This window comes from Eschrichtius robustus, chromosome X, assembly GCF_028021215.1.
Source record: "Eschrichtius robustus isolate mEscRob2 chromosome X, mEscRob2.pri, whole genome shotgun sequence".
NCBI lineage: Eukaryota > Metazoa > Chordata > Mammalia > Artiodactyla > Eschrichtiidae > Eschrichtius > Eschrichtius robustus.
The window spans coordinates 118,252,446-118,324,534 of NC_090845.1; the positions used below are offsets into that span (position 1 = coordinate 118,252,446).

The 72,089-nt window shown below is 42.8% G+C and overlaps 2 protein-coding genes and 1 pseudogene across 2 annotated transcripts; 2 read left to right on the forward strand and 1 right to left on the reverse strand.

Annotated features, from left to right (window-relative positions):
* Positions 1–28,176: 28,176 nt before the first annotated feature.
* RTL8C (retrotransposon Gag like 8C) lies at positions 28,177–29,466 on the reverse strand. The gene has a single exon (XM_068533996.1). The coding sequence runs from the start codon at positions 29,407–29,409 to the stop codon at positions 29,068–29,070; it is 342 nt and encodes a 113-aa protein (XP_068390097.1). The 5' UTR covers positions 29,410–29,466; the 3' UTR covers positions 28,177–29,067.
* A 28,269-nt stretch (positions 29,467–57,735) lies between these two features.
* On the forward strand, positions 57,736–59,351 carry LOC137756435 (dolichyl pyrophosphate Man9GlcNAc2 alpha-1,3-glucosyltransferase-like; annotated as a pseudogene).
* Positions 59,352–59,725: 374 nt separating this feature from the next.
* On the forward strand, positions 59,726–60,255 carry ETDB (embryonic testis differentiation homolog B). Its single transcript, XM_068534172.1, has 2 exons — positions 59,726–59,790; positions 59,984–60,255. Exon 2 carries the CDS (start codon positions 60,035–60,037, stop codon positions 60,212–60,214), a length of 180 nt encoding a protein of 59 aa, XP_068390273.1. The 5' UTR covers positions 59,726–59,790; positions 59,984–60,034; the 3' UTR covers positions 60,215–60,255.
* The last annotated feature ends 11,834 nt before the right edge of the window (positions 60,256–72,089 follow it).

Genomic DNA, 72,089 nt, shown 5'->3' on the forward strand with positions numbered 1-72,089 from the left:
CGGCTTCTCTTGTTGCAGAGCACGGGCTCTAGGCGCCTGGGCTTCAGTAGTTGTGGCACGCGGGCTTCAGTAGTTGCGGCTCACGGGCTCTAGAGCGCAGGCTCAGGAGTTGTGGCACACGGGCTTAGTTGCTCCGCGGCATGTGGGATCTTCCCGGACTAGGGCTCGAACCCGTGTCCCCTGCATTGGCCAGCGGATTCTTAACCACTGGGCCACCAGGGAAGCCCTAAGAGATTTCTTAACATCCAACTTTCCTTACATTCCCTGGTCACGGTGCACTCTTAGAACATGCTGCTCTGGATTACACTGGCTAATATTGGGGCTTTCCCATTAATGTTGCTGGCAACACCTGCAGCCTAGGTGCCAATAATCTCTGGCTGAGAGATGCATGAATAAGCAGGAAAATGCTTCACAGAACCTCACTCAAGGCGCGTCCAGAGACTGAGGGTCAGCCAAGGAACTCGGAAGGGCAAGTGAGTGGCGGGCAGGGCAGGGCAGGGCAGGGCAGGGCAGGGCAGGGCAGGGCAGGGAGGGTGGGCCCCTGGCTGACTCCTCAGCTCCAGAGTACTTGGTCCTCCCCTCCCCAAGCGCAGCGGGCCCCGCCCCCATCATATAAGACACAGTCCTGGGCTCCTCCCCTGTCCCCTGCCCCTCACCCACCGCCCGCCTTGAGAAACCTAGGCCCCGCCCCCCACTTCTGACCCCTCCTCCACCAGTGGTCGTTAGCCCCGCCCCTTCCCCCACAGCCCCTTCCCCTGCCCCCTCTGGCCCTAGCTCGGCCCCCATGTTGCGCCTGCGCACTGGGAATCATTTGGCCTTGAGAGCGAAGCCTGCGCAGGCGCCGGTACGACCCATGGCCCCGCCCACCCCTGCCCTGGGCCCGCCTCCGCGGAATGCGCTTCAGGTGAGGCCTGGGAATGTAAAGATCAGAGTGGTAGTGGGATTTCATGGTGTTTGGTAAAGTCTAAACGCAAATGCCTCAGGTAAAATCATACCCAGTGCCCTGAAATAGGGCCAATGGGAAATGGCTCACAGCCTTATGTGACACACATTCTGTAACATGAGAGGATAATAAAAGGGATATAAAGTTCCAGCTGCAATTGGAGAAAAGAGAAGTGATTTGAACTCTACACACTGATGAACCTCTCAGGCAGGAAATGAGACATTACAACTTGGGGCCCTTTAGACTGGATGGCAAGAACAGAGTTGCTGACACCTTTATGAAATCCCAGGAAGGGAAACTACCCAACCACGCAGCATATCTACAGGCAGAACAGACTGCCCAATTTTAGTTAATTGCATGTCTAATTCCAGTTAGAACTGGAAACTATTGATATGTTTAAAGAACAATGCAAAAAAAATTCTTCTACCCACTTAACCAATTTAATTCTGCTCTTACAAAGCCTTTATAAGACCTAGTGGTTTGTCATACAGCAGAAACTAACACACCATTGTAAAACAATTATACTCCAATAAAGATGTTAAAAAAAAAAAGACCTAGTGGTGTGGTGTAATGAAAGATGCCTCAGACACAAGGGACCAAGATTCTAATGCAGGCTTCACCAGGAACTAATTGGGTGCTTGCTGCTTCTAGTTTTGGTCCTACTGACTTCTGAACTGATCTTCTGTACTACCATGATGGTCACTCTACCTCTGCCTTACCCTTGGGAGTATCAGAAGATTCCTCCACCATCCCCAAATATGCATTTATGGCCTTCATGAAGTGGCTAAAAGGATCACTTCTCACAGGGAGGTATGAGATTACCTATAGCCTTTAGGGGAATTCTTCCTCTAAATAAAGGGGAGAGCTTAACAAAGGGGGAACTTCTACCATGACCTGGAGACTCCATTCCCCTGCCACCAGCTTCTGTTCTTAATGCATCAGATTCTATAGCTTAGAGCTCTGCCCTGGTTCAGGTGACAATGCACATGAGAGAGCCACAGCTTCCTTGATCATACTGGTGTTCATTGTGAATAATAAAAATCTACAAGTGAGATCTTCTGAAGCAAACGAATTTTATTAGAAGAACACAAGTATTTTACAAAATGCAAGAAACTTAAGCAACGAATGCATTTTAAAGACACAGAAATGAGGCTAGCTCAGGGAAACTCAACAGTATGTCTTTTCATATTCTCTGCAGTGGAAGGTTATAAATGAGCCTTTGCAGGCTATCACTCATTCTTGGGGTCTAGTCCCAAACTCTAAATATAACAAAAGTATGGCTGGCCCAATTAGGATAAGATGAAAAGTATCAAACCAAGTAGCTATGGCCAGGGAACTCAGTCACACAGAAAACAGAAGGTTGTGGGAAGGTCTCAGAGAAAAGGAGCCTTCTGGAGAGACCAATCAGCCTGAGACACTGCCTTCCACCCTATGGAATACAAATACAGTACATACACACTTTGACACATGCCCATATGTAAAATATTTTTAAAGATTTCTTGAGTAAGCACAAAAGCACATATTATAAAAAATGAAAACAACCCAAAGTCCAAGCCATTCCCAAAGGCACAGTACCCCAAAGTCAATTTCTGGTCAAATGACAAATAGCTGATGTCACAGGGCCACTCCTTGAGCCGAAGTCCTCCAGGTGAAGTTCATGACTTCTGTAGAATTGCTGTGATTCTATGAAATTCAAAATCCTACGGACTAAAGGTTAACCTTATACACCACCAATCCAAATGCTACATATACATAGAAAAACCAAGGCAAAACAATAATACAGAAGCAGTAAATGGCATTACCCATTTCCCCATGTAGAAGCATTCTTCCCCTTCAGTTCGAAAATCTAAAAACACTTGAGGGGGAGCACTCATCTGTAATCATGGGAGAATCTTTATTATCATTAATGTTAAACCACTTTATTGAGGTATGAAGGTATGACTGACATACAAAAAGCTGTACATATTTAATGTATACAATTTAATGAGTATGGAGATAAGTATACATCCATAAACCAACTCCATAATCTATACCATAAACATACCCATCCCCTCCGAAGTTTCATTCCACCCTCATTAATTAGTACTATTATTTTTTTGTAATAAGAACATGACAGAAGATAGAATAAGATCTACCCTCTTAGCAAATTTGTCAGTATACAACACATCAATTCTGAGCTCTGGAGGAGATGCACAGGTGCTCACTTCCTGCCTTTAACTATATCCTACATCCTGCAGCTCAGTACCCTGACTGCATAACCTATGATCACTAGAGTAGAGCCTACAACAGGCCTTTCAGCATTCTGGAAGGCTTCTGTGTCTGACTGATGGGGGGAGATTGAGCAAATCAGTGAATCTCCTTAGGATTCACTAAATCGAGCCCACTGCTGTTCTTTTCCAAAGGTGATAAGAAGCAGTATAGTAGGCCTGCACATGAGTAAGAAGAGGCAAGGGAAGCTCAGAAGGCCAACCCAAATATAAACTGTGAGGAAGCCTGGCTGGCGACACTCAGTAATCCATTTATTGTGCTTCTGGAGTCAGCATGATGGACTGAGAGGGCAAATTCAAATCCAGAGGGATCAAGAGATCATTCAAATTGCACAGGAGTGCACATATTTTTTTATGTTTATTTTTTATTTATTAATTTTTTCTTATTAGTCATCCATTTTATACACATCAGTGTATACATGTCAATCCCAATCGCCCAATTCATCACACCACCAACCCCCGCTGCTTTCCCCCCTTGGTGTCCATACGTTTTTTCTCTACTTTTGTGTCTCAATTTCTGCTCTGCAAACCAGTTCATCTGTACCATTTTCTAGGTTCCACATATATGCATTAATATATGATATTTGTTTTTCTCTTTCTGACTTACTTCACTCTGTATGACATTCTCTAGGTCCATCCACGTCTCTACAAATGACCCAGTTTTGTTCCTTTTTATGGCTGAGTAATATTCCATTGTATATATGTACCACATCTTCTTTATCCATTCATCTGTCGATGGGCATTTAGGTTGCTTCCATAACCTGGCTATTGCAAATAGTGCTGCAGTGATCTTTGGGGTTCATGTGTCTTTTTGAATTATGGTTTTCTCTGGGTATATGCCCAATAGTGGGATTGCTGGGTCATATATTAATTCTATTTTTAGTTTTTTAAGGAACCTCCATACTGTTCTCCATAGTGGCTGTATCAATTTACATTCCCACCAACAGTGCAAGAGGGTTCCCTTTTCTCCACACCCTCTCCAGCATTTGTTGTTTGTAGATTTTCTGATGATGCCCATTCTAACTGGTGTGAGGTGATACCTCATTGTAGTTTTGATTTGCATTTCTCTAATAATTAGTGATGTTGAGCAGCTTTTTGTGTGCTTCTTGGCCATCTGTATGTCTTCTTTGGAGAAATGTCAATTTAGGTCTTCTGCCCATTTTTTGATTGGGTTGTTTGTTTTTTTTATTTTTTATTTTTTATTTTTTATTTTTTTTTGATGCTATTCTTGTCTGCTTACATTCTTTTTATGTATGTATGTATGTATGGCTGTGTTGGGTCTTCGTTTCTGTGCGAGGGCTTTCTCTAGTTGTGGCAAGCAGGGGCAACTCTTCATCGCGGTGCGGGGGCCACTCTTCATCGCGGTGCGTGGGCCTCTCACTATCGTGGCCTCTCGTTGCTGAGCACAGGCTCCAGACGCGCAGGCTCAGTAATTGTGGCTCACGGGCCGAGTTGCTCCACGGCATGTGGGATCTTCCCAGACCAGGGCTCGAACCCGCGTCCCCTGCATTGGCAGGCAGATTCTCAACCACTGCGCCACCAGGGAAGCCCTGTTTGTTTTTTTAATACTGAGCTGCATGAGCTGTTTATATATTTGGGAGATTAATCCTTTGTCTGATGATTCATTTGCAAATATTTTCTCCCATTCTGAGGGTTGTCTCTTCGTCTTGTTTAAGGTTTCCTTTGCTGTGCAAAAGCTTTTAAGTTTTCATTAGGTCCCATTTGTTTACTTATTTTTTTATTTCCATTAGTCTAGGAGGTGGATCAAAAAATATCTTGCTGTGATTTATGTCATAGAGTGTTCTGCCTATGTTTTCCTCTAAGAGTTTGATAGTGCCTGGTCTTACATTTAGGTCTCTAACCCATTTTGAGTTTATTTTTCTATATGGTGTTAGGGAGTGTTCTAATTTCATTCTTTTACATGTAGCTGTCCAGTTTTCCCAGCACCACTTATTGAAGAGACTGTCTTTTCTCCACTGTATATCCTTGCCTCCTTTGTCATAGGTTAGTTGACCATAGGTGCGTGGGTTTATCTCTGGGCTTCCTATCCTGTTCCATTGATCTATATTTCTGTTTTTGTGCCAGTACCATAGTGTCTTGATTACTGTAGCTTTGTAGTATAGTCTGAAGTCAGGGAGTCTGATTCCTACAGCTCTGTTTTCTTCCCTAAAGACTGCCTTGGCTATTCGGGGTCTTTTGCGTCTCCATACAAATTTTAAGATTTTTGTTCTAGCTCTGTAAAAAATGCCATTGGTAATTTGATAGGGATTGCATTGAATCTGTAGATTGCTTTGGGTAGTATAGTCATTTTCACAATATTGATTCTTCAAAACCAAGAGCATGGTATATCTCTCCATCTGTTGGTATAATCTTTAATTTCCTTCACCAGTGTCTTATAGTTTTCTGCATGCAGGTCTTTTGTCTCCCTAGGTAGGTTTATTCCTAGGTATTTTATTCTTTTTGTTGCAATGGTAAATGGAAGTGTTTCCTTAATTTCTCTTTCATATTTTTCATAATTAGTGTATAGGAATGCAAGAGATTTCTGTGCATTAATTTCGTATCCTGCAACTTTACCAAATTCATTGATTAGCTCTAGTAGTTTTCTGGTGGCATCGTTAGGATTCTCTATGTATAGTATCATGTCATCTGGAAACAGTGACAGTTTTACTTCTTCTTTTCCAATTTGTATTCCTTTTATTTCTTTTTCTTCTCTGATTGCCGTGGCTAGGACTTCCAAAACTGTGTTGAATAATAGTGGTGACAGTGGACATCCTTGTCTTGTTCTTGATCTTCGAGGAAATGCTTTCAGTTTTTCACCATTGAGAATGATGTTTGCTGTGGGTTTGTCGTATATGGCCTTTATTATGTTGAAGTAGGTTCCCTCTATGCCCACTTTCTGGAGAGTTTTTATCATAAATGGGTGATGAATTTTGTCAAAAGCTTTTTCTGCATCTATTGAGATGATCATATGGTTTTTAATCTTCAATTTGTTAATATGGTGTATCACATTGATTGATTTGCATATATTGAAGAATCCTTGCATCTCTGGGATAAATCCCACTTGATCATGGTGTATGATCCTTTTAATGTGCTGTTGGATTCTGTTTGCTAGTATTTTGTTGAGGATTTTTGCATCTATATTCATCAGTGGTATTGGTTTTTAATTTTCTTTTTTTGTACTATCTTTGTCTCATTTTGGTATCAGGGTGATGGTGGCCTCACAGAATGACTTTGGGAGTTTTCCTTCCTCTGCAATTTTTTGGAAGAGTTTGAGAAGGATGGGGGTTAGCTCTTCTCTAAATGTTTGATAGAATTCACCTGTGAAGCCATCTGGTCCTGGGCTTTTGTTTGTTGGAAGATTTTTAATCACAGTTTCAATTTCATTACTTGTGATTGGTCTGTTCATATTTTCTATTTCTTCCTGGTTCAGTCTTGGAAGGTTATACCTTTCTAAGAATTTGTCCATTTCTTCCAGGTTGTCCATTTTATTGGCATAGAGTTGCTTGTAGAAGTCTTTTATGATGCTTTGTAATTCTGCCATGTCTGTTGTAACTTCTCCTTTTTCATTTCTAATTTTATTGGTTTGAGTCCTCTCCCTCTTTTTCTTGATGACTCTGCCTAATTGCTTATCAATTTTCTTTATCTTCTCAAAGAACCAGCTTTTAGTTTTATTGATCTTTGCTATTGTTTTCTTTGTTTCTATTTCATTTATTTCTGCTCTGATTTTATGATTTCTTTCCTTCTGCTAACTTTGGGTTTTGTTTGTTCTTCTTTCTCTAGCTCCTTTAGGTGTAAGGTTAGATTGTTTATTTGAGATTTTTCTTGTTTCTTGAGGTAGGTTTGTATAGCTATAAACTTCCCTCTTAGAACTGCTTTTGCTGCATCCCATAGGTTTTGGATCGTCGTGTGTTCATTGTCATTTGTCTCTAGGTATTTTTCAATTTCCTCTTTGATTTCTTCAGTGATCTCTTGGTTATTTAGTAACGTATTGTTTTGCCTCCATGTGTTTGTGTTTTTTACGTTTCTTTCCCTGTAATTCATTTCTAATCTCATAGCGTTGTGGTCAGAAAAGATGCTTGATATGATTTCAATTTTCTTAAATTTACTGAGGCTTGATTTGTGACCCAAGATGTGATCTATCCTGGAGAATGTTCCATGCGCACTTGAGAAGAAAGTGTAATCTGCTGTTTTGGGTTGGAATGTCCTATAAATATCAATTAAATCTATCTGGTCTATTGTGTCATTTAAAGCTTGTGTTTCCTTATTAATTTTCTGTTTGGATGATCTGTCCATTGTTGTAACTGAGATGTTAAAGTCCCCCACTATTATTGTGTTACTGTCGATTTCCTCTTTTATAGCTGTTAGCAGTTGCCTTATGTATTGAGGTGCTCCTATGTTGGGGGCATATATACTTATAATTGTTATATCTTCTTCTTGGATTGATCCCTTGATCATTACACAGTGTCCTTCCTTGTCTCTTGTAACATTCTTTATTTTAAAGTCTATTTTGTCTGATATGAGTATTGCTGCTCCAGCTTTCTTTTGATTTCCATTTGCATGGAATATCTTTTTCCATCCCCTCACTTTCAGTCTGTATGTGTCCCTAGGTCTGAAGTGGGTCTCTTGTAGACAGCATATATATGGGTCTTGTTTTTGTATCCATTCAGCAAGCCTGTGTCTTTTGGTTGGGGCATTTAATCCATTCACGTTTAAGGTAATTATGGATATGTATGTTCCTATTCCCATTTTCTTAATTGTTTTGTGTTTGTTTTTGTAGGTCTTTTTCTTCTCTTGTGTTTCCCACTTAGAGAAGTTCCTTTAGCATTTGTTGTAGAGCTGGTTTGGTGGTGCTGAATTCTCTTAGCGTTTGCTTGTCTGTAAAGCTTTTGATTTCTCCATCAAATCTGAATGAGATCCTTGCTGGGTAGAGTAATCTTGGTTGTAGGTTCTTCCCTTTCATCACTTTAAGTATATCATGCCACTCCCTTCTGGCTTGCAGAGTTTCTGCTGAGAAATCAGCTGTTAACCTTATGGGAGTTCCCTTGTATGTTATTTGTCATTTTTCCCTTGCTGCTTTCAATAATTTTTCTTTGTCTTTAATTTTTGCCCATTTGATTACTATGTGTATTGGCATGTTTCTCCTTGGGTTTATCCTGTATGGGACTCTCTGTGCTTCCTGGACTTGGGTGGCTATTTCCTTTCCCACGTTAGGGAAGTTTTCGACTATAATCTCTTCAAATATTTTCTCGGGTCCTTTCTCTCTCTCTTCTCCTTCTGGGACCCCTATAATGCGAATGTGGTTGCGTTTAATGTTGTCCCAGAGGTCTCTTAGGCTGTCTTCATTTCTTTTCATTCATATTTCTTTATTCTGTTCCGCAGAAGTGAATTCCACCATTCTGTCTTCCAGGCCACTTATCCGTTCTTCTGCCTCAGTTATTCTGCTATTGATTCCTTCTAGTGTATTTTTCATTTCAGTTATTGTATTGTTCATCTCTGTTTGTTTCTTCTTTAATTCTTCTAGATCTTTGTTCAACATTTTTTGCATCTTCTCGATCTTTGTCTCCATTCTTTTTCTGAAGTCCTGGATCATCTTCACTATCATTATTCTGAATTCTTTTTCTGGAAGATTGCCTATCTCCATTTCATTTAGTTATTTTTCTGGGGTGTTATCTTGTTCCTTCATCTGGTACATAGCCCTCTGCCTTTTCATCTTGTCTATCTTTCTGTGAATGTGGTTTTTGTTCCACAGGATGCAGGACTGTAGTTCTTCTTGCTTCTCAGGAGACACTCTTGAACACACAAAGTCCAATGCACCTTTCACATTGAGGGACCATGATGTCCTCCTGTCTGCTTTCTCCTCATGCTCTGAGAGCAGCTCTACAGAGGGTCACTCTTCCCAGCCCCTTCCCCACCACTAGGCTTTAGGCACCCCGAGGATGGATCATATCTAGTCATTCCACCTTTCCTCATCAGGGAAGTCCTTCCCCCTTTGAGCCTCTAATCTCTATAGCTCCTCTCCCTAAAAGAACAGATAATCAAAAGTGACGGGAGAACCAGTCATGAAACCCATTTAGTTCAAGATGTGTTCTCCCATCTAAATTGGTACAGCCACTATGGAAAACAGTATGGAAGTCCCTCAAAAAATTAAAAATAGATCTACTATCTGATCCAGCAATCCCACTTGGGGTATATATCCAGAGGAATACTTTACACCAAGAAGGTATAGAACATTAACATCCCTACCAGCCAGTAAACATTCATTGAGTACCTGTCTCATGGGGCTAAGTGACATGGCTAGCCTAGGAATGAACTCCTGGGAGAGAACCAGCAAGCCAGATTCCATCTCAAATTCAGAGGAGGATTACCTTCTCTTTCCCTCAGAGTCCTGATTTTGAGAATGGCACCAATTAGAGAGTTACCCTTTTGGAATCCTCAACCTTGTGACTTATTTTTAAGTGCCAATACTCAGCAGTTTTACCTATTAAACCATCCATTTAGGTCTTCCCGACCCCTCCCTCCAATGAAGTCACCCAACATGACCTTGATGGGCAGTGGGCACAAGTGTGTGTGGAAGGGGAAGAAGGCATCACAGTTACTATTAAGTTTCACAACTGTTGTTTGGCTAGCAAATAAGCCAGTTTTGGTCACCGTCATGTCACTTGGTGAAGGAATGTTGGTTTGGGTACAGGTTTTTCTAAGTATCTCAGGCCTCAGGTTCTCACCGGGTAGGAAATCTTCATGACCCCCATCTTTCACAGCTTTAAGGTAACTTAACCAATTACAGGGATAGATAAAAAGCCTTTGAAATGGCAATGTGCTGTCTAAAGGCTACATTCTTTAGTTTCTAATCACAAAGAAATGTGGATTTTCTTTTAACCTTTGGTGAGTGAAATTCAGGTTCTGTGATGCCACCTTCTGGATAAAACCTGTGCTAATAAAGCAATAGAGGAACCAGAGGTATCTATGAAACTAGAGGTTAGAAGTGTCTTTGAACACACTTTAGAAGGGTTCGTATTTATATTTAGCACTCCTCCCCCACCCCAACTGTCAAAACTCTTCACCTGATTTTCAACAAATTAACCACTGACCAGAAAAGAAGTGACCTTATACAGACAAGGAAAGAGAGGAGAACTTTTTGGCACTGCCAGTTAACAAGCACCCTCTTGGTGCCCGAACTAGGTGCTGAGCCCCATCAGCTTCAATGTAAGGCATCAGAGTTGGCCAGAAAAGAAAGCGGCTCAGAGCAAGGCAAGGTCTAAGTTGCCGGGCTAACTCTTGGCATCATGGCAAAATTAAAGAGGTTGGTTTGCAAAGAGAAGCCCAGTAATATCTGAGGAAATATGCTGGTCCTGTGAAAGGAAACAAACGTTTGGTTGAAATTATGACAAAAGTCTAAAGAAATGAAGTGAGAGTGGGGTCTGGACAGGTGGGGAGAAGAGCTAAACCAAGCCACAATGTTCTTTTCCAATATATGGATTCTGGAAATGGTGTACTAATTCCTTCAGTACCTCCTGGGTGCTAAGCACTTTACACAGATTACCACACTTGATTCTTACAACATACCTGACAGCAAGGTGTGATTCCCATTTTGCAAATATGGAAATTGAAGCTCAGAGGTGAGAGTAAGAAAGAGTCAGACTCAGGTACTAGAAATTTATTGTGAATGAAACACAATGTATTGTCTCAGCAACATCTGCAAGGCAAAAAGAAAAAAGCCCAACAAAGTATGGAAGGATAAATGTTTAACGAAGTATTGACCTGCATATTACTTTAATTGTTAGCCTCTGCCTCCAGGACCACTGCAAAATAAATGCCCACCCACCCATTGCGGGGGTAGACTGGTAGACTTTCATTCTCTGACACCCACTTGGTGTACAGGTCTCATCTTTCTCCCCTTTCCTAAATAGAGCTAGCTTTAAATTACATTCAAATCCATGTTCTCCTACCTGAAAAAAAAAGCAGCACTCCCACAGTCTCTCGAGTCCTGAAGTTCGTTTTTCACAATGCCTTCCAGCCCATCCTGCTTCTGCCTGGTATTACAAGGGTTTTCCAAAAGGATAAAAAGACAGATCAAAACTTTGATGGGAATATGTCATGATCAGGCTTTTTGGAAATCTGACATTCTAATAAATGCAACGTGTCTGTAATAGTGGCACCCACAGTGAACAAAGGAACATGAATAAGGACTGGAAAAAGACGCCACTGACTGATTATAGACACAGTGCCTGAACCATGGAGTTAATAAGCAGTGCCCAGGGGGCGACCCTGACATTGTTGGAAGTTCCTATCTTAGAGACTAAGGGAAGGCATTTCAACACCACCTTAAATAATGTTATAGCTGACAGGGGAATGGGTGCTACCCTCCACCCAGCATCTGTGGCCCCACATAACATAAGGGTGCACTTACTTGTCTGGCAGGTCCAGACAGTTGGTTCCAGGTCCACTCTCTTCTCATCACAGGCCCATAGGCTGACCAGTACTAGACTTTTCCACCACAGGTCCTGAAGGAAATGGTGATTGTACAAATCTACAAGGCGAGTTGCTAATGGGTGGACAGCCTAACACAACTGCAGGAAACTTAGGTAACTTGGAAACTCATAAGATGAGTGGCTGGGGCAAACTTCCCCTTTCCCTTATCCAGAAGAATTTCTGCAAATGGTTGGTTGGGGCAGAGTACCCAGTCATGCAGCCTGTGTGAGGTAGGCCAGAAGAATTTGTTAAGACAGGAACTGCATGAATCAAATCACAAGATAAGACTGCTGCTTTATAGAAACCTGATTGCCCCTTCAAAATGAACCTAGGTTCAACGTGCTTTAATCAAGCATCATAGGGGAATTATTAAATATTATGTTGCAAGGTATTGCCAGTTATTTTCTGGAAGGAGAGTCTCAAAACTCCATTTCTTCTTTTCATTAATAAAGCAATTGACTCATACAAAATTATGGGTGAGAAACCTTTGGAATGGGTTATGTGTTCTCACTTTGTTACCAATTACTGACATTTTATACACTATGCAAGAATATGGGTAATAAATCATGCAAATGGGGTTTGTGTTCCACTTAATAGACCATGAAATGCACATTATACAACTGTGTTACTTCTATATTAGTTTCAGTAATTGGTAACATAGTAAGTTCAAAAATTGATAAAACTAGAAATGAGCTAATTTAATCCAGAACAAATTCATGAAGAATTTTTAAAAATTACATAATGTTACTAACATTTGACACTGAACACAGGTCTTTGAGGAGAAAACAACAGAAAAAATTAAGACATTTGGTAATGTATATATAATGGGGAATTTGCTCTTAATTTGCAAGTATGCCCCTAGGATACTATGGGCAATGGGCATTTGTAATAAAAGTCAGGATTAGTGAGGCTAGTGTCCAAGCTCCTGAAATCTGCATTCCTGCCAGTACCAATGACACAGACACGGTAAAGCCCAAATACCGGCAATGAACCTTTCACATTTCTAAAAGTAATCAAGGTATGGATTTAGAGATCATCAATGTTCCACCAATATAAGAGTCATTACATCATTTCTACATGAAATAATATACATAACTGAAATCAAAATCAAGAATCAACCAGCAAGGGCTTCCCTGGTGGCGCAGTGGTTGAGAATCTGCCTGCCAATGCAGGGGACACGGGTCTGAGCCCTGGTCTGGGAGGATCCCACATGCCGCGGAGCAACTAGGCCTGTGAGCCACAATTACTGAGCCTGCACGTCTGGAGCCTGTGCTCTGCAACAAGAGAGGCCGCGATAGTGAGAGGCCCCTGCTTGCTGCAACTAGAGAAAGCCCTTGCACAGAAACGAAGACCCAACACAGCCAAAAATAAATAAATAAATAAATAAATAAATAAATAAATAAATAAATAAATAAATCCCATTTAAAAAAAAAAGAATCAACCAGAAAAAAGGCTAAGAAGCAAACTTAACCATCACCATTCTCAAAAGGAAGTAACTGTTTTACTTAACACCAAGTATCAGAGTTACTCTCAGTGACTGGAGTCCTCAGGCTTTGGAGCAAAACAACAGTTATCCTTTCATTTAATTCTCCCCTTGAATACACAATAGGTGTCACATGATGGAGGCATGAGTATAAAAAGGAAGACTGAGTGGTACAAAAAATGTGGATGGAACTCAGAAAGTTTTAGTATCATCTCAGCCTGTAGATTTTAATTCTGAAGCTCACAAGCAGAAGTTCCAAAACCAATAAAAACCATTAAAACCATTTTCATCCTCCTGTGAAGTTATTAACTAATGTAATAAAGCTTATCTTTATTTTAAAAAAACGGAACAGAACAAAGAAGATTCTCATGTTGTGCACCCTTAAAAATGTATTCTGGACGAGTGGAAAAGTTATAGGATTGAAAAATTAAAGAAAATCTGTAAGAGAAGATTGTGATGTTTCCTTCATCTTGGTCCAGTGTAGAATCTAGTATAATGACCACAGAAATCGATTTGATTAATTAAAATGTCAACAATTACATTTGTCCAAAAATGATAATTCAAGGCAGCGAGAAGATATGTTTATATTATTACAAATGCATAATATGTGCACTAATACTTTATACAAATAGATAAGCAAAACTTAGACCTCAAAAAATGTGCAGTCATATAATTAGACTCAACCAAGAAGATGAAAGACAATCAAAATATAAAGATACAAAAATATTTCCAGGGCTTCCCTGGTGGCGCAGTGGTTGAGAATCTGCCTGCCAATGCAGGGGACACGGGTTCGAGCCCTGGTCTGGGAAGATCCCACGTGCCGCGGAGCAACAGGGCCCGTGAGCCACAATTGCTGAGCCTGCGCGTCTGGAGCCTGTGCTCCGCAACAAGAGAGGCCGCGATAGTGGGAGGCCCGCGCACCGCGATGAAGAGTGGCCCCCGCTTGCCACAACTGGAGAAAGCCCTCGCACAGAAACGAAGACCCAACACAGCCATAAATAAATTAATTAATTAATTAAAAAAATATTTCCACTTTATCGGTAAACAAATATTGCAAATTAATGCACTTATAGACCCACTTTCTGATCCACTGAGTTCAATTGCTATTAAAAGAAAATCACTGCTGGTGGAGTTGTTGAGTGATGGGCAGAACACACACTGTTTAAAGGAGCTTAGAATCTGCACAATCCTTCTGGAAAGGAATTTGGCCAAACTTCAAAAAAGGGATTCCTTTATCCGGATCTTCCCTGTACTCTGATACTCTTGGTTCTCTTGGTGTTGGCAAAACCTTCCCCCAACCAGCCTAAATCTTCTTCATGCTCACCCTCTTTCTTGACCCCCAGAACTCCTGAACAAACCCCCTCATCTCAACTGCTATAAGGGCCCTTGGCTTTTTCATTTTCCAGCCTGAGAATAGAATGCATCTGAGTAAATGAGCTTATTGCGTTTAAGGAACAGGAGGGCGGAATGGCTGGAGCAGTGAGGAGAGTGGTTGGAGTTTGGGAGGAGGTGGGTTGGGAGAAGTAGGCTGGATAAGGTTCTCATAGGACCTTGTTACGTCTGGCACAGTTGGGACTTTCCTCGAACTGCGATGTTGTAGCTCCCTGAAAAAGTCCCGTTCTCCGGACAGTGTTATTTCACCTGACTGGGAGCTAGCTGTGGGAAAGCTCTATCCCCAGGATATTTACTGAAAAAAAACAAAGCAAAACAGAGGGAATTGTTTAACATCATGGCTACCTGAGGTTGCCAGCATCTTGTATTTTAGTCAGGGGAAAAAGACAATAAAAATATACCAATAAATAATAATATATATTTGTGATTATCTGTTGAAGCATGTCATCCCTCACTACCCTTTTGTTTCAAAAATTTCCGTGCTACTTTTCATTGTTTATTCTTCCACGTGAATCTTAAAATGAGCTTCTCTAATCAAGACAAAATCTTCTTGGTGTTTTGGTAGGATTATGTTGGAGGGGAAAATAGTGCATATAATTTGATTAAACACAATATTGCCTCATGACAAGATCCCATCACTGGTCATGTGTTAGAAGTATAATTTAACTTAGGGAAATTGGACTTTCCTGGTGGCGCAGTGGTTAAGAATCTGCCTGCCAATGCAGGGAACACGGGTTTGATCCCTGGTCCAGGAAGACCCCACATGCCGCGGAGCAACTAAGCCTGTGCACCACAACTACTGAGCCCGCATGCCACAACTACTGAAGCCCGCACGCCTAGAGCCCATGCGTTGCAACAGGAGAAGCCACCGCAATGAGAAGCCCGTGCACCGCAACGAAGACCCAACGCGGCCAAACATAAAATAAATAAATATATTTTTTAAATAGCTTAGGGAAATTTAACAACTTTATGATATTGAGTCAACCTACCCCAGATCTGGGATATCATTCCATTTGTTTGAGTGTTCTTTTGTATCCCTCTTTAGCATTTAAAACATTTCTTCATGTGGTTTTTTACAATTTAAAAAATACATTTCTAGGCACTATTTCCTTTGAATTGTTTTTCTGAATAGGGTCTTCTACCATTATATATTTTAACTGGTTATTTTCTGTATTTATGAAAGCTGGTGATAAATTTATATTAATTTTATACTCAGTCACAAAATGGTATTCTGATATAACAGGTAATGACTAATTTCCTCTCCTCCTTTCCAATTTGTTAAAACTCTTAGTTATTCCTTTCCTTTATTCTTACATTGAACATGTATAAAATCGCTTTTGGAAAGCATCCATTCACTTTCACACTTGCCTTTCACTTTCTCTATTGATTATTTTCTTTTGCTCTTTTAATACAGCAGATTAAGAGATTTCCTAACATTAAAACTTCCTTACATTCCCTGGTCATGGTACATCATTCTTTGAATATGCTGCTCTAAATTATGCTAGCTAATATTTGGGACTTTCGCATTAATGTGGCAGGCAACCACCTCTGCAGCGTGGGTGCCAATAATCTCTGGCTGAGAGATGCATGAATAAGCAGGAAAATGTGTTCACCACGGAAACTTATGCAAGGGGCGTCCAGAGGCCGAGGGTTCTACAAGGAACTCGGAAGAAAAATGAGTGGCCCAAAGGCAGGGTGGGCACGAGGTCTACTTCTCTACTCCAAAGCACTCGGCCCTCCCCACTCCAATGGCAATGGACTCCGCCCTCACCACTTAACACTAGGTGTTTTGGGCTCTTCCCGTGGCCCCCGCCCCTCACCCGCGTACCGCCTTAGGGAATATAGGCCCCGCCCCTCAGATTCCTACCCCGCCTCCTTCCCCTACTCCCGCCCCGCCCAACTCGGCCCCCCAGTGTCGCGCCTGCGCACTAGCAAATGCCAGGCCACGTAGGCGGAGCCCCGCCGCGCCAGGTACCGCCCGTGGCCCCGCCCTCCCCGGGCCCAGGCCCGCCTCCGCACACACGCACTTCCCGCCACACCTCCTCGTAGACCAAGCCCTGTGGAGCCCAGCGAAGAGAGCAAGGCGCGATGGACGGCCGAGTGCAGCTGATCAAAGCCCTCCTGGCCCTGCCCATTCGGCCCCAGACGCGTCGGTGGAGAAACCCGATCCCCTTCCCCGAGACGTTTGACGGCGACACCGACCGGCTCCCGGAGTTTATCGTGCAGACGGGAGCCTACATGCTAGTGGACGAGACCCTGTTCACCAACGATGCCCTGAAGGTGACGTTCCTCATCACCCGCCTGACCGGGCCCGCCCTGCAGTGGGTGATCCCCTACATCAGGAAGCAGAGCCCCCTCCTCAACGATTACCGGGGCTTCCTGGCCGAGATGAAGCGGGTCTTTGGCTGGGTGGAGGACGAGGACTTCTAGGCCGGGAGCCCCTCGGGCCTGGGGGCGGGTGCTCGGGGGAGGGTCCGCCGCGCCAGTCGCCGCCGCCCAGATCGCCACAGGCGGCGTCCTCCCGCCGCGCCTCCCCCGTCCCTCACCTTCGGGTCGCCGCGATCTCCCCCGCGCTCGTGTCCCCTCCCGCGTAGTGCTTGCCTTTGTTCCAGGAATAGCGCTCCAGGTTCCCGCTGCTGCCGCCGCCGGGCCTGGCTCTGGAGCGGCCGCCGCCCTCTCCCTCTCGGGCCAGCCCGGCCCCTCCCCTGCACACTTGGACTCGGTCGTGCGCTCCAGCTGCAAGCCGGGCTCCTGTTACACACCGGACAGACCACCCTCAGCCCGGCCGCTGCCAACCGCCCGCCCTCTGCCAGACTCCCAGGCCCGCATGCAGGTGCCCAGAGACCTGCGCTGCCGCTGCCGCTGCCGCCGCCACCGCCACCGCCACCGCCACCCACCGCATCCCGCCGACAGCCTGCAGCCTTCAGCGGTCTGGACTCGCCCGGGAGGTGTCTGAGCTGGCCACAGCCTCTGGACAATGCTTCCAACAGCTCGCCACCGCCCTGGAGGGGCCGGCCAGCCTTTCACCTTCGGCGGGACCCAGTCCCTCCCTCCTCCCAGAGACATCTTCCGCTCCTGCCAGGTGGCCGCCAGGTCCCAGGGGTGCCTGGCAGCCAAGTCGAGTCACTCATTGTCTCCTGTGGACCTGTTCGTTTCGCCCAGAATCCAGTTCTCTTCTGGATGTGCAGTATTTTCTTAGTTATGTGTTTATTGGTCAACAATATAACTCATATCTACCCAACTCCTCAACACTACTTGAACAAAACTCTTTTCTTATTTTCAATAAATGTCAGACACTATTTAAAAAGAAATTGAGTCTCAGTGAATATGGCACCTCTCCCTCCCTATTCTTGGAAAAGTGGTCCAGAAGAGACATGCCTTGTTCTTCCACGGGGGATGTTAGAGGCACTCTCCTCCCTGTTGAGCCTTGCATATAAAATATCAAAGTCAGAATGCTGAGGTGTTCCTGGGGATAGAGACCCCACTGGTGACTGTTCAGTCCCAGATGAATAACCCTCTAAACCAGTTAGGATTGTTCCAAGCCTCTTAAGAAACAGATCTTCACTTTGGCTAAGGTGATGTGAGAAGTCAGCCAGGAGGCTTTTCTTAAAAGCTTTCCTCCTTTCCAAAAGCCATTTGAAAGCACCCAAATTTTTACAAACCATTAACCCCACACAGATGGTGAACAATGTCAAAGTTTTACTTATCCCATTATTCAGGGAGCCAATAGAATGATACAGGTGCTTTTGAAAAACATTTATAGAACCTTCATTATGTAGGTAGTGGAAAGGCATGCAGAAATGATATTGTTTGCACAAACCTGGTTGATGACCTGTAGGACAATAAAAGTATAAACTCCCCTAATGAATAGAAAAAAGTCATCCCTCCTTGCTTATCTTCAGTTTAACCTCTTATGTTTATAGTGTTGTAAAAAGCCTATGCTCCCTTACCAATTGTTGGTCAACAAAGTTAACTATCCTGCGTCAGATGATCCACGGGTGGGCTAATAGACAATTCTCTGGCGTGATGTTCAAAGGTTGTACAATCTAACGTTTCGTCTCATTTCTAAATTTTGGTGATTTTCTAGAACACAGGCTAGAGGAATAAATCACACCAGTGTTTTTTCACTTTTTTTCCTCTATCCATCTCTTTCTTCATTTGAACAGGTAAGCTTTTGCTATTCATGTGTTGTAGTTCATAAGACTACATTGACATGGAGGTACATTACTTGTGTTATGCGTTCTTTATTATTTTTTTGTTCCTCCAAATACTGAAACCACCATTAACTTAAAATTTGGCATGTATTAGCTCAAAGTCTTAAAGTCAGAGGAAAAATTTGAATCGCTTAATGAAATGGAGGTGTTTGGTTCACAGGTTCTTAAAATAATTGAAAGCAGGCTAATTATGAGGTTCCAATTCAAGGTCCTGGCAGTCAGCCTTCCTGGATGGGTATGAAAGACGATTGTGTTAAGCATATTCACTGTTTGGCTTTAAACGTAGATTCTGCTGAAGTGGTTTGAAAAGGGCTTGGAAACAGTTTACTTTTTGGGGTAGATCCAGCATGCTCCCTACAATCTGTGTCCACCTGGCTCTTGAGGGAGGTAGAATGGGCTGTGAAGACTGGGCATCCTTTGAACAGTGTTGGTAACCCCCTACCCCCCTCAACAAAAATGCCCCTGCAGTTTTCTTCCTCCTACCAGAATGGTTCTGTTAGGGATTGTTCCTTTGTCTACACCAGTTGTATCATCCCAAGTCCTTTTTCGTGATACAAATGTCTAGGAGAGGGTTAATGGTTTGCAAGAATTAATCATGAACATTTTTGAAAGATTCCATAAAGGGAGAGAAGAAGAAATGGCATTTGTAAGTAGAGAAGGGAGGTTATTTTTCATTAGCATCTCAGTTCAGGCTGCTATTATAAAATAGCATAGACTTGGTGGCTTAAACAGCAGAACATTTATTTCTCACGGTTCTAGAGGCTGGGAAGTCCAAACTCAAGGTGCTGGTATATCAGATGTCTTGTGAGGGCTCATTTCCTGGTTTGCAAACAGCTGCCTTTTTGCTGCATCCTTACATGGTGGAGAGAGAGAGAGAGAGAGAGAGAGGGAGAGAGAGAAAGAAATCCTATCTCTTCCTCTTATTATTATTATTTTTAAAATTTATTTATTTATTTATTTATTTTTGGCTGTGTTGGGTCTTCGCTTCTGTGCGAGGGCTTTCTCTGGTTGCGGCAAGCGGGGGCCACTCTTCATCGCGGTGCGCGGGCCTCTCACTATCGCGGCCTCTCTTGTTGCGGAACACAGGCTCCAGACACGCAGGCTCAGTAGTTGTGGCTCACGGGCCTAGTTGCTCCGCGGCATGTGGGATCTTCCGAGACCAGAGCTCGAACCCGTGTCCCCTGCATTGGCAGGCAGATTCTCAACCACTGCGCCAACTATCTCTTTATCTTGTAAGGACACTAATTCCATTTGGGCACTCCAACCTCATGAGCTCATCTAAGCCTTATAACTTCCTCAAATGCCCTACTTTCAAACACCATCACACTGGGGATTAGAGCTTCAACATATGGATTTGGAAGGAGGAACACAAACATTCAGTTCATAGCAATTACTTTGCCATCTCACCCATTACAGTTGTCATTCATGGTTTGTTTCCATAACTTTCTTCTCAGCAATTTATTCTGTCCCCCACCATTAAGCCCCACCTCAGAAGTGAATATCAAAGGTGGGAGAAACATAAAGACCGATAAAAAGAAGAGGAATATAAATATAAGAGGAATGAGAGAGAAAATGCAATTAATCTTTTTTTTTTTGGCGGTGGTGGTTAGGGCCAATATTGACTTGAACTCTAAAAGCTAAGACAATATTACACAAATTTTGTGACACACATGTACAAAAAATTTCATATAGGAAATATAGACACAGAGGGGACAAAGTGGCCTTTGAGTAGTTTAATGTCTTGAGATCTTAGATCCTGGAGCAATCGTGGTAGAGAGAACTCGTGTAATAAGTAGTGTGCAAGTACAACACTCACATTGTTACAACCATAATTCTTACACAGCTTGCTGATGAACACCTGTCAAATTTTTATGTAATGCATTAGTCAGGAAACCAGCAGAATGACAGAGCTAGTTTGAAAAATTATTTACAGATTGTGGGGAAAAGAATGCAGCAATAAGGTTGTTAATTTATGTACAAACCTGGTCGACATCCAGAAAAATATCACTTCTTACTATATTTCTACAAACTAATTCCTTAAATATACAGTATTTTTTTTGCAATTTTTTTTTGCAATTTTTATCTTTATTTCATTTAGAGAGTGTCTTTGAATTAGAGATGAAGGCTTATATCATAACAAAATGGCTGGAGATGTTTGAGCACTCTCTATGTCCCAGAACCTTACATAGATATTCTTGTTTGATCTTCAACACTCTTGTGAAGTAAGCACTATTTATAGTTGAGGAAACTGAGGCTTAGCAGAGGCCATCTAATTTGCCCAAGGTCCTACAGCTAAAAAGTGGCAGAACTGGGACTCACATCGAAGATTCTGGAAGCCCTGCCCTCTTAACCGATATGCTGTCAGTCCTGGGACCATTTTTATTTTTAACAGCTTTATTGAGATATATTTGTCATACCATAAAATTCACCCATTTAAAGTGTACCAGTCAATGGCTTTCGGTTTATTTACAGAGTTATGCAAAATGCTCAACATCACTAACCATCAGGAAAATGCAAATCAAAACCACAATGAAATGTCACCTCACACGTTAGGATGGTTATTATCAAAAAGACAACAAATAGCAAGTGTTGGCAAAGATACAGAGAAAAGAAACCTCTGGTATGCTGTTGGTGGGAATGTAAAATGGTGCTGCCACTATGGAAAATAGTATGAAGGTACCCCCCAAAATTAAAGACAGAACTACCATATGATCCAGCAATTCCACTTCTGGGTATTTATCCAAAGGAATTGAAATCAAGATCTCGAAGAGAGACCTGCACCCCCATGTTCACTGCAGTATTATTCACAATAGCCAAGATATGGAAACAACCTAAACGTCCACCGATGAGTGAATGGATAAAGAAAATGTAGTACATACATACAATGGAATATTCTCCACCCTTAAAAAAGAAGGAAACAAACTCAAGTTGGCTTGAACCCAGGTAATTCACTTGGCACCTCCTGGTATTCCCTTGCTCAATTTTACCTGTGAATTGCTGCACATTTGCAGCAACCCCGGCCTGTAAGTATATGGTTGCCAAGGACTCAAGCCCTTATGACCAGGTAAGCCACCAAGACCTGCAAGGTGAAATCTGAAGATGATGGAATTTTAGGCTGGATAGTGGAGGAGGAAGAGGGTGAGTCACAGTTGTGGCCCGGGGACCAAGTACAGCAACAGGGGCTGTAGCTCATTACACTAACCTACGTCTTCTAAGTTCCCTCTCAGCAAGAGAGGCCATGGGAAGCATGAAGGAGACGCTCCCCTAACCAGCACAGAGAAGTAGATCCGTGCTGCACAAGGGGCACACTGAGGTACCCAAGGAAGGGTACCACTCAGATCTCCTTTCAAGACAACCTCCTATGACAATACGAGTGAGCAGCCTCCTTCCAGCTGCTGCACTTTTGGACCCAATGTATTCTTCACACCGAGGTCATGCTCTCTTTAGGCTGCCACCAGCCAGTGACTGAGCAGAGCAGGGCTACTAGAGCTGGACCATTCCTGTCTGACACAGGAGACTCCAATAACAGACAATCTTTGCTCTGAGTTCCCCATTTGCCTGAATGAGATTTTTTTCAGACTAAGACTCTTTCTTTCTTCTCTCCTTGTACAGGTGTCAGCCTGGCATCATGGACTGAAGGCTCTCCACAGCTGTCCCTTCTTCTCCTCCTCTTCGTTATCTTCCACAGGTGTTTCCCCCAATAAGCTACTTGAACGTCTAATTCTGTCTCGTCATCTGCTTTTCGGAAGACTTCAAATCACAAAAGGCAAAAATGATAAATTGGACTTTATGTAAACTATGAAAAACATCATAATTCAAAAGACAACTTCCAGAAAATTGAAAAGCAAGGTACAGACCTAGAAAAAACATTTGGGATACATATATCTGACATAGGACTGTTATCTAGAATATGTAAAGAACCATTATAACTCAGTAATAATAAGAAAAATTACAACTAAAAAATGGCCCAGGGATGTGAACAGATCCTTCATAAAAGAAGACATATAAATGGGCAATAAGGACATGAGTAATATGCTTAATATTACTATTCATCAGGGAAATGAAAATAAAAAATACAATGAGATGACACACACTAGAATGTCTAAAATTATTGGTAAAAATAATAAATTAAAAATACATTAGGGGGCTTCCCTGGTGGCGCAGTGGTTGAGAGTCTGCCTGCCAGTGCAGGGGACACGGGTTCGAGCCCTGGTCTGGGAAGATCCCACATGCCGCGGAGCGACTAAGTCCGTGAGCCACAATTGCTGAGCCTGCGCGTCTGGAGCCTGTGCTCCGCAACGGGAGAGGCCGCGATGGTGAGAGGCCCGCGCATCGCGATGAAGGGTGGCCCCCACTTGCCGCAGCTGGGGAGAGCCCTCACACAGAAGCGAGGACCCAACACAGCCATAAAAAAAAAAAAAAAAAAAAAGTCCCTTCTTAAAAAAAAAAAAACAAAAAAAACATTAGGGACTTCCCTGGTGGTGCAGTGGTTAAGACTCCAAGCTCCCAATGCAGGGAGCCTGGGTTCGATCCCTCATCAGGGAACTAGATCCCACATGCATGCCGCAACTAAGAGTTCACATGCCACAACTAAGGAGCCCAAGAGCCGCAACTAAGGAGCTTGCCTGCTGCAACTAAGACCCGGTGCAACCAAATAAATAAATAAATAAATATTTTAAAAAATACGTTAAAATAACGTCAATATCTAGTGTTGGTGAGGATGTGGAGGAACTGGAACTTTCACACGTTGCTGGTGGGAGTGTGGAGAAACCATTTTGGAAAACAGTTTGGCAGTTTCTTATAAAGTTAAATATACACCAGCCATATATCTTAGAAATTCCACTCGTGGGTATTTGTCCTAGAAATAAAAACATATGCCCAAATAAAGACGTGCATAATTATTTTCATAAAAGCTTTATTCACAATAGCTTAAAAGTAGAAACTACCCACATTTTCATCAAACAGATTAATAAATAAAACAAATATGGTATATCCATACATTGGACTACTATTTAGCAATAATGAGGAATGAACTACTGATGCATGCTATAACATGGGTGAATATTAAAGCATTATGCTGAGGTGAAGGAAGCCAGACATAAAATGGTACATACTGTATCATTCCATTTATGCGAAGTCCTGGAATAGGAAAATCTAATCTAGATTGCCACAGTGCTAGATTGCTTGGACTAGGGGTGTGACTGGTTGCAAAGTGGTACAAGCAAACATTTTGAGGTGACAGAAATGTTCTATATCTGGATTGTGGTGGTGTTCACACACATATACATATGTACATACATATTTACACACTGTGGTTTAAGGCCTAAAATTAAGGCCCAATATTGTGCACTCCCTTGACCTGGGGAAACCAGGAGGACCTTAAATGCCCTAACCACAAGTTCCCCTCCCTACTCTGCTCCCACGGAGAGGGTCCCCCAGACAAACAACTCCTCTGATCACAGAGACCAGGTGCAATTCTTGCTTATCCCTGAGTAGAGGGTTTCAGTTTACCACCGGCGTGAGGAATTATTCAAACAAGCCAATCACATCCTCCGCAGGGAAACAGGGGCACCGAATCCTCTTGATACTACAAAGCCTGCCTCGCATAGCCCCTGTTTGCTCACTCAGTTCCCAAGTGCAACCCCCCATGGAGCGTGCAGTGCCCTCCTCTGTTGAGCTGTGAGTATATGTGACCAATAAACTGTTATTGATCATGTCTGCCCAGTGTCAGGTGTCATGTGTTCAGCCATCCCCATAACCCTAGGGTAGGAATACCTCCCTCACCAATGGGGTGCATAGGAGGCAATTAAAACACACTCATACACCCACACACATATACACATCCACGGGGGATACATTCCAAGACCTCCCAGTGGATGCCTGAAGCCACAGATAGTACTGAACCCTATATATACCATGTTTTATCCTATACATACATGCCTATGATAAAGTTTAATTTATAAATTAGGCACAGTAAGAGATTAACAATAACTAATAATAAAATAGAACAATTATATCAATATACAAGAATAAAAGTTATGTGAGTGTGGTTTCCCTCTCTCCCTTAAAATATCTTATTGTACTGTACTTACTGACCCTTATTTTTGTGATGACGTGAGATGATAAAATGTTTACAGATGACATGAAATGAGGTGAATGATGTAGGCATTGTGACGTAGTGTTAGGCTACCATTGACCTTCTGACAATACGTCAGGAGGATCATCTGCTTTAGGTGATACTGGATCATCAAGCCATGACAATGTGGATGGTTGGATGTCAGGAGCAGATGATGTCATGGTTGGGGATCCCAGGCGATAGGGGCAGGGTGGGGTGGGGCGTGATGGTGATAGATTTCATCACTCTATTCAGAGTGGCACATAATTTAAAACTTATGAATTGTTTATTTTGGGGATTTTCCATTTAATATATTTGAACTACGGTTGACTGAAGGTAACTGAAACCACAGAAAGAGAAATGGAGGATAAGGGGGGATTCCTGTATATATGTATGTATTATTTCAAAATGCATTGAAATATATACTTAAAATGGGTGATTTTATTGCATGTAAATTGTAACTCAACCTACAGTTGATTTTTAAATCTGTAAAAAAGTGAGTTGAGTACCTGCAATTTAATGAGAGTCATTCTATTTCAATACGGTGCTATACAAAAGTTTGAGGACCTATGAGATACCCATTAGAGAAACTACTAAAATAAACTTGGTGGCTCAGGAGGAACTTCTGAATGAAGTCAACAGATCCAGTGAGTAGGAATTGGTCTAGTGAAAGTTATGGGAAAGCAAAGAGGAAATACAAAATATTCCAGGCAAAGGAATCAAAAAGCTAGAGAGAGACTGGCCCATGTCAGATCCAGGAATGGTCCAATTACTAAGCCAGAAACTTGGTCCCATCCCTGATCTCTATCTCTCCCCAACCTCCACGTTCCAACTAATCACCAAGTTCTAATGAATCCGAATGTCGCTTTTATTTGCCCATCCTCTTTGTCTTTAAGCCCTGGATAACTATCACCTACAAAATACTCGTTACTGGACTCGGCCCACATTCCATCTTCCCACAATCTATTTTCAACATCAGCAGAGTGAACATTAAAACACAAATCTAATCACATCAGTCCCCCATTCAATATCTTTCCATTGTTCCCCAGTGAATACAGAATAATTGATATATGCCTTAGCATGACATATGAGAATGTTCATGATGGAGCTTCTACCTTTGCTATCTTAACTCTTACCATGCCCTCTTCCTGACTTTTATATACTAAACACATTCTCTCATTCTTCTGAACTTCAGATAGAGGTGGCCCTCTTTCATTGGAATCAAGTCTCAACTCATTTACTACTTCCTCTATTGAGATGGTCCCTGCCTCATCTAGGGGAAATTTTTTTTTTTTTTTTTGGCTGTGCTGCGTGGCTTGTGGGATCTTAGTTCCCTGACCAGAGACTGAACCCGGGCCCTCGGCAGTGAAAGCGTGGAGTCCTAACCACTGGACCACTAGAGAATTCCCAAGGGCAGATTTAAATGTTCTTTTCTTATGCTCCAACTGTGTTATATACAAGCCCCAAGTTATCATCATGCCCTAAAAAATAATTTGTTGTTGTTTTTATAGTTACAGCAAGCCCCATTTATTGAGTGCTCAGATTTTTTTAAAAAATAGTTTTCTTTCTGGAAAGCTTTCTTATGTTACATTTCATTTATTTACTTTTATGTTTATTTATTTATTTATCTATTTGGTTGCACGGGGTCTTAGTTGCAGCAGGTGGGCTCCTTAGTTGCAGCAGGCGGGCTCCTTAGTTGCCTCTCACCGGCTCCTTAGTTGTGGCATGCGAACTCTTAGTAGCGGCATGCATGTGGGATCTAGTTCCCTGACCAGGGATGGAACCCAGGTCCCCTGCATTGGGAGCACGGAGTCTCATCCACTGTGCCACCAGGGAAGTCTCAGTGCTCAGATTTTATTTTTGTTACTTAATTGAATTCTCATAAGGAACCCAATATAAAAGTATTATTTTACCCACTTTACATATGAGGAAATAATGGCTTAGGAAGGTTAAGAAATTTGCATAACGTCATACAGCTGGTGTGCCCAAGCACGGATTCAAGAACTTCTTAATTAAATCCAAATCTGAGATTCCATATATACATGTTGTTTATCCACTACAGCCAAATGGACTCTGAATTCCTTGAAGACTTGGACCATAACTTTGCAATGATGTATTCATAGTTCATAGTACAGTGCCTGGGACACAGGAAGTACGTGATAAGTGCCTGACTGCCAAATGAGAGAACGAGTCGTCTTTCATACCCACCCAGGAAGGCTGACTGCCAGGACCTTGAATTGGAACCTCATAATTAGCCTGCTTTCAATTATTTTAAGAACCTGTGAATCAAAAAACTCCATTTCATTAAGCAATTCAGAATTTGGATCTGACTTTAAGACTTTGCCCTGTTACATACCAAATGCAAGTTAATGATGTTTCCACTATTTCTGGTAATAAAAACATTCTGATACAAAATGAGGGTAATGTACCTCCAGCTCCACGCACAGCCCTACAAACCAGTGCACAAGTTTACCTGTCCACATGAAGAGAGTCAATGAAGTGAAAAACCACTGTAGTGATTGATTCTTCTTTGCCCTGTTCTGGAAAAATCACCCAAATTAGAAATGAGGCAGAGTCAACTGAGTGTCATCCTATAAGTCCATTTTTTTATCTGACTCTACTAGGAAACTTAACTTTTCCCAGACATAGATGAAGTAGCAGCACCGGTGATTTAACGGGTTAGCATGAAGAGAAACGGTGAGGAGCAATATTTTTTGCTTTTCTTCCCATTGAAGGAAGTTATCATTTTATTGTCCTGCAGGCTCTCAACCTGCTTTCTACCTAGATTAACAAGAGCAGTTCTGCACTCCCTTCTCCTCCACTTAACAATCAAGGCTGCATAAATGTAAATGCTTTTCTGAACCACCTGTCATTGTGCTGGTTCTCAGAATAATGGATTAAATAACACTTTGACAGGTGTTCACCAACAAATGTGCAGGATTCATGATTTGTAGAAATTAGGTATTGTGCTTTCAAGCGGCTGTTTGGAAGCAAGGAACTCTTCCCCAAAGCCTCCTACCTAACTTCTCCTTAACATCGCCTTGGCCAAAATCAGATCGAGATCCATTTCCGAAGGGGCACGGAACTGACTGGTTTGGAAGAGTCAGCGTCCGGGACTGAATGATCACCAGTGGGGTCTCCATCAGCAGGACCACCACAGGGCGATCTTTTCTGTTGGATAAAGCGAGACTCAACATCAGCCACAGCATGGCAGGGGACATACCTTCTGAGCAAGTCATGGACCCCACTTACTGGACCAGGGAGGGAGAGGTGCCATATTCACTGAGACTCAATTTCTTTTTGAACAGCGTCTGACATTTATTGAAAATAAGGAAAAGACGTTTGTCCAGGTAGTGTAGAAGAGCTGGGCAGAGTGCAGGGGTTACTGTGTGGAACAAAAGGCACACATCAGGGAGACAGCTGCACATTCAGAAGAGAACTGGATGCTGGGCGAAACGAACAGGTCCACAGGAGACAATGAGTGACTCGACTTGGCTGCCAGGCACCCCTGGGACCTGGCGGCCACCTGGCAGGAGCGGAAGATGTCTCTGGGAGGAGGGAGGGACTGGGTCCCGCCGAAGGTGAAAGGCTGGCCGGCCCCTCCAGGGCGGTGGCGAGCTGTTGGAAGCATTGTCCAGAGGCTGTGGCCAGCTCAGACACCCCCCGGGCGAGTCCAGACCGCTGAAGGCTGCAGGCTGTCGGCGGGATGCGGTGGGTGGCGGTGGCGGTGGCGGTGGCGGTGGCGGTGGCGGCGGCAGCGGCAGCACAGGTCTCTGGGCACCTGCATGCGGGCCTGGGAGTCTGGCAGAGGGCGGGCGGTTGGCAGCGGCCGGGCTGAGGGTGGTCTGTCCGGTGTGTAACAGGAGCCCGGCTTGCAGCTGGAGCGCACGACCGAGTCCAAGTGTGCAGGGGAGGGGCCGGGCTGGCCCGAGAGGGAGAGGGCGGCGGCCGCTCCAGAGCCAGGCCCGGCGGCGGCAGCAGCGGGAACCTGGAGCGCTATTCCTGGAACAAAGGCAAGCACTACGCGGGAGGGGACACGAGCGCGGGGGAGATCGCGGCGACCCGAAGGTGAGGGACGGGGGAGGCGCGGCGGGAGGACGCCGCCTGTGGCGATCTGGGCGGCGGCGACTGGCGCGGCGGACCCTCCCCCGAGCACCCGCCCCCAGGCCCGAGGGGCTCCCGGCCTAGAAGTCCTCGTCCTCCACCCAGCCAAAGACCCGCTTCATCTCGGCCAGGAAGCCCCGGTAATCGTTGAGGAGGGGGCTCTGCTTCCTGATGTAGGGGATCACCCACTGCAGGGCGGGCCCGGTCAGGCGGGTGATGAGGAACGTCACCTTCAGGGCATCGTTGGTGAACAGGGTCTCGTCCACTAGCATGTAGGCGCCCGTCTGCACGATAAACTCCGGGAGCCGGTCGGTGTCGCCGTCAAACGTCTCGGGGAAGGGGATCGGGTTTCTCCACCGACGCGTCTGGGGCCGAATGGGCAGGGCCAGGAGGGCCTTGATCAGCTGCACTCGGCCGTCCATCGCGCCTCGCTCGCTTCGCTGGGTTCAGCGAGGCTCCGCCGAGGTGGGCGAGGAGGCGTGGCGGGAAGTGCGTGTGTGCGGAGGCGGGCCTGGTCCCGGGATGGGCGGGGCCACGGGCAGTTCCCGTCGCAGTGGGGCTCCGCCCACATGGCCTGGCATTTGCTAGGGCGCAGGCGCGACAAAAGGGCCAATCTAGGGCCAGAGAGGACGGGGAAGGGGCGCCGTGTTGGTGAAGGGGGTGGGCCTACCGCCCTATTGAGGAGGGTGAGTCGGGACGAAAGATACGGGGCCAAGGGTTCTTTAGGCGGGCGGTCGGCAGTGGGCTGGGACCAGTGGTGGATCCTTGGACATGGCTCTGTACTGTGAGGGAGGAGAGTAGAGGGTCCCTGTTCAGGGGGTTGAGTTGTCCTCCCACTTCATCCTTCCCACCCCTCTGTCTCAGCCCTAGCGTATCGTCTGCCTCTTCGTCCCCTGTTGCCACTTGAATGCGGTTCTGTGAACACATTTTCCTGCTTATTCATGTATCTCTCAATGAGAGAAGTATTGCACCGCTGGCTATAGGTTTCGTTGCCTTGCACCATAATGGAACCCCCCAAATATTAGCCAACGCAATCTAGAGCAGCATAATCAAAGAATAGTGCACAGTGACCAGGGAATGTAAAGGAGGCTTAAATGTTAAAAAATCTGTTAATTTGTTACAAAACTTGCTGGAAATTCTCTGCCAGTTGCCCACTCTATAGGCATTTCACCACACTGCAGCTTGCTTTTTATGGCCAGCAGGAGATGGAAAGTGAGTCAGCTTGCAAGATGGAGTTGTGTATAATGTAACATAATCGTAGGAGTGACATTTCATCACCTCTGCCATTTTCTATGGGTTAGAAGAAAAACACAGTCCCCACCCACACTCAATGGCGTTATCAGAAGGTTGGGATTGTGAGTGCCACTCTAAAGTCTGTCTGCTGCAATATGGTTGTATGTTCCACAGTTTGGTGATTCATTAATCAGTTGAAGGGCATGTGGCATGTTTAAGGTTTTTAGCAATCATAAATAAATCAGCTACAAACATTCAGATTTTTGTGTGAGCATATATTTTCATTTCTGTAGGGAAAATGCCTAGAAGAAGGATTTCTATGTCATATTCAAACAAACAAACAAACAAACGAACAACAGTAACAAAAAACCTGTCACCAAACTGGGAATAGAAGGAAAATACTCTATCTAATAAAGGGCATCTACAAAAACCTACAGATAACATACTTAAATGTGAAAGCCCGAATGCATTCCACCCTTAGATCAAGAAGACAAGCATGCCTACTCTCACCACTGCAATTCAATATTGTACTGGAGGTTCCAACCAGTGCAATAATGGAAGGAAAGAAAGAAAGGAAGGAAGGAAGGAAGGAAGGGAGGGAGGGAAGGAAGGGAGAAAGGAAGACAGAAAATGAAAGAGAGAGGGGCTTCCCTGGTGGTGCAGTGGTTAAGAATCCGCCTGCCAATGCAAGGGACATGGGTTCGAGCCCTGGTCCAAAAAGATCCCACATGATGCGGAGCAACTAAGCCCGTGTGCCACAACTACTGAGCCTGTGTTCTAGAGCCCGCGAGCCACAACTACTGAAGCCCACGCACCTAGAGCCCGTGCTCTGCAACAAGAGAAGCCACCGCAATGAGAAGCCCGCGCACCACAAAGAAGAGTCGCTCGCCGCAACTAGAGAAAGCCCACGGGCAGCAACAAAGACCTAACGCAGCCAAAAATAAATAAAATAAAATAAATTTCTAAAAAAATAAATAAATAAAAGAAAGAGAGAGAAGACAAAGAATCAGAAGTCATCTAGATTGGCAGGAAAAGAAGGCAAACTCGTTATTCAAAGATGACTTGTTCATATATATAGAAAACGGATTCTCTAGGATCTAGGATCAACAACAAAAAAGTAGAACTAAGAAGTGAATTTAGCATGTTTGCAGCACACAAGGTGAATACACAAAAATCAATTATGTTTCTAGTAACAAACAAGAGAGTTTTGTTTTGTTTTATTTATTTATTTATTTTTGGCTGCATCGGGTGTTAGTTGTGGCACGAGGGCTCTTCATTGCACCCCACAGGCTTCTCTCTAGTTGTGGCACGCGGGCTCCAGAGTGCATGGGCTCTGTAGTTGTGGCACACAGGCTCAGTAGTTGTGGTGCACAGCCTTAGTTGCCCCATGGCATGTGGGATCTTAGTTCCCCAACCAGGGATCGAACCTGTGACCCCTGCAGTGGGAGCACGGAGTCTTAACCACTGGGCTGCCAGGGAAGTCCCAGAAACTAAAAAAGTTTTTAAATACCATAAAAATGTGAAAAACTTAGAGTTAAATTTGACAAAAAATGTAAAAATACAGAACTTGTACACGGAAAAATACAGAACATTCCTGAGATAAATGACAGAAGATCTAAGTAATGGAGAGACATATGTCCATGAGTTGGAAAACAATATTTTTAAGATATCAATTCTCCCTAAATTGATCTATAGATTCAAAGTCTCAGGAAAAATTTTAATATGTAAAAAGTAACTGATTCTAAAACTCATATGGAAATGCAAAGGACACACAATGACTAAAACTAGTTTGAAATTGAAATAACTTGGAAGGCTAATACTATTTGATTTCAAGACTTATGATAAAGCTACAGTAATTAAGACAGTGTAATAGTGCCATCAAGATAGACAAACGGATGAATGGAACAGAATATGGAATCCAGAAATAGACCCACACATGTATGCAAGTGTAAATGCAAATCAGTGGAGAAAGGATAGTCCTTTCAACAATGATACAGGAACAATTAGATATCCATCTACAGAAAAAAATAAATTTCTATCAGTACCTCATACCATACAAAAAAATTAACTCAAAATTGTTTGTAGATCTAATGGTAAAATCTAAAATTATAAAACATCTAGAAGAAGACAGGAAAAAACCTGATCAACCTTAGATTAGGCAAAGACTTCTTACCTATGACATGAAAAATATAATCCATAAAAGGAACATTAGGTAAATAGGACTTCTTCAGATTAAAGTTTGTGTTCTTCAAAAAACACTGTTAAGAGAATGAAAAGGCACAGGCCGGGGGTGGGGGGGGGGGGAGGAATGTGTGTAAATCGCATATCTTTATAAGACTTGAATACAACTCAATAAAAAAGTAAACAACTCAACTAAAAATGAGAAAAATATTTGAACAGACACTACACAAAAGAAAAAATATATACATGGCAAGTAAGCACACAAAAAAGATGTTCAACATCATTAATAATTAGGAATTGCAAACTAAAACCACAGTGAGTTACCATTTCACATCTACTAGAATGGCTAAAGTAAAAAAAACCAAAACCAAAACCAAACCAAAACATAACTTGACAATACTAAGTGTCATTGAGTTTGAAGAACAAATTAATTTCTCATACATTGCTGATGGGAATACAGAATAGTAGAGCCACTTTGGAAGACACTTTTGGTATCTTGTAAGATTCCTTCATGCAACTTTGCAGAATATAATTCCCACTCTCTTGAGGTAACCACTATTCTGAACTCTATAAACATTTAGTTTTGTGTATTCTTGCCACTGATATAAAAAAGAATCATATAAGCCTATACTGTTTTGTCACTAATCATCAGGGAAATGCAAATCAAAACCACAATGAGCTATCATTTCATGCTTGTCAGAATGGCTATCATCAAAAAGAACACAAATAAATGTTGGCAAGGATGTGGAGAAAAGGGAACCCTTGTACACCGTTGGTGGAAATGTAAATTGGTGCAGCCACTGTGGAAAACAGTATGGAGGTTTCTCAAAAAACTAAAAATAGAACTACCATATGACCTAGCAATTCCACTCCTGGGTATATACCCGAAAAAAATGAAAACACTAATTCTAAAAGATACATGCACTCTAATGTTCATAGCAACATTGTTTACAATTGCCAAGATATGCAAACAACCTAAGTGTCCATCAACAGATGAATGGATTTAGAAGATGTGGTAGATATACAATGGAATACTACTGAGCCATAAAAAAGAATGAAATTTTGCCATTTGAAGCAACACGGCTGGACTTGGCAGGTATCATGCTAGGTGAAATAAGTCAGACAGAGAAAGACAAACACTATATGATGTCACTTATATGGGAATGGAAAAAAATACAACCAACTGGTGAGTATAACAAAAAAGAAGCAGACTCAGATATGGAGAACAAACTAGTTGCTACCAGTAGGGAGAGGGAAGGGGGAGGGGCAATATGGGGGTAGGAAATTAAGAGGTACAACTATTAGGTATGAAATCAGCTACAAGAATATACCGTACAACACAGGGAATATAGCCAATATTTTATAACAACGAGAAATGGAGTACAACCAATAAAAATTGTGAATCACTATATTATACACCTATAACATATAATACTATATTTCAGTGAAAAAATAAAATACGGTAATAGAAATAATTTGATATTAAACAGAAAAAAAGATTCAGTGTCTTGAGCTCTGCCCCTGGCTCCTGCCCCTCCCTGCAGCCCACCCAAAAAACCCTTGGTCCTGGCCCTTTGACTCGACCCCCTAACTCCTCGAGAACCATTAGCTCCGCCCCCTCTTCCTGCACGGCGCCCTTCCCCCGTCCTCTCTGCCGCGAGGTATTCCCCCTTGTTGCACCTGCGCCCTAGCAAATCCACCCCCTCTTCCTGCACGGCACCCCTCCCCCGTCCTCTCTGGCGCGAGGTATTCCGCCTTGTCGCACCTGCGCCCTAGCAAATGCCAGGCCATGTGGGCGGAGCCCCACTGCGACGGGAACTGCCCGTGGCCCCGCCCATCCCGGGACCAGGCCCGCCTCCGCACACACGCACTTCCCGCCACGCCTCCTCGCCCACCTCGGCGGAGCCTCGCTGAACCCAGCGAAGCGAGCGAGGCGCGATGGACGGCCGAGTGCAGCTGATCAAGGCCCTCCTGGCCCTGCCCATTCGGCCCCAGACGCGTCGGTGGAGAAACCCGATCCCCTTCCCCGAGACGTTTGACGGCGACACCGACCGGCTCCCGGAGTTTATCGTGCAGACGGGCGCCTACATGCTAGTGGACGAGACCCTGTTCACCAACGATGCCCTGAAGGTGACGTTCCTCATCACCCGCCTGACCGGGCCCGCCCTGCAGTGGGTGATCCCCTACATCAGGAAGCAGAGCCCCCTCCTCAACGATTACCGGGGCTTCCTGGCCGAGATGAAGCGGGTCTTTGGCTGGGTGGAGGACGAGGACTTCTAGGCCGGGAGCCCCTCGGGCCTGGGGGCGGGTGCTCGGGGGAGGGTCCGCCGCGCCAGTCGCCGCCGCCCAGATCGCCACAGGCGGCGTCCTCCCGCCGCGCCTCCCCCGTCCCTCACCTTCGGGTCGCCGCGATCTCCCCCGCGCTCGTGTCCCCTCCCGCGTAGTGCTTGCCTTTGTTCCAGGAATAGCGCTCCAGGTTCCCGCTGCTGCCGCCGCCGGGCCTGGCTCTGGAGCGGCCGCCGCCCTCTCCCTCTCGGGCCAGCCCGGCCCCTCCCCTGCACACTTGGACTCGGTCGTGCGCTCCAGCTGCAAGCCGGGCTCCTGTTACACACCGGACAGACCACCCTCAGCCCGGCCGCTGCCAACCGCCCGCCCTCTGCCAGACTCCCAGGCCCGCATGCAGGTGCCCAGAGACCTGTGCTGCCGCTGCCGCCGCCACCGCCACCGCCACCGCCACCGCCACCGCCACCCACCGCATCCCGCCGACAGCCTGCAGCCTTCAGCGGTCTGGACTCGCCCGGGGGGTGTCTGAGCTGGCCACAGCCTCTGGACAATGCTTCCAACAGCTCGCCACCGCCCTGGAGGGGCCGGCCAGCCTTTCACCTTCGGCGGGACCCAGTCCCTCCCTCCTCCCAGAGACATCTTCCGCTCCTGCCAGGTGGCCGCCAGGTCCCAGGGGTGCCTGGCAGCCAAGTCGAGTCACTCATTGTCTCCTGTGGACCTGTTCGTTTCGCCCAGCATCCAGTTCTCTTCTGAATGTGCAGCTGTCTCCCTGATGTGTGCCTTTTGTTCCACACAGTAACCCCTGCACTCTGCCCAGCTCTTCTACACTACCTGGACAAACGTCTTTTCCTTATTTTCAATAAATGTCAGACGCTGTTCAAAAAGAAATTGAGTCTCAGTGAATATGGCACCTCTCCCTCCCTGGTCCAGTAAGTGGGGTCCATGACTTGCTCAGAAGGTATGTCCCCTGCCATGCTGTGGCTGATGTTGAGTCTCGCTTTATCCAACAGAAAAGATCGCCCTGTGGTGGTCCTGCTGATGGAGACCCCACTGGTGATCATTCAGTCCCGGACGCTGACTCTTCCAAACCAGTCAGTTCCGTGCCCCTTCGGAAATGGATCTCGATCTGATTTTGGCCAAGGCGATGTTAAGGAGAAGTTAGGTAGGAGGCTTTGGGGAAGAGTTCCTTGCTTCCAAACAGCCGCTTGAAAGCACAATACCTAATTTCTACAAATCATGAATCCTGCACATTTGTTGGTGAACACCTGTCAAAGTGTTATTTAATCCATTATTCTGAGAACCAGCACAATGACAGGTGGTTCAGAAAAAGCATTTACATTTATGCAGCCTTGATTGTTAAGTGGAGGAGAAGGGAGTGCAGAACTGCTCTTGTTAATCTAGGTAGAAAGCAGGTTGAGAGCCTGCAGGACAATAAAATGATAACTTCCTTCAATGGGAAGAAAAGCAAAAAATATTGCTCCTCACCGTTTCTCTTCATGCTAACCCGTTAAATCACCGGTGCTGCTACTTCATCTATGTCTGGGAAAAGTTAAGTTTCCTAGTAGAGTCAGATAAAAAAATGGACTTATAGGATGACACTCAGTTGACTCTGCCTCATTTCTAATTTGGGTGATTTTTCCAGAACAGGGCAAAGAAGAATCAATCACTACAGTGGTTTTTCACTTCATTGACTCTCTTCATGTGGACAGGTAAACTTGTGCACTGGTTTGTAGGGCTGTGCGTGGAGCTGGAGGTACATTACCCTCATTTTGTATCAGAATGTTTTTATTACCAGAAATAGTGGAAACATCATTAACTTGCATTTGGTATGTAACAGGGCAAAGTCTTAAAGTCAGATCCAAATTCTGAATTGCTTAATGAAATGGAGTTTTTTGATTCACAGGTTCTTAAAATAATTGAAAGCAGGCTAATTATGAGGTTCCAATTCAAGGTCCTGGCAGTCAGCCTTCCTGGGTGGGTAAGAAAGACGATTGTGTTAAGTATATTCACTGTTTGGTTTTAAACATAGATTCTGCTGAAGTGGTTTGAAAACGGCTTGGAAGCAGTTTACTTTATGGAGTGGATCCAGCATGTTCCCTACAATCTGTCCACCTGCCTCTCGAGGGAGGTAGAATGGGCTGTGAAGACTGGGCATCCTTTTTTTTTTTAACATCTTTATTGGAGTATAATTGCTTTACAATGGTGTGTTAGTTTCTGCTTTATAACAAAGTGAATCAGCTATACGTATACATATATCCCCATATCTCCTCCCTTATGCGTCTCCCTCCCTCCCACCCTCCCTATCCCACCCCTCTAGGTGGTCACAAAGCACCGAGCTGATCTCTCTGTGCTATGGGGCTCCTTCCCACTAGCTATCTATTTTACATTTGGTAGTGTATATATGTCCATGCCACTCTGTCCCAGCTTACCCTTCCCCCTCCCCGTGTCCTCAGGTCCTTTGAACAGTGTTGGTAACCCCCTACCCCCCTCAACAGAAATGTCCCTGCAGTCTTCTTCCTCCTGCCCAAATGGCTCTGTTAAGGATTGTTCCTTGGTCTACACTACTTGTATCATCCCAAGTCCTTTTTCGTGATACAAATGTCTTGGGGAGAGGCAATATTTTGTAAGAATTAATCATGAACATCTTCGCAAGTTCCCATACTGATACAAAGGAATGGCATTTTTAAGGGAGAAGGGAGGTTTTTTTTCTCATAACTTTACAATCGCCCCCTTTGCAGTCGTCATTCTTAGTTTGTTTCCCTCACCACATTCTAGCAATCTCCTGAATACTCAACCAAGAAGCCTTACCTCAGAAGGGGAGAGAAATATAAAGATTGACAAAAGAGAAGATGACTATAAGAGGGACCAGAGAGAATTGCAATTAACCTTTTTTTGTTTGCACTTGGGGCCAATAATAACTTGAAACTTATTATTAAGATAACACACAAATTTTGTGACACTGAAATCCACAAATATTTAATATGGGAACAAAGTGACCTTTGGGTGGTTTAGTGTCCCAGGGGACACTCAGGTCTCAGGGAAATCCTTGTAGAATGTACTGGTGAAATACCTTATTCTTCCCTTAACGCCAGTGGCCTATGTGTACCCTATACACAAAGGCAGCCTTAGGGTGGAGATGGAGTAGGGAAGGGGATTCCAAATGTACCCTTTGTGAATGTCTCTGATCTGTCTACCAGAAACTTTGAGGGAGCCAAAGGACTGCCACAGGATGAGAGAGTAGGTACCAGGAATCCTGGGTGCACCAAAGCTTCCTCCAGTAGCCTTTGCAGGGACGCCCTGCTTGCGTCTACAGATGTTGGCATAACGCTTTGGCTTCCATCATGGAGGTACTGTGACTACTTCAGTTTATATCAAGCAGTTCTGAGCAGTAATGAGTCTACAGTGAAACGTAGGACACCTAATGAGACCGGGTATGGAAAGGACAAAGATCAGTCAAAACACACACTCAGTGAAATAACATGAAAAAGTAAAATGAAAGCCCATCATGATGTCAGAGTATTTAGTGGCGTGGGGAAACGGCATGCCTGAACAGGAAGGAATAAAAGCAGTCTACCAGTTAACACATAGTGAGGGCAATCAGGATCCCCGTCTACCTTTCCACCGCAGCAGCTAGTCACAGACTACGGACTGAAAGTACCTGGACTTCGTGTTTATGTTTGTGTATGGAGGAAATCCCTGACATCATGATAAGGGAGGTCATGGCCCAGAGAAGCCTGTCTGGCTGGATTCAGCGGCCGCTGGCCTGGACCGCAGCTCCTAACCTTCCCAGTACTTTGCTCCTTTTGGTTCCCTCAGGGGTTGCACCGCCATCCCCTCCTCGCCTGCCCTCTTTAGCCCTCTGATGGCAGAGGCCCCGCCATCAGATGCCTCAAGTGCCCTGCTGATCCCATTTTCCTATCCCTGCTGTTGCTGTTTCTTTATGTCTTATGGCAACTAAGAGCATATTGTCACATGATCAGAGGGGGAACTTTTAGAACTTTAGAACCTTGTTGGACCTACGGATATAGTAAGCCTGAATTTGGGCCTTGAGCCAAAGACTGCAGCCGTACCTGTTGTGCAAGCTGAGTGGAGGACTGCATATTTACATTCATTAGAAGCAAGCACATTCTTTGTAAGGTCGTTAGGCTAGAGTCCTAAAATGAATGTATAGATCAAAGTCCGTATAACACTAACTATTTTAACCTGTCAAAATCTCACCCCAGAAAGATTTTCAAGTTACATTCTCACTAGTAGTGTGAGGGAATGTCTCTTTGCCCCTGTCATTATTAAATTTTCAATTTTCAATCAAGATACAATATGCCAACGATAAATACTCTTTCTCTCAATAAAATGTTCTCTTTTGTCCTGCTTCACCTCTGTCACCAAAAAGATGAGGCTTTTAGAATATATATACTTTCTGCCTCTCCTCTCTTCTACCCTACCATAATCAAGACATTTGGAACCCTTCTATTTCCACTTTCACACCTCACTCTCATCCCCAAGTGATGAGGTTGGTGGAGATAGGTGACATCTGAAAGTATGAAAATAATACAGCTAGGATTTTTATCATTTTTAGGTCTCTATAAGGAGCACTATTTAACTTGTAATATGAAAGCCTATAATCAAATTTCAGATATTGGATGTTAAAAGACATTCTAGCGATGAAGACAATGGTGAAGTTGAATTGAGACCTTTTCAAAATCCAGGGAGGTCTACAACAATGAGGGGTTCCCATCTTCCCAAAAGAAGAAATACAAGTATGTTTAAGTAATGAGTTAGCAAAGTTGCCAAGTAGAATATTGAATAAAAAAGAAAGAATACCTGCCATGAGATGTTGAGAGAAAATAAAAGGATCGAACATCAAACAAAACTTCAGATGTAACTACCCACAAATGTGGAACCCACAGTTATATCCACCAAGAAATCTTAAGCAGAGGATTTAGTCTAAAGTGGTTCTGGGGACTTCCCTGGTGGTCCAGTGGCTAAGACTCCACGCTCCCAATGCAGGTGGCCCAGGTTCAATCCCTGGTCAGGGAACTAGATCCCGCAGGGTGCAACTAAGAGTTCGCATGCCACAGCTAAAGATCCCATGTGCCGCAACTAAGACCTGGCACAGCCAAATAAATAAATAAATAAATAAATATTTTAAAAAATAAAGTGGTTCTGGACTGGTCGTTTAGAAAATATAGGGTTAAAGGATATGAACATTCAAACTGACTTTCAACTTGGAGGATTGTCTATAATCCTCCCAAGGGCTCCACTACTCCAGTTTGTTCTACCTTCATGGAATCACACAGAGACAGCCTATCTTGGAAGCCAAAGTTGGGTAACATCTTGACTATACCCACCATTCTCAGCTCTTTTCTGTACTATCATTACTTGAATGGGACTATCACCTTGGCTGCATCTAGAGTCCTTCTCTCCTCAGCCATCCAGTTATCTCCCAAATGAGTTGAATGGATATTCTGCCTGAACGTCCAGTTTTAACAGGTCACTAGATAGCTACGTGCGTTGAGTAGGACACTCCTGGGAAATCCTGGGACCTCAGGCCACCAGGGGTCATTTAAGTCCATTATTTGATGAACCGATATCCACACAATTTATGTAATCAAGGCCATAAAGATGAGGAGAAAAGAACTTGCTGTGTAAGGCAGCCATAACATCAGGGCCAGCCCTGTCCACTCTGCCTAAAATAAAACATGTGAATATCTAATATTAAAAGTGATGAAGGGGACTTCCCTGGTAGTACAGTGGTTAAGGATCCGCCTGCGGGTTTGAGCCCTGGTCCGGGAAGAGCCCACATGCCGCGGAGCAACTAAGCCCGTGCGCCACAACTACTGAGCCTGCGCTCTAGAGCCCACAAGCCACAACTACTGAGCCCGCGTGCCACAACTACTGAAGCCCACGTGCCCAGAGCCCGTGCTCTGCAACAAGAGAAGCCACCGCAATGAGCAGCCCGTGCACCGCAACGAGGAGTAGCCCCCGCTCGCTGCAACTAGATGAAGCCCATGCACAGCAATGAAGACCCAGTGCAGCCAAAAAGAAATAAATAAAATAAATAACTTTATTAAAAAAAGTGATGAAGACTTATGTGTATTGAGTTCCTAATATGTACCAAGAAATGTTAGGTGTGCCTCATTCACATGACCTTATTTCATCATCGTCTTAGATGAGGCCCATGTTTCTGCCTACTCCTTTGGAATGGCACAGATAGAGAAACAGGTATCTGCAAACAAAAGAATATACTCCAGGTATTTTAAGCAGGTATATTTAAGCACTTAGTGCAAGTAACTGTAAGAAGGGCTGGAGGGGCAGGCTCTAGCTGTCATTTTATTTTTCATGGTACTACGAGTATTAAAACTAATGCCCATTGAAGCAGATGCTGTTAATGCTCTGTTTTTACCCCTCTAGAACTCTCAACCATTTTCATGCACCTCAGCTCCCCTGTGCTTTTGCTCACAATAGCCAGAATCTGTGGCTCTTTCTCACAGGACTGCCTACAGGCTACCAGAACCCCCTTTGTTTGTAAGCATGAAGAGCCAGTATCTCATAATTTAAGCCATAGCTAATGATTGATGGATATGTAGGTATAAATACCTCAGCTCTTTTGCTCCTGATTAGGAGAACTCTGAGTTGTGACCTACATTGCCTCCAGAGTTCCCCTATTGGATTGTGCCAAAGTGATCCTCTATGAGACTTTGGCTGATAACAAAATATTGCTTGGCTCTCTTCCCTTCCCCCCAAGTCCACTTCCCCACTCTCCTGTCTGTATATTTTTTGGACCACTTCTTGATATATATGACTTTTACATGAGTCCTTGGTCAAAGTCAGCTTATAGGGAACCTAATCTAAAGGCACTGCCAGTTGTTTTCCAAAATATTTCTTAATTTACGCTCTTACCTTCAATGTATGTGTTCCCATTTCCTCACTAGTACTTGGTATGGTCAGAGTCTAAGTTTTTGTCAATTATATTGTTCTAATTTCCTTGTATTGGTTAACTTTCTATATTGTTAAATATGCATGTTAACTTTTCAGAGCAACCACTAAAAGTATGGAAATAGAGAATATAACTTCTTAACTAGTAGAAGAAAGTAATTAAAGAATGCAAGGAACTTAGAACCTTTTAATTACAAATAATCACCTCCCAGGGTAAATACTCTTCATACTGTCATTACTTTAGCTTCATTCATTTTTGTTTTTGTTTTTTTAAATTAAATATTTGTCCTATTGTTTTTTAGATTTAGCCACATACTTATCCTTTTTTTTTGCACCTGGCCAACAATTTATAAGGCTATGATTAATTGTAAGAAACACCCTTATATTAGAAATATTAAAATGTGAAAAATTTGAGTCATAGTGTTGAAAACAATATTATTCCATGGTCTTTTAGCTTCCATTTTTTACTGTTAATAAATCAGCTGTCAGTCTAATTTTGTGTTTCTTCTTTGGTTGTTTTAAAGATCTTCTCTTTGTATTTGATGTTCTGCAGCTTCTCTACTATTTAATCTAAAAATACATTACTTTTCTTTTTCTTTTCTTATATTTAAGAAATGAGATATAAATTACATCCAGTAAAGGATAAAAATCTTAAGCATAGGTCTAGATGAACATTTACATATGTATACATCAGTGTAACCACCACCCAGATCAATGTATAGAATATTTCCAGCATTCAAAAGGGTGCTTTCATGCTCCCTTTCAGGCATTAGTGTAAAGACTCTTCTGACCTCTGTCACCATGGATAAATTTTACCCATTTTTGAACTCCTTATAAATGAAATCATATCGTAGGTACTCTGTGTGTCTGTGAGATTCATCTATGTTGTGTTTCAAGTTTCATTCTTATTTATCAAAGTGTAGGCTGATGGGTCTGTGGTGAAATCTCATTGTGTTTTTACTTTGCATCTCTATTATTACTAATGATATTGAGTACTTCTTCATATGTTTACTGACCACTTTGCTATCCTCTTTTATAAAATGCCCATTCAAAAATTTCACCCATTTTTAAAATCCGGTTTATCTATCTTCTTATTGCCTGGTGGCAGTTCTTTATATATTCTTGATGTTAATGTCCTCCAGCCAAAGACCACGAGGAACACATCTGTAATTGAACAAATTGGGTTTGTTATTCATTGCAGCAAAGGAGAACACAAATCCTGGAGAACGATGGGGCATCTCAGTAAGCAGGTGTTAGAAAAGACTTTGTAAGATATTTGGGCTTTGGTTGGGTAATTTGGGGAGGGTAAGGAAGTGAAGCTTTGCTCTGGATTGGATGCTGTCAGAAAGTGGGGGAAATTGTGTGATTGGGTGTCTTAATAAATATTACCTATAGGGCGGGCAGACTTATAATTAATGCCTTTTTGTGTCCTGTTTCAGAAATCTTTGCCAAACCTAACATCGTAAAGATATTCTCCTTTATTTTCCTCTAAAACTTTAATTGTTTTAGCTTTCAAATTTAAGTCTATAATCTATACTGAATTAATTTTTATGCATGCTGGGAGGTAGGGGCCAATGTTCATTTTTTTCATTGTGGATATCTAATTGACCCAATAACATTTATTTAAAAGACCATTCTTTCCCCTACTGAACTGAGATGGTGTCTTTGTCATAAATCAGGTGACCATATACGTGTGAATTTCTTTCTGGATTGTTTATTGTATTCCATTTGTTTATCTGTCTATCCTTGCACTAATACCACATGCTCTATTTTTTTTATACAATATGCCTTGATGTCCCATACTGTAAGTCATTCAGCTTTGTACTTCTTCTTCAATAGTGACTTGGCTATTCTAGATTCTTTGCCTTTTCATATAAATTTTAGAGTCACTTATCAATTTTTCTTATGGTTAATAATTTTTATATCCTGTTTAAGAATAACCCAAGATCATGAAGATATCCTCCTGTATTTTCTTCTAAAGCCTGCTTGATTTTGATTGGAATTGCATTGAATCTAAAAATAAATTTGGGGAGAATATATATTGTAACAATTTTAAGTCTTTCAATTCATTAACATCTTATAGCCTTCCATGTATTTAATTTAATTTAGCTCAGTCATATTCTGGATTTTCCAGTGTTGAAGTATTGCAAATATTTCATTCTCGGGCATTGGATAATTTATAACACTATCATAAATGGCATTATTTTTGTGAAATATTGTTCTCACTAGTTCATTGTTAGTAAACAGGAATACAGTTAAGTTTTTATAGCAGCTTTATTGAGATATAATCCACACACTATAATATCACTTATTTTATTTAAAGATTTATTTATTCATTTTATATTTTATTTTTGCTGCGTTGGGTCTTCGTTGCTGTGCGCGGGCTTTCTCTAGTTGTGGCGAGCAGGGGCTACTCTTCACTGTGGTGCACTGGCCTCTCACTGCTGTGGCTTCTCTTGTTGCGGAGCACGGGCTCTAGGTGCACGGGCTTCAGTAGTTGTGGCACGCGGGCTCAGTAGTTGTGGCTCAGGGGCTCTAGAGCACAGGCTCAGTATTTGTGGTGCACAGGCTTAGTTGCTCCGCGGCATGTGGGATCTTCCCGGACCAGGACTTGAACCCCTGTCCCCTACATTGGCAGGTGGATTCTTAACCACTGCACCGCCAGGGAAGTCCAATATCACTATTTTAAATTACTATACAAGTGAGTAGTTTTTACTGTATTCACAGAGTTGTACAACCATTACCACTACCTAACTTTAGAATATTTCCATCACCCCAGATAGAATCCCTGTGCCTCCCCATTATTCCCTCTCCCAAGCTGCAGCAACCACTAATCAACTAACTCTCTGCATCTATATATTTGCCTATTCTGAACATTTCATATGAATAGAATCATACAATATGTGGTCTTTTGTGCTAGCTTCTTTCACTTAAGCCCTATGTTTTCTAGGTTCATCCATGTTGTAGCATGTATCAGTCCTTCATTCCTTTTTATGGTTGAATAATATTCCATTATACGGATATACCTTATTTGGTTATTCATTCATCACTTGCTGAACTTTTGAGTTGTCTCCACTTTTGAGCAATTATGAATAGTGCTATTATAAATATTCATGTACAAGTTTTTGTGAGGCTGTATATTTTCAGTTCTCTTGAGTACATACCTAGGAGTGGAATTGCTTGTTCGGTTGTATGGTAACTCTATGCTTAACTTTCTGAGGAACTGCCAGACTGTTTTCCACAGTAGCTGCACCATTTTACTAGCAATATATGAGGACTCATTTCTCCACACTCTCACCAATGCTTGTTATTGTCTGTTTTTAATTTTTATACATCATTCATGTATTCAGCAAAATTACTAACTTTATTATTTCTAATTGTTTGTAGATTCGTTGGGATTTTCTATGTCCACAGTCAGATCTTCAAATAATGGCTTTTATTTCATTTACAGTCTTAATACCCTTTATTTCCTTTTATTGCCTAGTTATGCTGGCTAAGACCTCCAAGACATTGTGAACAAAAATGGTGAGAGTGGATAATTCTCTCTAGTTTGTGACCTCGAAGGAAAGCATTTGATAGTTAAACATTATCTTAGTTGTAGTTTTTTTCTAGATATACTTTATAATTTTAATGAACTTACTGTCAAATAATTCTGAAAAAATTATATATACATAGTGTTATACATGTATATGTACATATGTACATAAGGATGCATATGATTCAGAAAATACACATTGTACATATTTTACAGGTAGATACATAGATAAGGAAAGAGAGAAATAGCAAATGGGATAAAGAGACATGGGAGTTACTTGAACTATTCTTGAAACTTTTCTGAAATTTAAAATGACTATCTACATTTTTAAAAGAGGACAAAAGGAAATGTATATACGTGTGTGTATGCATTTTCCTACTGATGATGCTTATGTTGTTTCCAATTTTCAGGGACTGCAAACGGGCTGCTGCATACGGTCCAATAGTTTATTCACTTCTGAAGTGCTTGCCAGACTGTGCACACGTGAGACTGCTTTCACCACAAGGGGGCACCTTTTATTAATGTAGGCAAAGGTGTTATACAGCTTAGCAGAGGTCCTAATCGTACGCACATTCTTTTAAAAAAGCTGTGGTCAACATCCTTATTGGAATTGCTTGTTTGTAGGGTATGTATGTCAAATTTTATAGGTCATTGCTACTTTCATCTCCAACTTTGTTGTACACTGTCAAAAGCAGTATATGAGAATTCTCATTTCCCCATATCCCTTCAACATTTGATAATGTCATTATTTTTTACTATTACCAGTATAATAGTTTTGAAATAGAATCCCATTTTTGTTCTATTTAAAATCTCTCTGATTACTAATGTGATTGTGCATCTCTTTCCATGTTCCTCACTTGGAATGAATTGTTCACATATCTCCTGGGTATCTTCCATCTGTCCTTCTATAACGACTCTCCTCCACCCTACTGTGTGCCCAGGAGGCTGACCTTTATGGACTGCATAAATGGCTCCCTTGCCTTCTGGATTCTGGTTGAGTTTGGCCAATGGGAAGGCTCCATCTCAACCAGATTGAAAGGTGGCTGTGGCTGAGTTCCTCGACCAAAGGCCACAAATTCTACCCAGGGATTCTCTTCTATAGCCACTGTGTTCCAGTAACCATTCCCTGCCCTTCATGTTTGGGGGGAGATAATGGTTCCTCACTATTGATAGCCTCAGGGTATTTCAAAATCCCTTGTTGGTGTCAGTCTTAGTCAGCTATTGCTACAATAATGCTGTATAAGAAATCTCCCCGAAACTTATGACAGTCACCTGTTCTTCTTGCTCATGTGCTATGGACTGTTTGGGGCTATTCTGCTTCAGGATGCAGTTAGGATGGGCTTGGCTCTGGGATGCAAATTGCATTCAGATCTGCTCCACGTGAATTACTGTGTAGCCCAAACAGTAGGATCAGCAGCTACCTGGGGCAAGCTCTTCTCAAGGCAATCACAGGAGTGCAAGAAGACTAGCAAAACCGCACAAGCATGTTGAAACCCTCTAGGTACTTCATGTCTGCTCATATCTCACTGATAAAAGCAAATGTAGGACCAAGCCTAGATTCAGAGGAACAGGTGTGTACACTCCATCCCAAAGGTGGCGGGGGGTGGGTGGGGGAGTGAGGGGTGAATATTTGCACAACAGTTATGCAATGTGTTACAATTTCTTTTCACCACACCGAAACCCTTCTACACAGTCTCTTCATTTAATTCTCCCTCATTACTGCATTTGTGTGTAGCATCTGTTTCTTGTCGGAACGCTGATTAAGACTATATCATTCTCACAAATTTCTATAGATTTTCCAGTTTTCAGGGACACACATTAAGCCCCCCATTTTAGTGCCGCTTTTTTTCTTCCTTTTTTTGTGGGGGACCCCGCAAAAGTCCCTACTCCATCTATGGCATCAACACTTTCCCACCTCTTGTGACCCATACTAACAACCTAGTTTGTATATTTCTATATTTTCTTCATACCTAGCTAATCTTGTGTGTGTGTGTGTGTGTGTGTGTGTGTGTATTCATATGTAAGCTTTTTGGGGTTAATGTCTATTTAACAAAAAAAAGGGGCACATTATGCAGTTTTCTGCATATTATATTTCAAAACCTTGCAACAATCTCTCCAGATCAGCTGGCATAAATTTATCTTATTCCTTTTAAGTGCTGAATTATGTTCCATTGTGTTGATTCTATTCCCCCCTTGATGAGTGAAGTGGATGGTGTAATGCACTGCCCAGATCCCACCTTTAGGATTGAGGCACTCATTCCCCCAGCTTTTAGGAGTATAGGCTGCTGAGAGTCACAGCTGAATCACCCTCTAGGAATTGCTATGGGTTGGAGGGAGCTGCCCTGCCCAGCGGTACACTACTTCCTCCAGGTAAGACCACATCCAATGACTACTCAGTGTGGAGGCACAAAGGCCTGGCCTCATCTCCTCCATTCATAATTTTTCTTTCTTTTTTTTTTTTTTTTAAATGTGCTGTAGTTTATTTATTTATTTATTATTATTTTTTCACACACACACACTGTATTTTATTTTTACAAGAGATAAATAGACTGACTCCAAGCATTGTACATGGATGACCACAACAAAAGCAACAATGATTGCAATTACCAAACATGAAACACACTCATACTATGTCATAATATTGACATTCAGTCCAGTAATCCTCCACTGCAACAGCTCCTTTACTTTGCAGTGAAAATTGATTTGTATATTCTTTGCCTCTGAGTCCGTGTGGGATTTTTTTTTTTAATTCAGACAGAAAGTCACAAAAATTATACTCATCCTCATCAGTTCACTCAGTTCTATGTAATTAATTTTTTTTTTCATCTTGATCTTTTGTTAGCACTTTTATGAGTTCATCAGTTTTTCATTAGAGTTCTGAAAATGCTTATTCATTCAGTTCAGCAGTACAGTCAGTTACCAGAAACCTGTACTTGTCAGAGTCTTTTCCATGAATTTCCTGAAGATGAAACCCTTTTATAGGAACATATTTTCAAAATCATCAGAGTACACCCAGAACTGTCTGTAAATGACAAAAGACTTAAAAATGACCACAGTTAAAGATTTGATGGAAGTTCATAATAATGCAGTTGACAAGAAAATTAGTTATTTCTGAGATATACATTTTACAGTAATAACTAGGATTATTACTTATAACATTATACCAGAACATATAAGATTTTTAGAAATTTCATGTAATGTCTGAAACATTTATATTAACATATTTCCATACATATTTCCATACAAATACAAGATTTTTAGAAATTTCATGTAATGTCTGAAACATTTATATTAACATATTTCCATGCAAATAACCCAATGAAAGTTTAGTATTAGTTGTTTTGTTTGTTTTTTTATACTGCAGGTTCTTATTAGGCATCAATTTTATACACATCAGTGTATACATGTCAATCCCAATCGCCCAATTCAGCACACCACCATCCCCACCCCACCGCAGTTTTCCCCCCTTGGTGTCCATATGTCCATTCTCTACATCTGTGTCTCAACTTCTGCCCTGCAAACTGGCTCATCTGTACCATTTTTCTAGGTTCCACATACATGCATTAATATACGATATTTGTTTTTCTCTTTCTGACTTACTTCACTCTGTATGACAGTCTCTAGATCCATCCACGTCTCAACAAATGACTCAATTTTGTTCCTTTTTATGGCTGAGTAATATTCCATTGTATATATGTACCACAACTTCTTTATCCATTCGTCTGTTGATGGGCATTTAGGTTGCTTCCATGACCTGGCTATTGTAAATAGTGCCGCAATGAACATTCGGGTGCATGTGTCTTTTTGAATTACGGTTTTCTCTGGGTATATGCCCAGTAGTGGGATTGCTGGGTCATATGGTAATTCTATTTTTAGTTTTTTAAGGAACCTCCATACTGTTCTCCATAGTGGCTGTATCAATTTACATTCCCACCAACAGTGCAAGAGGGTTCCCTTTTCTCCACACCCTCTCCAGCATTTGTTGTTTGTAGATTTTCTGATGATGCCCATTCTAACAGGAGTGAGGTGATACCTCATTGTAGTTTTGATTTGCATTTCTCTAATAATTAGTGATGTTGAGCATCTTTTCATGTGCTTCGTGGCCGTCTGTATGTCTTCTTTGGAGAAATGTCTATTTAGGTCTTCTGCCCATTTTTGGATTGGGGTGTTTGTTTCTTTAATATTGAGCTGAATGAGCTGTTTATATATTTTGGAGATTAATCCTTTGTCCGTTGATTCATTTGCAAATATTTTCTCCCATTCTGAGGGTTGTCTTTTCGTCTTGTTTATGGTTTCCTTTGCTGTGCAAAAGCTTTGAAGTTTCATTAGGTCCCACTTGTTTATTTTTGGTTTTATTTCCATTACTCTAGGAGGTGGATCAAAAAAGATCTTGCTGTGATTTATGTCAAAGAGTGTTCTTCCTATGTTTTCCTCTAAGAGTTTTATAGTGTCCAGTCTTATATTTAGGTCTCTAATCCATTTTGAGTTTATTTCTGTGTATGGTGTTAGGGAGTATTCTAATTTCATTCTTTTACATGTAGCTGTCCAGTTTTCCCAGCACCACTTATTGAAGAGACTGTCTTTTCTCCATTGTATATCTTTGCCTCCTTTGTCATAGATTAGTTGACCACAGGTGCGTGGGTTAATCTCTGGGCTTTCTATCTTGTTCCATTGATCTATGTTTCTGTTTTTGTGCCAGTACCATATTGTCTTGATTACTGTAGCTTTGTAGTATAGTCTGAAGTCAGGGAGTCTGATTCCTCCAGCTCCATTTTTTTGCCTCAAGACTGCTTTGGCTATTTGGGGTCTTTTGTGTCTCCATACAAATTTTAAGATGATTTGTTCTAGCTCCGTAAAAAATGCCATTGGTAATTTGATAGGGATTGCATTGAATCTGTAGATTGCTTTGGGTAGTATACTCATTTTCACAATGTTGATTCTTCCAATCCAAGAACATGGTATATCTCTCCATCTGTTGGTATCATCTTCAATTTCTTTCATCAGTGTCTTATAGTTTTCTGCATACAGGTCTTTTGTCTCCCTAGGTAGGTTTATTCCTAGGTATTTTATTCTTTTTGTTGCAATGGTAAATGGGAGTGTTTCCATAATTTCTCTTTCAGATTTTTCATCATTAGTGTATAGGAATGCAAGAGATTTCTGTGCATTAATTTTGTATCCTGCAACTTTACCATAGTCATTAATTAGCTCTAGCAGTTTTCTGGTGGCAGTTTTAGGATTCTCTATGTATAGTATCATGTCATCTGGAAACAGTGACAGTTTTACTTCTTCTTTTCCAATTTGTATTCCTTTTATTTCTTTTTCTTCTCTGATTGCCGTGGCTAGGACTTCCAGAACTATGTTGAATAATAGTGGTGAGAGTGGACATCCTTGTCTCGTTCCTGATCTTAGAGGAAATGCTTTCAGTTTTTCACCATTGAGAATGATGTTTGCTGTGGGTTTGTCATATATGGCCTTTATTATGTTGAGGTAGGTTCCCTCTATGCCCACTTTCTGGAGAGTTTTTATCAGAAATGGGTGTTCATAATTTTTCTGAATGGCCATCCTAGCTTTAGATATCCCTGTAGGATCAGCTGAGGCCTCTTTTGCAACTGCATAGCTCTTCAAATTCTCCCTTTACTCAACCCTGCTTCCCTCACTCTCTTACAAGTGTTTATGACATCTGTTTCTGGGGGAGCTTACAAGTATAATATTTGGTTCTAGAAGTAGTCCTAAGATGCAGATTATGAAATAGGATTTTGGAGCACAATAACCTGCCAGCTGGCTAGAAATGGGGACTACATCACTGGTGGTAAGTGACATACTGATAAGCCCTGTGATGTGGTCGTGGTGCAATTGTCAAAACTTTCACTAGTGGTAAATTGAGATTGGACACCACTGGAAGGAAATTTCATGGAAGGTGAAATACCTCCAGAGTTTGAGTGGTCCTGAGTAAGTAGTAATTATAAAGATTGTGAAAACAGATGATTGTTACACAAGGCTATTGATGAACTGCAGAAAGACCATGAAAGGCTAAGGATGATTAAACACCAATTTAGCATAAAGTCAAAAGCCAAAGGATCTAGAGGCAGAAGGCAGAGAAGTCGAAGGACTGGCCTGTGAGCTTCAGCCCTCTTTGTCCTGCAGTCATGGTCCATTTTTGCTTTCTACCACATATTAAGCAAACCCATGCGTGAACTAAGCTCAGCATTTTCCCACCTCTTTCATGTATTCTGGAAAAATAACCCCAATTAAAAATGAGGCAGGGTTGATTCCATGGCCTTTTAACATCACACCAGAGTACTGCCCTATAAGCCCATCTGAGGATCATCTGACTATCAGGATATTTAACTTTCCCAGCCATAGATGAAGTAGCAGAGGCTTTTTTCAGCACTCATGATTTAACAGGTTGGCATGAAGAGAAACGGTGAGGAGCAACAGTTTTTGCTTTTCTGCCCATTGAAGAAAGTTATCATTTTATTGTCCTGCAGGCTCTCAACCTGCTTTCTACCTAGATTAACAAGAGCAGTTCTGCACTCCCTTCTCCTCCACTTAACAATCAAGGCTGCATAAATGTACATGTTTTTTCTGAACCACCTGTCATTGTGCTGGTTCTCAGAATAATGGATTAAATAAAACTTTGACAGGTGTTCACCAACAAATGTGCAGGATTCATGATTTGTAGAAATTAGGTATTGTGCTTTCAAGTGGCTGTTTGGAAGCAAGGAACTCTTTCCCCAAAGCCTCCTAGCTAATTTCTCCTTAACATCGCCTTGGCCAAAATCAGATCGAGATCCATTTCCGAAGGGGCACGGAACTGACTGGTTTGGAAGAGTCAGCGTCCGGGACTGAATGATCACCAGTGGGGTCTCCATCAGCAGGACCACCACAGGGCGATCTTTTCTGTTGGATAAAGCGAGACTCAACATCAGCCACAGCATGGCAGGGGACATACCTTCTGAGCAAGTCATGGACCCCACTTACTGGACCAGGGAGGGAGAGGTGCCATATTCATTGAGGCTCAACCTCTTTTTGAACAGCGTCTGACATTTATTGAAAATAAGGAAAAGACGTTTGTCCAGGTAGTGTAGAAGAGCTGGGCAGAGTGCAGGGGTTACTGTGTGGAACAAAAGGCACACATCAGGGAGACAGCTGCACATTCAGAAGAGAACTGGATGCTGGGCGAAACGAACAGGTCCACAGGAGACAATGAGTGACTCGACTTGGCTGCCAGGCACCCCTGGGACCTGGCGGCCACCTGGCAGGAGCGGAAGATGTCTCTGGGAGGAGGGAGGGACTGGGTCCCGCCGAAGGTGAAAGGCTGGCCGGCCCCTCCAGGGCGGTGGCGAGCTGTTGGAAGCATTGTCCAGAGGCTGTGGCCAGCTCAGACACCTCCCGGGCGAGTCCAGACCGCTGAAGGCTGCAGGCTGTCGGCGGGATGCGGTGGGTGGCGGTGGCGGTGGCGGTGGCGGTGGCGGCGGCAGCGGCAGCGCAGGTCTCTGGGCACCTGCATGCGGGCCTGGGAGTCTGGCAGAGGGCGGGCGGTTGGCAGCGGCCGGGCTGAGGGTGGTCTGTCCGGTGTGTAACAGGAGCCCGGCTTGCAGCTGGAGCGCACGACCGAGTCCAAGTGTGCAGGGGAGGGGCCGGGCTGGCCCGAGAGGGAGAGGGCGGCGGCCGCTCCAGAGCCAGGCCCGGCGGCGGCAGCAGCGGGAACCTGGAGCGCTATTCCTGGAACAAAGGCAAGCACTACGCGGGAGGGGACACGAGCGCGGGGGAGATCGCGGCGACCCGAAGGTGAGGGACGGGGGAGGCGCGGCGGGAGGACGCCGCCTGTGGCGATCTGGGCGGCGGCGACTGGCGCGGCGGACCCTCCCCCGAGCACCCGCCCCCAGGCCCGAGGGGCTCCCGGCCTAGAAGTCCTCGTCCTCCACCCAGCCAAAGACCCGCTTCATCTCGGCCAGGAAGCCCCGGTAATCGTTGAGGAGGGGGCTCTGCTTCCTGATGTAGGGGATCACCCACTGCAGGGCGGGCCCGGTCAGGCGGGTGATGAGGAACGTCACCTTCAGGGCATCGTTGGTGAACAGGGTCTCGTCCACTAGCATGTAGGCGCCCGTCTGCACGATAAACTCCGGGAGCCGGTCGGTGTCGCCGTCAAACGTCTCGGGGAAGGGGATCGGGTTTCTCCACCGACGCGTCTGGGGCCGAATGGGCAGGGCCAGGAGGGCCTTGATCAGCTGCACTCGGCCGTCCATCGCGCCTTGCTCGCTTCGCTGGTCTCCCCAGGGCTCAGCAGTGGTCTGCGAGGAGGCGTGGCGGGAAGTGCGTGTGTGCGGAGGTGGATCCGAGCCCGGGGTGGGCGTGGCCATGGGCGGTACCTGGCTCTGCGCGGCTCTGCCCTCAGAGCCTGGTGGTTGCTAGTGCGCAGGCGGGAAGCTGGGGCCGAGTTGGGCGGGGCGGGAGTAGGGGAAAGAGTCGGGGCTAACGCTCGCTCCCGGAGGGTCAGAATCTGAGGGGCGGGGCCGAAGTTTCCTGAGGCGGGATGCGGGAATCTTGAGTGGTGTAGGCTCCGCCCACGAGGCGGTGGTCCGCAGTGCGCAGGCGCAACACAGGGGGGCGGGCACGCTGTTCGGAGAGGACCAGGGCCCCGCCCCGCAAAGGGGAAAAGGGCGTGGCCAATGGTCGCTTGTAGGGGCGGGGGGGGGCGTAGTCGAAGGGGCGGGGCCTAGGTTTCCCAAGGTGGGCCGCAGGCCAGGGGTGGAGACGAGGGGAGGGGCCCAGGACTTCCCGCTCTACAGGACTAGGGCTGAGTCTCAGCACGTGGAGAACAGAGTTCCTCTTCTTGGAATTGAGGAGTCCTCCCTTTCACCCCTTCCGCCCCTCAGCCCTAGCGTATCCTTTGCCGACGCTGGGACCCGGACACTACTTGGGTGCAGTTCTGTGAACGCGTTTTCCTACTTATCTTTGCACCTCTCAGTTGGAGATGTATCGCACCGCTGGTTGTAGGTGTGGTTGCCTTGCATCATAATAGGAAAGGCCCAGATATTGGTCAACATAATTCAGAGCAGCATAGTCAGAGAATAATGCACCATGACCAGTTAATGTAAAGAGGGTTAAATGATAAGAAATCTCTTAATTTGGTATATTAAGAGACCAAAAGAAGATTATCAGTATAGAAAACGAAAGACAAAAGAGGTGTTGGATGCTTTCCAAATACGGCGTTATACATTTCCATACGTGAGAATAAGGGAAAGAAATAACTAAGACATTAACCAGTTGAAGGAGGGAAAAGTAACCATTACAGGTTATATCTGAATTCATTTGTGTGGCTGAGTACAAAATTAATATATATTCTTTACAGGTTTTCATATAATTCAGAAAGTAATCAGTTAAAATAGACAATACTCCTAATGACTCAATTCAGAAAAGCAACTAAAAGAAAATAGTGTCTAGGAATATACTTGAAAAATCGTAAAATTCACTTAAAGAACATTTTGAAATGCTAACGAGGGGATATAAAGGAATACTCAGGCAAACACAAATGCATACCCAGGTCTGAAATAGGATGGCACAACATCTTAAAGATGTTAATTTTCCCTGTGTGAGGAGATAGAGGAGGTGTGGACTTAGGTGCTGCCCATACCAACAACGTGACAGCAAATTTGTCTCCACCTGCTTGAGTTGCAACAGTGCTTGGTGATCCCATGACCTTCAAGTGCAAAATATCTCTTGTGGGCCTGGCTAATACAGAATTATTCACAAGTAAAAAAAATTCAAAGTATGTGAGACACTAGTTCTGTGACATTGGACATCAAGCAACCAGGGTAATATTCCCTACACGTGAAAAAACATTTAAAGTGAACTGTAGTATTGCCTCAGCTTACAGTCAGGAGCAAACATCCAACTTGCCTGTTTGTTTATGAGTGTGTGTTGGTTTGTTTGTTTACACTTGCTAATCCCAAATGGAAAGCAGATGTGAAAAGTCCTCCAAGACTCCCAAAGTTTTCTCTTGGTTTTTGCCCTGTAGGTCCTACCTTTCTGTTGAGGTAACACCTCCCTTCCCGTTATGTCTCTTTCCTCAAACCTAGGCCCCCTCCATCCAGAGCAGGCACCTCTTATTGCCACTGAGTCCCTCTGGGGGTGTTAGGGTGGGAGGTTGAACCAGCCCCAAGTTCTCCCTGGTCTGTGGATGGTGATAGCTCAGAGAACCTCCAACAGCTGAGGGAAGACACCGCACACTTGGCTGGACAGCCAGTGGACCCAGGCATCCAAGCCACATCTGAATTGTGACAAAGATTTATTACTGGATTTCCATCACATGCTTGGGAAGGCCATCCGTTGCCACCTGTGGCTATGCTAGGCTGAAATGGAGTCTAGTTGGTAATAATACCCCAAATGTCACTGAACTTCTGCTCCTCTAACTCCTCAGTCCCTTACAAGCTGCTCACTACCCAGAACAGCATTTCTGAGAATCTCTGAAGAGAGGAATACACACTGAAACAGAGCAGGACCCTATGGTCCTTCCCTCCCCACTGCCCCCCATGTCTGCCACCTGCCTTTTATCTGTAGAAAAGCTTTAGTCAAAGAATAAGTTTAATCAGAGAAGTGAGAAAATTTAGACGCAAAGGAAAACAGTCAAACAGGACAAAATAATAATAACTTCGTCATTAAGCAAAGTTAGTTCCTCCTTAAGGGCTATAGATAACATTCTGAGCCGTATCCTGTGAGCTGTCTTATAGATACTGAAACCCACACCAGGTGGAAGAAGTTAACTACATGATGACCAGGCTGTAGCCATGACAGAAGCTGCCACAATTTCGAGAACTGGCCTCAAAGAAATGGGAACAAACCGACCCTGGAACTGAAGACTAACTGTTCTTGAAACAATCAAGATGTCACTGATCAGACCACCATATGACCAATTTCAAGATGACGGTCAGAGCTGACTGTGCTGCTTCTGCATGTAGCCCCCTCCCTCCACCTATACACCCCTGAAACTCTTGCCCACTGACTGTCAGTGGCGGGGAGTCGAGTTGGCCTTTGGACAGGAGTTCTCCCCTGCCACCCGCCTTGGCTGCCAGCCTCCGAAGTAAAGCAAACTTTCCTTTCCACCAGCCTTGCCTCTTTATTGGCTTCAGAGCAGCGAGCAGTCGGACCCCACTTTCAATAACAACACTATGGGAACAGTATACTGGTTGGGCCGAGGGTGAGCATAGCTGGGTGGGAGTAGCTCACACCCTAATGGGCGACTCATTCCTTAACACAGAGCTTAATAATAGGGATATTAAAAAGTTCCAGGTGCTATGGAAGACCAGGGGAACTTCTTTGACCACTGCATGCTGAGGAACCCCTCAGGCAGGATGTGACACGTTGCAGCTTGGGGCCCTTTAGACTGGATGACATGAACTGAGCTGCTGACACCTGCAGCCCAAGGTTTTCATAAAATCCCGGGGAAAGACCCGTTCCCACCCACCCAGTGGGCACATCTTCAGTCAGAACAGACCACAGAGGTCTTGCTCTCTTTTTCTCTAGAAGATTTTAAGGTCTGCAATGCAAACATTTCTTAGGCAGCTGAAAAGTCATCTCACAATTCTCTGGGACTGGGGCTCCTGAAACCAATTTTCAACTAAAAATGCTAATTGGTACGATGTTTAATACATGATCAGCCTGAGAGAGGAAATGTAATTCCAGTTTATTGAAAATTTCACACAAACAGTGGGTAGAGTATTGCATACAATGTCAAAAAGATTCTGACCTTGGCTTATGTATTTTGATTCTGGCTCCTCAAAGCCAGGTCTCACCTCTACACCCACTAGACTGCTTTCTACAATCACCCATGACTCTCCGCGTTAGGGTTTTTTTCCTCACCCTTGGCGCATGCTGGACATGACCCAAAGCCAGCCAGAAGTGCGAGAGATTTATTACCCCTGGAAGTAGCTTTATTAAATAATAGTTGGGGTTTTGGTGGCTACATACGCCAGCTTCCTTGTCCCATACTTGAGATGGATTTGAGGTGCATTCTACACAGTCTCCCATAGTCCCCCCTCTCTGAATAAGCTCCAGTTACCCACAGTTCTCACCTCCTAGATCATCCCCCTTAATTGGCTGCCTTCCTTCTAAGGCCCATTTCCCCACGCCCATACCACGGCTCCCTGGGATTCCCTCTCAAGTAAGCTATTTATATTTACGGGTCTGTCTCAGGGTCTGCTTCCTGGAAACGCACACACAGACACCTCATGTATTAAAAATGCATTTAACTCACCCTGACACTCGATTGTTTGGCTGGAAGTAGAATTCTAGTCTCCAAGTTATTTTCCACCAATATTTGAAAGATATACTCTATACCATTATTTTCCTCTTGGGCGTTACTGCTTGCCTCATTATCTCCCTTGTTCTTTTTCTCTGTTGATGAAGTATATCAGGAATATGAAAATGTATGGAATGTATGGGAAACAGTATAAGGAATGTCTGTATATTCACCTCCCAGCTAAGGAAATAAAACTTCAAACACAGTGACTACATTTGTCCCTCATGTAAACACTATCCTGAATTTGGGCTTTGCCATTCTCATGTCTGTGGAAGTCTTATGGAGAACAAGCAGGAGCCAAAACCCAATAATTTTGAAGCTTCCAGGTTGGTGGGCACGTGGAGATGCAGGGAGAGTGGTGCACCTGGCGAGGACGTGGAAGCTCTGTGTCCTTTCCTCATACCTGGCATTATGCATCTCTTCCATCTGGCTGTTCCTGCGCTCTATCCTTTTATAATAAACCGGTCATCTAGCACTGGAAAACCTCCTATGTTTGGTGTTTATGAATCAGAGAGACACTGGAAAGAAATGACTTATAATTTACCAAACAAGGGAATTTTAACAGCAGTGATAAAAATGTACAGTATTGGGGATTTGATTATTCACCTCTTAAGCTTATTGTTGTCTTTTAGATGCATATACGGCAGAGTTTATAAATCCAGACTAGATTGCTCTCTATATATCACGTGGATAGGAGATAAACTCTTGATGCGTACAACTGTGTTAATTGCTGATTGGCTGATTGACGTACCTGAAGTGGTTTTGTACTGTTGTTGTTTAAAAGAAATCTCAAGTAAGAAAAAGATTGCTAATGCATTATGCATATCGCTGTGCCCAGGCCTCATTCTAATCAACTATGGACACTTTCAGTATAATTCTGTGAGTCTTGGCTTTGCTTTGTGTGGTATTCTTGGAGTATCTTGTGACTGGAATGTGCTAGGGTCACTGTTATTTTGCTTAGCTATAAATTATAAACAGTTGAAAATTTACCACCCCTTACCTATTTTTTTTTTAACCTGGAAAGTGTTTTTTAAAAAGGCCTCAAAGGAAAGGGATTTGGTTTGTTAATTAAGCTAGCTTGTACTGTTGTGGCTTCCTTCATTCTCTGCTGGCTGTCATCCTTTACAGAAAGGGAACAAACCCTGCAAGTTCTGAGAAGACTCTTTCCAGGTGATCGTGGATTACTTGAGGATAAAGGAGCCAAGATCTGGTGCGGCTTCAGTGTCTTTCTGAACATTAAGGATATTCTGCCACATCACATCCACATAGTAATCAGCTTTCGTTTTACATTTTTCAGCCTGCTTCCTGTATGTAAAATGAACACTTCAGCCCTCTCCCAAAGGATTCAAATTCACTCTAGTTGGCTGTGCACTATCATTCTTTTCATTTTCTTTTCAAGTACGTGGAAAGTCCATTCTCTCGGTATCATTACCAGTCTGCCTGGTGTTAAGTGAGCTTCCTTTCATGTCTGCTTGGTTTTTACTTGTGTCAACATTTAGAAAGCTACCTCTTCTATTGAAGGATGAACTCCTGATGCCCACAGTTGTGACAATAATGGCATTTTTTATAGCTTGTGCAACTTCCTTTTCAATATTTGAAAAGACTTCTGAAGAAGAACTGCAGTTGAAGTCCTTTTCCATTTCTGTTAGGAAATATCTTCCATGTTTTACATTTCTTCCCAGAATTACGCAACGTTTGTTTCTTATCTCAACAATCACTATGGTCCTTGTGACACTGATGACTGTCACACTGGATCCTCCTCAGACATTACCGGACTTCTTTTCTGTATTGGTGTGTTTGTCTCCTGATTGAACTTCCTGTTGTTCTTGGTATACTTTAACATTACAGTCATGTGGGATTCCAAAAATGGAAGAAATCAGAAGAAAATCAACTAGCTATATCCCCAAACAGATGTGAAAATGTTAACAGTACTAAAAGGTTTGGTGAACTTTTTACTATGAACGAATGAAATTATCATTTTGAGAATCATGGAATTATTGGAAAGGAAATGGTGAAAAGTCATTGTTGTCTACACAAAATAAATATATATGGAGACCAAAGCCCATGGAGGCTTTTATTTTCTAACTATTGAGTGGCCAAGACATATTGTAGTTTTACAAAGCAGAGAGATTAATCTGTGTTCTATTTCCAAGAATGCTGACATACATGAACGCAACTAAATGACTCCTCTTGGGTCTGACCAATCAGGCCCTGGCACTCAGAATAAGACAGGGAGAGAGAGAATTCTCCCTCTCACTTCTTGCCGTCTCTTCAGGACGCTCCTTCCAGAGAAACCTGAGTGGTCTGGGAGGCAAGGTATCCATATATACCAAGGTAATGTAATATTGTTTTGTACCATCACCATATTACTCCACCTGATGAACCCCAACCCTACTAGAGAAAAGGGGGAAGGGTATGGGACTGTCGTTTGCTTATAGAGAAGTGATGTGTGAGTGTGGCAGGGAGATTGTTAGAGCAAGAGGCCCCAGGGTCCACTGGATTAAGTGGGTTTCATCATCTTTTTCAGGCCGTCTCGGTTGTGCTCTCTTCCTGAAGCCGTTTGTGGCGTCAACCAGTCATGGATAAAGGAACCTCTGAAGTCAGTTCCGACACGCCTACATTGACCATCAAGAAGAAAGAAAAATGCCTCAGATCCAAGGAGGTTCCCAAAAGTGTGCTGATCTTTTTACTTTGTAGGCAACTGGGGAGGCACAGAAGTGATGTGGATTTGTCCAAGTGGCTGTGGATGCTGACTTAAGTCACACCCAGGGCCAAAAAGTCAAAAAAGCTACCTACTTATGCCTGCTTGTAATTTTAGAAAAAAAAAAAGACAACAAAATGTAGAATAACAAACTCCTCCCTTGTTTCAGCTGTTAAAATAAAAGCTGCATTTTCACTCCTCTTGGATTGATATTTTTTTATACCAGTAGTTTTCCTGGGTTACACTGGAGAGGGGATTCTATTCATCCTAACAGTCTATGCAGGGGCTCTCAGACACAGCAGAGATGGTGAGATCACACTGCATGTCAGATTTCTTTCACCTTGAATCCAAACAAAAAAGCAAGGGAATAGTTAATGTAGTTCTAAGTCACTCAAGGACCCAAGCCTCCTGTCCCCTAGGTGTTTTGGAAAGACATCCACTGTGTTCCCCTCTAAAACCTGGTTGCTTATCCTGGTGAGAAGACATTAAGAACAGGTCATGAGTCGGGGTGGGGGGGCATTTAGGATACTCTTTTTAAAATTTTGATGCTCATGAGAATATCAGTTAGATATTCTACAGCATCAAAGAGTCTTTGTTGGTTCTATTTAATATGAAAACATCAGAACACAAGGCATTTAGAAATGGGAACATCGTACCTTCAAGGCCTTCTAAAGGTACTTGTTCTTGTTATTGTAACCAAAGAAGTGGAATCCCCAGTTCCCTTTATTTGTGCCATGTGAAGCATACCTGTTCAGGCCACAGCTGGGGGGAGAAAATCCACTGGACTGAAATGAGGCCAGCTCCTAGGTCAACTGCGAGGGCGCCCACAAAGAGAGCTTCCCAAAGGGATGTGCCGGGAGAGCCAGATGCTCACTGGGAGACATCGGAAACGGAAGTACGTGGGAAATCGGGCACTCAGTGGGAGCTAAGCTGGAGGGAGGACAGGGAGAGCTGCGCGGCCGGAGCAGTGTGGGTGCGGGAAAAAGCCTGCCGACCAGTGAGATGTTTGGCTGATCTTGCCTGCCTCAGACTTGGCTGACTCCCCAGAGCGATTGGTACCCATACTCCACATCTCCCAGGGGTGGCCTGACCATCCGCGGAGGACAGACTGCTGAGGGAGGCATCACATGCACTCGTGTGACCTCTGACCCCGCACCCGCACAGGGGGGAGGCGTGGACTCACGTGAGATTCTGGGTGGGTTCAAGCCCAGAGAGGGCCTCCTCACAGAGGTTCGGTGATGTGCTGAACTTACAGGAGGAAAATATCCCTCACGTACCGGGAGCATGAGGTCTCAAGCATCACAAATGCCAAATTCAAAAGGGGAGTGGCTGGCAAAAAGAGACAGACAGACAGACAGAAACAGACAGAGACAGAGGCAGAAAGAGAGATTTGGTTGGGATCCTCCTAAATGAATTTTTCTCAGGAGATGTTTGTGGAGGCTGTAACAGAGAATCTGGATGCAGGTGACGCTCGGGGACTACAGGCTGATTGGAGAGCGCCTCACGCTGTGTCACGGAATTACGTACTGTCTCCTTCAGCTCTTGAATTTCTGCCTGCTGTCTCTCATTGGCCAAAGCTATCTGCCAGCCAGAGGGCAAGAAAACCACAGTAACGCGGTCTATGGGTTTCAGCCTCCTGGGGCATAGAGCAGTGGAAAGAAGGGAGTAGGATTTACCTGCTCGGACAAACAGAATAAGTAGAACAATCCGCTGCTTTTTCCACAGCTAGCACCCACTGTTGGTTTGCTCAGATGAAGAAACGCTTTGCCCAGCACAGGGTAACATAGTGCTATCAGTCACCTTATCACTGAAAGGTGAGATCAATTTGGCCATAGTCCTGTCTGGAACCTAAACTATAACCTTAGTGGTCAGCTATCAGTTTTGTTGCCCAAAGACCTAAAAATGGTCAGGAGACAATGATTAATGTCAGTTTCCAATTTAACAGAACTATGACAATGTTCCATGGGAGAGGCGCTCTTGCCTTGAGTACTTTAACCTTCAGACCCTCCAAGCCTAGCTTTGAGGGGAAACACAGGAAAAAAAAAATCTGTAATTGTCTTTTTAGGTATAAGAATGGGAGGAGTCACTGTCTCCCCATCCTGGCCTGGGGGAATGGCACCATAGGTCGCTTGTGGGTCCAGAGCTTGATCTGCCTTCTCTCGGACAGCCCTCCAGCCTTGCAGGCTTCTGTCTCCTATATAGAAGTCTCGGCACACTATTCCAGCACCATATGAGGCCAGATGCTTCTGCGGGATGGCAAGACCAGTGGATTACAAGGGCCTGGGCTCATATACAAATTCAGCTGCTATTAAAAGTGTTACTGGACAAAAGTAATGTCAGAAAAATTGTTCATGAGTCCAAGAATTATGGCTCTCATAGAATGACTAAGAATGAGGAAGGCAAATCTAAATCCTGAATACATGTGTACCCTTTTGTGGAAAATTTAAGCAGCTCTCCCTGGTGAATTAATACTGAGCACATATTGGGTGTTTGCTAAGAACTTAAGGAGGTACTAAACAGTGCCTCTCATTTTCAGAGAACTTTGGAAATGCTCTTCTCTAGGGAAGTGAGTGGAAGTGAGCCAATGCCCTCCCTTTGTGGTTTTCTGAACCAGAACTGACTTCTCCTAACCTCTCATGAAGCCAGTGGCTCTCCTGACATTTGAATAATACATTGATCTCAGCACCCTTGCACAAGGGACGAAGGAGGGATTCCCTGGCCTAAATAGTATGAGATACCTGAACACACAATATCCAATTCTGGACAGATGAGATTGGCAGCAGTTATTAGTCACATATACTCACAGCCCAGGAAAGGAGGACATGGCACATTATGCAGGACCACACAGGGGTTGCACTCAGGAGCTGAGGGAACCAGCAGGAACTGGGGGAGGTAGGTTTTGTAGTGACAAGAATGCGGATTAGCCCTTCATTCATATGGGAGGATGTAATTGGTCTGTTTGAATAATTCTGGTTAAGGACCAGGCGGACTGCAGCCAGTCCAGCCGATATGGGAACTACCTGGGTGTAGAGCTTTTCCCACTGGGTCGGGAGCATATCTTGCAAAAGCAGGGGGAATCGTGGCTAGGCCTTTGGGACCCTGTGAGGCTCAGAGATGTCAAGGCAGCACACGGAATTTCAGGCCTTGCGACACACAGCAGTGGATGAAATCACTGAGGAGGGAATGAACTGAGGAGAGGAGTGAGTCCACAAAGAACTTTGAAGAAGGCTGAGACTTTAAGGGTGCACTCAGCAATTGATAGACAGCAACTAGGCAGCCAGGAAGAACGAGCGATGCGTGTAGAAGCTACGATACAGTGGGACATGGCTTGATGTTCTGGTGTACCTACAATGCAAGGAATTTTAGAGCATCCTGGTATTAGTTCTATCATCTCTCTAGCTCTCACAACTTCTCCTCCAAAATCTGTAGGCCATTTGCCTTTTTGCTCTCAGGTGGATGCCATGCCATATGGGTTGGAGATGATGCCTCTGGGATCCCACAAGGTGTAGGTATTTCAGACCAGATTCTTCAGAACTTGCCTGGGCACACAAAATCCACCACTAACCATATTCACCAACTTCCCTCTTCCAGCTCCAGATACGTCTTCCTATGCCTTTACAAAACTGGCTTAAGGAGTGTTTCTACATAATGTCTAAAAATATTTATTCTGAGAAACAGTAGGACAACTTGTAGTAAAAATAGAGGAATTCTAAAACTGTAGATTTCAGTACTGTGCTTGCAAAATTAGTTGATGGAGATCCATGAAAAAATTTTGAAACCATTTGCAACTTTGTATCCATTTATTAATGGATGTGATAAAGCTAAGAGTTGTTACAAACTACAGACCAAGGAGTACTTAGGGCCAGTTCACCCCGCTACCCTGACTCCCCCAGGGAGCCTTTAAATGACTATTAGAAGCTCTCAGCCTGGATGGAGAGGGGCAGGACCTGGAGAAAGAGACAGCACAGAGGGACAAGTGGTGTTAAACTCCCTCAATATCATATATTCCCTGTATACATATATTTCCAGATATACTATATTTAAGTTGGCACTTTAATTATTGAAATAATTACTGATAATAACAACACTCATCAATTCATTCAAAAAATATTTATTGACATTTCTGTGTGCTAGCCATACAACAGTGACCAAAAGATATAAATATTCCTGCCCTCATTGAGCTTACATTATAATTAAGATTTGTTGATTTCTCAGGGCCCGTGCCAAACATTTCATGGGCATTGTATATTCCTTTCAATAATGCTATGGAGTAGGTACTTTTAGCGTTGTCTTTCAGATAAGGAAGCTATGATTCAAATAACTTCAATAACTTGCCTAAGATAAAGCACAGTACCTTGTAAAAATGGGTTTCAAATCCAAGTGGAGCAATGAGATTTCAGCAAAGCAGATATGCTCCACAGCCACTCTCTTTGTGCCTCTGGCTAGTTTCATTTTAACACATTACATTTTACAAATATTTTTACAGTTTGAATTTTATATTTTGTAGTTTTGTAATAGCTTAAAAATCATACCTCATATTTAAAAAATCATTTATTTTAGTGGAAATTTTAGAACAGTGAAAATGTAAAAGAAAAAAATAGGAATCTTCTATAATTACATGCTCAAGAATTAACCAGAATTAAAATTCAGAAATATATTGCAACTATGTTTCCATACGATTAAATACTTGTCAGATGACATAGTCTTTTACTGACTGCATCATCATGTACTCATTCATTCATTAAAACATATTTTTGAACCTCTACTTATGTGCTCTAACATGTATGGTGTTTTTGACATATTATATAGAGTAAATAATAATTTTTAAACAAATTTCAGCCTTATACCTTTATAGTTTGTGATTTAATTTAGTACATAAGCTTTAGAATTTATAGAACTAATCAAATGAAAATGTTAACATAGAGTATGGAAAAAGCATTGAACACATTTTTTTAAAACATGGTTACATAATTAGGAATCAAAATATTTATTTTTCTTTATTATATATTTAAATCTTCATTAAAAATAATAAAATTAGTCCCTGAAATATGTACCTTTGAAATGAAAGTCATCTTTGAAAAACATTGACTTTTTGTGGAGTACATGTATGCTTGGGGAAAACGTAATTGCTTGTTTGGTTTCCAGGCAGCAAATTATGCTCAGAGACTGAGATTGTCTTTGACAATAATTTATTTAACACAGGTTCACTGCGGGAGTTAGAGTAATTTCACAACCCAATGGCATACAGGATAATGTCTCTTAATAAGCCAATGAAGAAATGACATACTCCAAACCAATACTAGATTAATCACACTATGGTTCCTGGCAAGGGGGAAATGAAAGGAATAAGGTCCAAATTTAGTTAAGTCCAAATTTCTACAGTGGGTTCTCGAAAGAGTGCGCTTATCTAACCATGAGCTGACGTTCAACTGCCAGGGCGAAACGTTGCTAGGGCATGTTGCTAGGGAAAGAAGACGCCATGTTGGCTGGCGGGGCACGTTGCCAGGGAAGGAAGACGTCATGTTGGCGGCCAAAGCGTCTCCTTAGGCCGCTGCAGGGTTTTCACCACTGCAGGCAGAGTCGCTTTGTCCAGGCAGGAGTTAATCCCCACCCCCACCCACTCTCAACCCAAAGTCTTAAGAGAACTATTTAGATCAGCAAAGAGTCGTCTTGCCCAGACCGAACACTCTGGAGATGCTGTTCACACCTCTTGGTATTTAAAGCGTAAATGTTCCCCAGCCATAGTCGCTCCTCCTCGCGTTCTTATGGATAAGCCCCCAGCAGTGCCTGTCAATAGTTGAACTAATGTGTGCTTATCGACAACCACACTTGTCAGTGATGACATCCTGACACAGCTTCCTCAGTGTGAACAACTTCCCTCTTAGAGCAAAACAGCTTCATTCTTAGAACAAGTGGGTTTGAAATATCAAACGAACACACAATAATTCTCAAAACTCACAAAAAATACCACATCTTATGATAAATTAGCAAAACACAATTTCTTTCAAGATATTTGCTTTATTCACTTTCCTCTGCTTTCGTCTAATGGAGATTCACTGCCTGATGGATAGAAACATTAAAACAATGCAGCTGGTGTAGTGGTCAAAATCATTACATTTTGTTAATAAAAATTTTAATTTTTTCTCTCAACAGATTTTCATGTCAGTATGATACAATTTTTCTGAATGGAATTACTTATTTCATATTAAACCCATAGTGTATACAGTGATGCTTTATATCAAAATTATTAATGATCAAGCTTTTTGTGGTAGAAAAGCTTTTTTTTTTTTAATGTTTGCTTGGATGAGCACAAGAGATTGTGGAGTCACATGTGCTTTTTTACTGTGTTTCACCTCCCTTGTTACCATAGAAATGAAGTAGCATCAGAGATTCATGTCATTTTCAATAAACATGCTTTCTTATTTATTTGTAACATTGTTTGACAAAGATAGTTTAAATCTACTCTCCAGATTTTTTGGCTTTTCTTTTTAGTTATGCATTTAGGTTGCTGTGTTGTTGCTTAATGTTAGTCAACAGTTTCATGATTTTTTATTAGCGTGCTAGTGGGCTGATATAATGGACTTCATTCTCTTCCAGCCCATTCTGACACTGATTTTATCTTCCCAACAAAGTGCACCTTAGTCTCTCTGTCTTTGTCTCTGTCACTTTCATCTTTGTCTCTATCACTTTTAGCTTAAGTTGTTCCTCAGTTGTGGCAATTTGCAAATTGCCAAATTTAGAATGGTGATCCTTTACAATTTATATCCAGACTATTATTTAAAAGAACAAGACAGATTTCTCTTGATATTTGACTAATGCTAAATATTCTTCACAATGTTGTATAGGAAGGAAGAAGAATGGCGATTCAATCATGTATTCACTTCCTGTCCTAGACTAAAGTCTCCACTGCTGTAGCAAAATAACTCCCATTGCATTAGGTTATACACTATTGAAAACAGAGATAGGATCAGGATCCTTGTATTAAATTGGAGGAAATAAATTTCATTACTTGAACCAAACACTGTATGAAAATCTTTACATGAATTACCTCATTTGACCCTTATAGCTAAGCTATGAGTTAGATCCAGTTACCCACTCCATATTACAGCAGAAAAAGAACAGTTTAAGTAGGTATAGTACCTTGCCCCAAGCCACAGCTTGTTAGTAGTAGAAGTTGGTTTTGAATCTTGGTATACTGCTGCTAGAGTCCACATGTTTAAATTAATCATTACCCTAGAGTCTAGGTAATGGTTAGTACTGAAAGACGAAGGACAGTTCATGCAAAGTGATTAAGGTCAAAGACAGAAAAGAGACCATGAGTTGTCTGGGGAACTGGGAATGGCTTAAAATGATAAGTGTGATGGTTAATGGGCAGGAGGCCAATGATAAAGTTCCTTTGTATGCTTGGCAATTGTCTTAGTGCATTCAGGCTGCTATAACAAAATATCACACACTGGATAGCTTATAAAAAACTGAAATTTATTTCTCACACTTTTAGAGGCTGGAAGTCCAAGATCATGAGGCCAGCATGGTCGGGTGAGGGTCTTCTTCCTGGTTCATAGTCAGCACCTTCTCACTATGTCCTCACATGGTGGAAGGGTGGAGGGATCTCAGTGAGAACTCTTTTATAAGAGCACTAATCCCATTCATCAGGGCCCCACCTTCATGACTTAAGTACTCAAGGGCCCCACCTCCTAATACCATCACACTGGCATTAGAATCTCAACATATGAATTGGGGGGGGGGGACATAAACATTGAGACCATAGCAGCGATGCAGTTTGGTTTTTGTATTGCGTATATGTGTCACTTATTGAAGGATGTTAAGCAGGAGAGTGACATGATCAGATTTGTATTTTAGAATGAATTGGAGAGGATTCAGTGTTGTGTTTTGGAAATAGGTTAGGAGATTATTGGAGTAGCCCAGGCAAAACATGACAAAGAACTTTACCAAGTGAATGGCAGTGAAAATCAGGAGAAGGGATAGGTTAAGAAGACATTTTGAAGGCAAAATGGACTGAATTGTAGTAAAAGTAGATATGAAGGGCATTTGAGAGGAAGAGTCCAGGATGACATATTTATGGGAAGGATGGGAGAAGAAGGTTTCCATTTTCTTAACTTTTTGACTAAGTTTTCTACTTCTCTATTTTAAAAATATTACTTCCAATCATAAATCATGCTGTTAAATATTTTAATATGCAAACATTTAGGAATGTGTTGCATTTCTCCCCATCACACAATTCTTTAGAGAGTCATGCCTTGAGGAGGTGGGTTCTGTGTTTGATGTCTACACTCACAACAGAGATACTGGCTGTGGGGGCCCCTATCTATTGCTCACAAATGCTCCTGGGAAATCCCTTTGAATATGGCAAAAATGAAAAAATATATATATTTTATTAGTAACAGTATTATCATCATTATCAGCAACTTACTCCTCCAAAAGATTGCTTTCCTAACCCTGCCTGGAAAAAAGATTGCCAAAAATTAAAGTGGACTACTGCTGATAACAAATCAAGTTATCATTTGTTTTACACAAGTAATGCTTTATGTGAGATTTTTAAAAATACTTTGTTTACCTAATGGGTTTGCATGCTGAGGTTTGTTGCTGTTTTTTGTTTGTTTGTTTGCTTGTTTTTAGGGAACACGAAGATTTAAGGATAGCCTCTGATCCTCATTTCCTTGTCTCTAAACTGGGAAAAATATCACATAGGCTTAATGTGTGGAAATTACATGAGATAATATTTGTAGAGGTTCTTGGAACAAAGATCAATAATTTTGTAGATGTTCATCAAATGGCAATTAGAAGTAATATTAGTATCATCATTTGAATGATTATTACATTACTTATTGATGTTATTTTAATCTAGAAAACCTTTCAGTGTATACACTGCAAAGCTTGCTATCTGTAAAGTCTCTATATTAAGACATAAAAGTTTAAGAACCTAATCTTTATGATTGGAAAAGTAAGCCACAGCTAGAAGAAACTGTTCTATTTAACTTAAAATTTTTGCATCTAAAACCGTCAGTCTTTGTTGAAACAAGTGGTGGGCCAGTATGATCCTAGTTTGCATGCAATCAAATATTGCTTGACATTCAAACAGAACCCTCAAGTAATTGTGTATTTGTTGTGAGAAAGGTATAGCAGGTGAGATTGTTAATTGTCATTATGATGACAATTCATTATGATGACTGTCATTCTGCTTTAATTGTTTAAAGATTTTAATAGATTTTTGGATAAACATGGATTCTTTTTTTTTTTTTTTTTGAAAGTGCCAAGTCCTAACCACTGGACTGCCAGGGAATTCCTTAAGCATGGATTCTTCAGTTCACCTTTGTCTCCATGACACCCTGAGTTCTTACATCCAGCCACACCACACATCTATGTCATCTGCTACATGCATCTAAATTGAATTTGTGGCTCTAGCCACAGGTGAATAAAATGTCTTAAGGGTCAACACAATATTGATATTCCTGTGAACTATCATCTGGTTTTTAAAATGATCTACTTTTTAATATAATGATCTACTTACAATAAACCATAAAGAACTGCTGATATTAGACACTTTTAGACTTATAAAAATGGCAATTTCTCTAGGTTCTGATAATAATGTGAATGTAAGGGGTGAGATGTGACAAGGTGAGAGAGTGTCATGGACATATATACACTACCAAATGTAAAATAGATAGCTAGTGGGAAGCAGCCGCATAGCACAGGGAGATCAGCTCGGTGCTTTGTGACCACCTAGAGGGGTGGGATGGGGAGGGTGGGAGGGAGGGAGATGCAAGAGGGAAGAGATATGGGAACATATGTATATGTATAACTGATTCACTTTGTTATAAAGCAGAAACTAACACACCATTGTAAAGCAATTATACTTCAATAAAGATGTTTAAAAATAAATAAATAAATAAATAAATAAAATATTGACTAAGAAAGCAAAAATAATAATAATAATAATGTGAATGTAGTATTGACCTAAAACAAATAGACTGCCACTTATTTCTCCAGCAAAAAAAAAAGGGGGGGTTATTTGGGATCAGCAGAGAATTGCAGTTGGGGTCTGAAACCACAGCGAGTCACGTGCAAGTCCTTGGGTGGCAAGGGAAGGAGAACGCTTTTATAGAGGGGAAAGGGAAGTTGGGAGGGCTGTAGTAAACAAAGAGGCCATGGCTTTTCGTTGGCCGAATCCTTGCCCAGAAAAGAGACTTTCTTCTTCCTGTTGGGCTCTGCTATTGTTGCAGGGCGTGAGAGCTCCCCCTTCTGGTCTCCCAACTCTTTAATTGAGGTTTCTGTTTATTAATCTTTTTTATAGTAGTAAGCTGCAAAATACTAGCTTAACGGTGATTTCATGAAGATGATGAGTAGGTCATCACAGTAACAGGGAAGAGGGGGTGGATTTTTCTCTTTGTTCTTGCTTATTTGACTATAGATAGTGGGAAGCATTCTAAGGAAGGAAGTTCAAGGAGTTTCAGAAATGGAGAAAATCTTCCTGTCTCTAAAGCCTTGAAAGAAGTAGATGAATTGCATAAAAATGCGAAGCAATGCAGGTGAGCTGACTTTCCAAAGAGATTGACTGAGAACAGAGTAACTATAGAAACGAATGGTGGATCACATAGTACAACTAATTTTTATTATACTGTACAACATCCAGCCTTTTAACAGCATTACTTTGACAGTGTTTTAGCCTGATATTTATAGTAAATCTAAAACATTATTTCTTTTTTTTTTTGTCTTTATGCAGTTTGTGTTCTTTACTGGGGTTCTCCTCCACTCTGTATTCTATCTTGTTCAGATGTTCCACTTAGCAAAATCAAAACTGTGAACATATAACCAGTTGTTGGTCTCCCATTCTGATTTCCCTGATTAGTCTGGCCAACATAACCTTGGCTTTGAAAGCTGCCTTGACATTTATAATTAGAAGGAAACTTTCTGAAGAAAGCATACTTCTATCTGTCCAGGAACTAAAGTTCTACTGGCATTAAGTACAGACTCAAAGACTGCAACTTCTCTCTGAAAGCAAAATTGCCATAAAAACTACTTTGCCCCTTTGGACACACACTTCTCTAGTGAGTGGAACACAGGTCAACATGAGGCAATCACTCAATAAAACCAACCAACCAACAGCAAGCAAAGGCAATACGCCTTTGCTTGTTCTTTTTCCTAGATATAGCACAGCTGCACAAACCTTTTTAAAATTTGTCTCTCTTCCTTGAAATAACTCAATCATGATTCATGAAAGCACAAAATCACAATTATTGTCATAACATTTTAAAACTGTTGAAAGCTTAGAATGTATTTCCTCCAAACCCTTCATGTTATATGTGAGGATATTGAGACATAGGCAGGACATAGTGACTTGGAGCTTTACCTGGTCTGTTGCCCAATCATGGCGATGGTAAGACTCAGTCATGCTGCCTAGAGCTGTACACTGTGTTTCTCTATAGGTTTCAACAGGTATTTTTAGTTTACCCAACTTGATCCTAAGTGGCTTTTTATAGAATAGAGATTAGAAACTCACTATTATAGCTGTGAACCACAAATACAAATATTGGGAATAAAATTGCATTTACAAGAACAGTAGGAACAGAATCAGCCATAAACCACATAGAAAGGAGGAATGCAGAGCTCAGACTTCTTTTTTCAGATATTACACAATGTACAGATTTCATTAAACAAAAGAAGGAAGGAAGGAAGGAAGGAAGGGAGGGAGGGAGGGAGGGAGGGAGGGAAGGAAGACATAACGTGACGTGACCCAGAGCTCTTGAACATTGAGTTCAGAAGGCATGAGAGGACATGAGAGAGTCGGAGAGCCCTATACATTCTGCTCCAACAAAAGGGGGTAAAGTCAGAGGTGGGAATCACACAGGAACTACCTTTTTAACTATCAGTGGCCTTCCCATTGTTTGGACTCAATCTGCTATTAAGCAATGCT

Bases quoted from the DNA above. Each gene is read 5' to 3' on its own strand.
- RTL8C (XM_068533996.1), bottom strand. From the start codon at position 29,409: ATGGACGGCCGAGTGCAGCTGATCAAGGCCCTCCTGGCCCTGCCCATT.
- ETDB (XM_068534172.1), top strand. From the start codon at position 60,035: ATGGATAAAGGAACCTCTGAAGTCAGTTCCGACACGCCTACATTGACC.